Source organism: Chanodichthys erythropterus, chromosome 4 (genome assembly GCF_024489055.1).
Source record: "Chanodichthys erythropterus isolate Z2021 chromosome 4, ASM2448905v1, whole genome shotgun sequence".
In the NCBI taxonomy this organism is placed as follows: domain Eukaryota; kingdom Metazoa; phylum Chordata; class Actinopteri; order Cypriniformes; family Xenocyprididae; genus Chanodichthys; species Chanodichthys erythropterus.
The window spans coordinates 7664579-7736409 of record NC_090224.1 but is presented as its reverse complement, the minus strand read 5'-3'; the positions used below and the strand labels follow the sequence as shown (position 1 = coordinate 7736409).

Below are 71831 nucleotides of genomic sequence, written 5' to 3'. Positions count from 1 at the left end.
GTAATCATTAATAATAATAATAATTAAAAAAAAATGTTTCTTGAACATATTATGATGATTTCTGAACTTTTATTTACATTTTTATTTCAGATTTCTGAACTAATATTTAATTTTTTTTTATTGTTTTTACTTGATCAAATAAATGCAGCCTTGGTAAGCATAATGAACTTCTTTTCAAAAACATTAAAAAAATCTTACCGACTCAAATGCTAGAGTATATATTAATATATAATAATATATAAATACAGGCTTTTCATACATCATCAGATGTCATTATGACATTTACAATCCCTTCTTTTTTGAAAGGCACTGCTATAGTTTAAAGACTTGGCAGAATAATAATTGTAGCAAGTATATTCCATTTCCTCAAAGATTAAACACAGATTATGTTAATCTTCAGCACTCAGTTTCATGAGAGCTCTTATAGATATCATGTCTAAGTCTGTGGAAGCGGATGTGGATGTGTTAACCCAGCGCTCTGCTCACATTACCTCACCAGCAGTTAGCTGATCTGAAAGGCTGGGCCGAGACTAGATGTTCTTCCAGTCAAACCAGTCTTCCGGCTCTTTTGGCTGTTAAGATGAGAGGTGAGAGAGAGCTTGTCAAGCTGGTCAGGTGAGCATTTGCTTTGTTAACAAAATTTAAGCCTTGCACAGGCTTCATTTCAAATCATCAGTCTACATCTATGACCTTTGTTCTGGATACACTTGCAATAAGAGCCAATATAGTAAGCATTTTAATGGCTTGGTGCAATTTTACATTTGTAGGGCTGGATAATGAACTCCAAGTCTTACGTTTTTGGAAGTTATCTTCTAGAATTTATGAGGAAATTAATCTGCCATGACATTATTTTTGTTTTGTGAATGTCAACAATTTTTGTCTTTCATGTTAAAGGAACAGTGTTATCTTCAAGACTGGTTTGGGTATTATGGTGCTTCCAAATAATCCATGTCAGTGGATTTTTTTCCCATCATTTTAAAAATGAATAGTATGCAAACCTTCCTTAAAAAAAAAACAAAAAAAACTCTGATGGGTCCCATTCCTTCATACTGAGTAAGCGAGAACTAGTCACGTTTAAATGGTAGATGTCATTGGAAAACACAGCTGACCCACATGCCAGTCTTGCATGCATTGCATACTTACAATAATACTACCATTAGAGCTGACAAATGATAACACAGATGTCTGAACTGCCCCAGATCATTCTAAGAAAGAATTTTCTAAGCTCAGTGTCAAGAACTTAAAGGATTAGTTCACCCAAAAATGAAAATAATGTCATTTATTACTCACCCTCATGTCGTTCTACACCATCTTTGGAACACAAATTAAGATATTTTTGATGAAATCCGATGGCTCAGTGAGGCCTCTGTTGCCAGCAATGTCACCGAACCTCTCAAGATACAGAAAGGCAAACATATTTTAAAAAATTAATGTGAGTACAGTGGTTCTACCTTAATATTATAATGCGACGAGAATATTTTTGTGCGCCAAAAAATAAAAAAAATAATGACTTTTCAACAATATCTAGTGATGGCTGATTTCAAAACACTGCTTCGAAGTGCCAAAGTCACGTGATTTCAGCACGTGATTGTACACAATCCGAACAACTGATTCAAAACAAAAGATTCATAAAGATTCAAAGCAGTTTTTTGAAAAGTCATGTTTTTTGATTTTTTGTTGCACAAAAAGTATTCTTGTTGCTTTATAATATTAAGGTTGAACCACTCACATGAACTGTTTTAAAGAAAAATCAATGACATAATTTTCATTTTTGGGTGAACTAACCCTTTAATCTGACGTTGAATTTATCAGTTGTAAAAAAATCCATAGGAAACCTATAAGAAAGTGGTGACTCTTTCTCTAAGCGAAATTAACAGCAGTAATCATAATTGAGCACATAACAGATTGTGGCAGTTCATAAGTAAGGTGTAAGCGACGTGGTGACAAAAACACTCAGCAATTTGGAATGGAATTACCTGCGTCTATGCATCTCTCAGCATATTTAGCAGCAGCATCTTTCTGTCTTTCTTTAGCTACTTAAAAGTAGCCACGTTATCACCTCACTAATGAGAAATGTAATAAAGCTTTCCAGTAGCAAAAATGTTTTATATATAAAGTCATGGGACTGCGCTGACAACAAGTTTCTATGTGTGTTTTAGTGTTTTAGTAATTTTTTCCCAGAAAGTATTTCATGTTTATTTGCTTGGCCAGTGTCTTTTGTATTATATCCTGGTTCTTTTGCTGTGTTGTAGGAATAACTGAAATAATTTGGAACTGTACTGTCTGTCAGCCAATCAGAATCAAGATTTCTAGAGCGCTGTTGTATCTACCTTATTTTGCATCTATTAACCTATTTTCTGTGATAATAAATAACCAAGAATAACAAAGTGTGGTAAATGATAAAACTATTTGCCCTACAAACCAGTGTATTTATAATAATGACAATCAATTAAAATAATAGGATAACAAATACCAGTTTGAAATATCAAGCAGCATAACAGACTGGAAGTGGCTGAACCAGAAGTCTCGCACGTTTTAGTTAAAAGTGGTCACGCCAACTCACACCAGTGTTAAAAATATGTTGGATAACATGTAGAATACAGTGCAGCTTTTTGACTCTCTGTTATATTTGTAAAGGTTTCTTATGTGGAATGATGACTGAGGGACAGTGATGGTGTCACTCAACAAGCCTTGGCAAGCTTGTGAGAATTTATGCAACTTGATGCACCATTGGTAAACATGTTCTGATGTCAGCATGTCTTCCCTTTCGGTACTGGCTCGGGTGGTTGGGAAGTGTGGGATACTGCTGGTTGTTGTTGTCATCTTGTCCTTACTTGCAGTTGCGCCTCTCAGTTGGCTCGTGTGGCTGCACCCCCACCCCTACATGCACAGTGTGAGAAAGGCACCGCCTTCTGATTCTTACCCTTGATGGACCTATCATAATTAATTCACTTATCTTAAGAGATGCATCTCATCAGAACAATAAAGTTTTTTGATATTTCTGGAACTGTTTAATAGCTGTTTGTGTTGCCCAAGTTTTATTTTATGATCGATTAAAACATGACTGTATGTGTCTATGACTCTGTTCCAAATCTAGTGAGATTCTAAGCATCTTAATTGAAATGAAACCTCTTAAGTGATAAATCCTCTGAAACTGAACAGGAGGTTCAACATTTGCTGCAACATTAAAAGTAGGGTAGGCAATGTTTTTCATAAACACTTTTTGTTATACTGATTGAAACTCTCTTCTTGATATCTTGATAGCAATCAATAACAGAAGTGGACTAAATATTTAAAAAATCTTCTGTGGAAGTCTCAGGACCGAAAAATGTCCTTCCAATCGTTGTATTCAGTCCTCATTAGCGGCTGCTATATATGTGAGATATATATACGTCCGCCATATTGGAACGGTCAAAGCCAGTCTGTGAACATTCGAGAGCAAGTTGACTGCATGAATGAATATCTATATGTGCAAGACTTCAGCAGATGATTTTGCTAATCACAATACAACATGACGAAGGTGTCAGCTAACAACATTAAAACGTTACCATAGTTTAAAACCTGTAAGAATGAGTTAATACATATAAAAACGCAAACCAACACATTCTCACCTGAGCAAGGTTAGTCCATTTCTTCGGGAATTTAAATCTCAGTGGTTTCACATCCAGAAGCTGTGCAATGTTGTGGCATCCTTGACTCTTACTGTGAGTGACGACAAACTGACCGTTCAGTGAACATGTCTGGAGTGGGTGAATGTGGCATCTATGTATACATGTCTATGGCCTACCCTACCTTTAATGAAGCAATAGAAAATACATAGCACACAAATATTGGATACAATATGCAGTGTTTAAAAAGTATTTTTATTAAAAAGTGTAAGTATTTTTGTATTATTTTATAATATGCTTATTATTTAATTATATGTGTACACTATATTGACAAAAGTATTGGGACACCCCTCCAAATCACTGAATTCAGGTGTTCCAATCACTTCCATGGCCACAGATGTATAAAATCAAGCACCTTGGCATGCAGACTGCTTCTAAAAACATTTGTGAAAGAATGAGTCGCTCTCAGGAGCTCAGTGAACTTAAGCGTGGTACCGTGATAGGTTCCAACTGTGCAATAAGTCCATTCATGAAATTTCCTCACTGATAAATATTCCACGGTCAACTGTTAGTGGTATCATAACAAAGTGGAAGCAATTGGGAACAACAACAACTCAGAAGTGGTAGGCCACGTAAAATCACAGAGCAGGGTCAGCGCATGCTGAGGCGCAGACTGCGCAGAAGTCGCCAACTTTCTGCAGAGTCAATAACTACAGACCTCCAAACTTTGTGTGGCCTTCAGATTAGCTCAAGAACAGTGCTTAGAGAGCTTCATGGAATGGGTTTCCATGGCCGAGCAGCTGCATCCAAGCCTTACATCACCAAGTGCAATGCAAAGCGTCGGATGCAGTGGTGTAAAGCACACCACCACTGGACTCTAGAGCAGTGGAGACGTGTTCTCTGGAGTGACGAATCACGCTTCTCTGTCTGGCAATCCGATGGATGAGTCTGGGTTTGGCGGTTGCCAGGAGAACGGTACTTGCCTGACTGCATTGTGCCAAGATAAAGCCTTCCCAGAAAAGTTGAAGCTGTTATATCTGCAAAGGGTGGGCCAACTCCATATTAAACCCTACGGATTAAGAATGGGATGTCATTAAAGTTCATGTGCACGTAAAGGTAGGCATCCCAAAACTTTCGGCAATATAGTGTGTGTGTGTGTATATGTATATATATAATATATATACACACACACACACACACACACATACAGGGGTCGGACAATGAAACTGAAACACTGGTTTTAGACCACAATAATTTATTAGTATGGTGTAGGGCCTCCTTTTGTGGCCAATACAGCATCAGTTTGTCTTGGGAATGACAGTGGCATAGAGGGATTTTGAGCCACTCCTCTTCCAGAACAGTGGCCAGGTCACTAAGTGATGCTGGTGGAGGAAAATGTTTTCTGAATTGCACCTCCTAAACACCCTTAACTCAAGTGGCTCAAAAATATTTAGATCTGGTGACTGTGCAGGCCATGGAAGATGTTCAACTTCACTTTCATGTTCATCAAACCATTCTGTCACAAGTCTTGCTGTGTGCATTGGTGCATTATCATGCTGATACACAGCACCTCTTTCAGAGTACAATGTTTGAACCATCAGGTGCACATGGTTCTCCAGAATGGTTTCATTAGTTCTTGGCAGTGAAGCACCTATCAAGCACAGTAGGGAATGCCATGGTATTTCAGCCAAACCATCACTGATCCACCCCTGTGCTTCACTCTTGGCAGCAACAGTCCAGGTGTTAAGCCTCTTTGGGGATTTTCCACACCGTAACTCCTACGGATAAAAACAGCAAAGGTGGACTCATCAGAGAATAATACATTTTACATTGTCCACAGTCCAAGATCTGCACTGTTGACATCAATAAAACCAACATTAGGCATTGGGATGTGTGACCAAAGGTTTGGCTACAGCAGCCCGACCATGAATAATGACTCTCTGGAGCTCCCAACTAACAGTTTTGGTAGAAACAACTGATGTTTTATGTATTTTGGATACAATCCGGGCTAGTATCCGGACAAATCCCCTTTCAGACAGCTTCCTCTTGTGTCAACAGTTAAACCTGTTGGATGTGGTTCGTCCTTTGTGGTGGTATGCCTACATTACCCTTGATACCATCTCTGGATACACCACAAAGACTTGCTGTACTGGTCACAGATGAGCCAGCGAGATGTGCACCAACAATTTGTCCTCTTTTGAACTCTGATATGTCTACCAATATATTGTGTGGATTGCAATATATACAGCTGTGCTATTGCTCTGCTAATTCAACCTTCACTCTCTGCTTTAGGTGTGAAACCTCAAATATATTTACAGTGGGTACGGAAAGTATTCAGACCCCCTTAAATTTTTCAATCTTTGTTATATGGCAGCCATTTACTAAAATCATTTAATTCACTTTTTTCCTCATTAATGTACACACAGCACCCCATATTAACAGAAAAACACAGAATTGTTGACATTTTTGCAGATTTATTAAAAAAGAAAAAAATGAAATATCACATGGTCCTAAGTATTCAGACCCTTTGCTCAGTATTTAGTAGAAGCACCCTTTTGATCTAATACAGCCATGAGTGTTTTTGGGAAAGATGCAACAAGTTTTTCACACCTGGATTTGGGGATCCTCTGCCATTTCTCCTTGCAGATCCTCTCCAGTTCTGTCAGGTTGGATGGTAAACGTTGGTGGGCAGCCATTTTTAGGTCTCTCCAGAGACGCTCAATTGGGTTTAAGTCAGGGCTCTGGCTGGGCCATTCAAGAACAGTCACGGAGTTGTTGTGAAGCCACTCCTTCGTTATTTTAGCTGTGTGCTTAGGGTCATTGTCTTGTTGGAAGGTAAACCTTCGGCCCAGTCTGAGGTCCTGAGCACTCTGGAGAAGGTTTTCGTCCAGGATATCCCTGTACTTGGCCGCATTCATCTTTCCCTCGATTGCAACCAGTCGTCCTGTCCCTGCAGCTGAAAAACACCCCCACAGCATGATGCTGCCACCACCATGCTTCACTGTTGGGACTGTATTGGACAGGTGAAGAGCAGTGCCTGGTTTTCTCCACACATACTGCTTAGAATTAAGGCCAAAATGTTCTATCTTGGTCTCATCAGACCAGAGAATCTTATTTCTCACCATCTTGGAGTCCTTCAGGTGTTTTTTAGCAAACTCCATGCAGACTTTCATGTGTCTTGCACTGAGGAGAGGCTTCCGTCGGGCCACTCTGCCATAAAGCCCCGACTGGTGGAGGGCTGCAATGATGGTTGACTTTCTACAACTTTCTCCCATCTCCCGATGGCTGCACTAGGAAGCATTCTGGTCGTCCCAAACGTCTTCCATTTAAGGATTATGGAGGCCACTGTAACCTTGGCCAGATCTGTGCCTTGCCACAATTCTGTCTCTGAGCTCTTCAGGCAGTTCCTTTGACCTCATGATTCTCATTTGCTCTGACATGCACTGTGAGCTGTAAGGTCTTATATAGACAGGTGTGTGGCTTTCCTAATCAAGTCCAATCAGTATAATCAAACACAGCTGGACTCAAATGAAGGTGTAGTACCATCTCAAGGATGATCAGAATAAATGGACAGCACCTGAGTTAAATAAATGAGTGTCACAGCAAAGGGTCTGAATACTTAGGACCATGTGATATTTCAGTTTTTCTTTTTTAATAATAATATATATATATATATATATATATATATATATATATATATATATATATATATATATATATATACACTGAACAAAATTATAAATGCAACACTTTTGTTTTTGCCCCCATTTTTCATGAGCTGAACTCAAAGATCTTAGACTTTTTCTATGTACACAAAAGGCCTGTTTCTCTCAAATATTGTTCACAAATCTGTCTAAATCTGTGTTAGTGAGCACTTCTCCTTTGCTGAGATAATCCATCCACCTCACAGGTGTGGCATATCAAGATGCTGATTAGACAGCATGATTATTGCACAGGTGTGCCTTAGGTTGGACACAATAAAAGGCCACTCTAAAATGTGCAGTTTTATTATACAGCACAATGCCACAGAAGGTGCAAGTTTTGAGGGAGCGTGCAATTGGCATGCTGACTGCAGGAATGTCCATCAGAGCTGTTGCCTGTGAATTGAATGTTCATTTCTCTACCATAAGCCGTCTCCAAAGGCGTTTCAGAGAATTTGGCAGTACATCCAATCGGCCTCACAACCGCAGACCCAGCATATTCACCTCCAAGATTGTCTGAGTCAGCCACCCGCACAGCTGCTGCAACAATCGGTTTGCATAACCAAAGAATTTCTGCACAAACTGTCAGAAACTGTCTCAGGGAAGCTCATCTGCATGCTCGTTGTCCTCATCGGGGTCTTGACCTGACTGCAGTTCGTCGCCGTAACCAACTTGAGTGGGCAAATGCTCACATTTGATGGCGTCTGGCCCTTTGGAGAGGTGTTCTCTTCATGGATGAATCCCTAAATGGCAGACAGTGTGTATGGCATTGTGTGGGTGAGAAGTTTGCTGATGTCAACGTTGTGGATCGAGTGTCCCATGGTGGCGGTAGGGTTATGGTATGGGCAGGTGTATGTTATGGACAACGAACACAGGTGCATTTTATTGATGCCATTTTTAATGCACAGAGAGACCGTGACAAGATCCTGAGGCTCATTGTTGTGCCATTCATCCACGACCATCACCTCATGTTGCAGCATGATAATGCACAGCCCCATGCTGCAAGGATCTGTACACAATTCCTGGAAGCTGAAAACATCCTAGTTCTTGCATAACCAGCATACTCACCGGACATGTCAACCGTTGAGCATGTTTGGGATGCTCTGGGTCGGTGTATATGACAGCTTGTTCAAGTTACTTCCAATATCCAGCAACTTCACAAAGCCATTGAAGAGGAGTGGACCAACATTTCACAGGCAGCAGTCAACAACCTGATCATCAACACCAGATACTTACTGCAACACATATATATATATATATATATATATATATATATATATATATATATATATATATATATATATATATATACACACACAAACACACACTGTATATGCATACTGTATGTGTGTGTGTGTGTGTATGTTCTGTATATATGTATGTCTAATAAATTTAATGAATTTATCATTTTGATTGTGTTATATAGATATAATAAAAAACATCAATTCTAATTCAGTTTTACTTGATGTACTAAAATAAGTAAAACTAAAACTGGAATAAAAATATAAAAATAAAGCTATATAGACATTTTTTAGACAAAATAAAAACTATACAGACATTTTTAATAAATAAAAAAACTAATATGATGACAAAAACAATAAAATGACTAAAATTATATAAAATTATATATATAAAATATTAATAAATATTAATTAAAACTATAACAGAAAACTGGTGTGTATGTATGTATTTGTGTGTGTGTGTGTGTGTATATATATATATATATATATATATATATATATATATATATATATATATATATATATATATATATATATATATATATATATATATATATATATATATATATATATAGGCAGTATAATTATAATTTCCTTTTGGAACAGACATTGCACATAAAAGACAGCCTACATAGATGATTCACTTTTGGAACAGGACCAGTGCAGTCAAACACATTTTGAAATAATTCATGGAAATCAAAATACAGTGAAGTGAAATGTCAGCATGTAATGTCATGATTGCATCTTTGTGTTTATGTTGACCAAGATGGATCTTTTGCTGGTCAGACTTAGCAGATCGTTGCTCAATGGGTTTCAAAAGGTCAAACTATAACGTGGACAAGAGTAACATGTCAATGGCAAAAGAACAGCGCAATTGATTTAGTTCAATGTTCAAAATGATACCATCACACTGAACAGTCCAATCAAGGCTTATATCAAATCTTTGAAGTCATTATCAGCTCATCAGTATTGTGAAAGGGGACCAATATGAAGATCAGAGTGGCATGATTTCTTTGAAGACGGACATTTGTGATGCACTGAAAGACATTTACTATAGTTGCCGATGAACTGTCATTCTCCTATGAAGCAATCCATCATGGGCATTATCAAACAATCTGTATCCACAGGATCACACGACTTCTTACCAGTTATCTGTCAGTTCAACCAGGAACAGATTTAACAGGGTTCTGTCTTAAAGTACATGTGTGAGAACTGAAACCATAACAGCTTATAAGCCACACACCCGAAACTGGGGATGAATCAAATAAACATGACAGTGTGGGAGTGTGTAACGTTATTGCCTATAGGCGGTTCTGCAGACAACAGCTGTGAGACAAGTAGAAGCCCTCAAGCTGTCAGTTATCACCACTTTTAGTTTCCTGATTAACACTTTTCCACAACAATATTTGCTATAATTGCAAAGATTTGTTTAAGTTCTAAGTTTAAAGTAAAACATCACTTAACTAATTTAATTGCATGAAGACTATTTTATTAGTGTCAATTTGTAAATCTAACAAGGCTTTTCTCTAATTTAAACTAGTTTGAATGCATAAAAACATTAAAACTAAAAAATTTAGAGTAAAAGTATTTATTTACTAGCAGTGTTTATAAAGCAAACATCACTATTACTAGTTTTATGGATTTGAACAAACTTCAAGTTGGCTTTAGCACAAAATTTGTGTTTTGGACATGGATGATAACTCAAATCATGTCTATCGTTGAGAACAGGTATGCTATTACTTTTCCAAGTTATCGTACTAACATTTTTTTTGACTCACAGATTATAAAATTGTCAAATAAATCCCATGGACCCAAGCCATCTACCACAGTACCAGAGACTTGGATAGGCACCAGTGAAATATTAAAATAAAGCTAAAATAAAATATTAAATAGATCTGTTACGCTGCTGCTTTTAATGTTGCTGCTCCTGTATAGGTTATTGCTGCTGCTGCAAAGCAAGTACGGTACTTGCTACTGCAAATACATACATGACACGCTGCTGTACAATATAGCATGAATTACCCGTAGCAGCTGTTTACAGGTGGAGCTGGGGAAGGTGGAGGGTTTCTAAAACGCATGGCACTGCTAAGCAATACTACCGAAGTATTTTGAAGGTTGAGCACACAATCTCATTGGCTCATTGGGTAAAATGCCATTTTTAAAGCACAAATTGTAAGATTCAAATGTAAATATTGTGTTAATATAAGTAAAACAATCCGCAAATAAAGCCTATTCATCATCTTGTCTGCCAAACAGCCTCTGGCAATAACAGTAACGTGATTTAGCTGACCAGGAACACTGTGACTATGCACCTGTCTCCTCTCAGGAGGCCTTTAGGTAAATGTGACAGCAGTGAAACTCACTGAAACTGGCTGTGTGCCAGAAAAGGCACCAGTCAGTTTAGTCTGAGTCCTGGGAAAGGGGGCGGGCAAGAAACCTAACAAAGGGCTGAGTAACCGTTTCTTTTAACCACAAAGTGAGATGAACACCTTACCATTCATGGGAACCTAAACCTGTCAGGCCTGGCCTCTGTTGCTCAACATGTGGAAAGCGGTATCATGCTAGGCTCAAAAGCACAAATGCATCTTTAAGGAAATGTGGGTGTGTGTGAACATGGCTGAATTTACAAGTTGAGAAGATTAGTTTAATTATTTCATGTCAGGCTAATTATAGAAATTTGTCATTTCTTGCTTTCCTGTAGTTCCCTACACTTTTGGAGTTTTAGTATTCAGTATGCCTTTAAGGATTATAAGTAAAACTTCGAAATGTTCTTCTATAGCCTAATTTCCGTTTTTAATTTATAATAAAATTCAATAATATAGAACAATTTTTAATTGCTCATAGAATAGAAAGTACAGTATTGTTTGATTTCATTCATTCATATTAAAAAGCATGAGGTCATGTGTAATTTGATCTTTCATATTGTTAGGAACGGTAACACCTAATCTAGTTCTCATGATCCAAATTGATTCACTTCAGTGCAACATTAGAAATGAGTCAGAAATTGTACAACTCATAGGATGCTCTTCAGGTCACATGAGTATAGCCCCACAGTGGAAGTGATTCATTGTTTTTGGGCTTACCATAATCTTCATCACAAATATGTGCAATACACCATCGTTTGCCCAAGACAATTTTGCTACTTGGCTTTTGTCACTTTAACGGGTACTGATGTCAGCCATTACTTGAGAAATTCATAGCAATTTGATTGAAATTTCGATTTGAACTAGAAAATGAAAGCTTGCAAGGCTCTTTAAACATTGATGACATATTATTGTCAAAAAAGTTTAAAACATTTTAAAAAGCCTTAACGTTTGTATGCTATAAAGTGTTAAGCATTTTAAAGAAAGAAGTATTTTAGGGAGTTTTTGTTTATATTTTTAAGGGATTTTGAAAAAAATCAAGCCATCATAATCTGAATTTCATTTTGAGTAGTTTGAACAGTACAAACAATTGCAACAGGCCCTTTGTCTTCTGTTTACACTTGAAGGGTATGTGATTGACATCCTCTCCCACTTTCAGCTGAGCTCGGCTCAAAGTCACAGCATGAGACCTCGAGGCAGAGAACTGTGAGTTCACAATGTATTCATATTCCTTCAGTACCTGACACTTCCCTGTGTGTCTCATTTACACCCTCTGAAGATATTTGCAGGACCATTTACATCAAGTACTCATGCTGTTAGAGGAGCGTATTCAGATCTCTAACATTTGTTTGCTATGTCTATAATTTAGTAGCACATAGCATGTGCAAGCAAAGAAATGTTTGTTCTCATAACCACAGGAAATTTAATTTAGACATTTAAATATTTTTTTTTAATAAATACAAGTTAATTTGTAATTAGAATTAAAATGTTGAAAGTAATACTTTTATTCCACAAGGATATGGTTAAATTGATCAAAAGTAACAGAATATATTTTATATATATATATATATATATATATATATATATATAAATGCTGTTCTTTTGAACTTTCTGTTCATCAAAGAGTACTGAAAAATGGTTTCCACAAAAATATTAAGCAGCACAACTGTTTTCAAAATTGATAATAATAAGAAATGTTTCTTGAGCAGCAAATCAGCATATTAGAATGATTTCTGAAGGATCATGTGACACTGAAGACTGGAGTAATGAGTAATATCACAGGAAAATAGCGATCCAATGTATACAAAGTAAACGTGAAAAGACTAAGTCAAACACCCTTTGCGAAAAAAGGTAAAACAACGATGTCGGATGATTTTGAAGCGTTTCGCCCTATGTCACGTGTGACCTTTCCAACGTAATTACGTAGTGTGTGGCGCACTGCAGAGCAGTGCAAGACAAGCATTTGTGGTTAAAAAGTAAATTATTATTATTTTTTTTGAAAATGACCAATCATTTCGCTAGATAAGACCCTTGTTCCTCATCTGGGATCATATTGAAGCTGCACTGAAAGTGCAATTTGGACCTTTAACCTGTTGTACCCTGGTGAAGTCCACTATATGGAGAAAAATCCTGGATTTTTTCCCCCAAAAACCTTAATATCTTTTCTACTGAAGAAAATAAGACATACAAATCTTGGATGTCATGGGGGTGAGTAAATTATCAAATTTTAACTCTGAAGAGAACTAATCCTTTAATCTTAGCCCTGCGTAATTGCTTATATTATTAACTAGCTCAATCACTAGGAAACAATATCCAATTTCATCATGTTGTTCATTTATTTGATATTTAAGAGGAACATTTTAAGATTATGTAAATAAACAACTTTCACATATAACACTTAATAAAAACAAAGGTCTTGGATAGTTGCATTGTAAAAACAGCATTGGAAATGTATTTTGCCCTTTGAATTTATGTCCAGATGATGCAAAAAAACACTGAAGGAGAAGCTGTTAAAAAGTGCTGATTGAATTTGATCAAAAGGCAAAACAATAGTGAAGGCAAACAGATAAATCGTGGAAAGCGGTACATCCTTCTTGCCTGAGGCATCAAAACAGAACAGTTAAAACTGTTAAAACAGAACTGTTAAAAACAAACAGCATTTAAAAAAAAAATATCTTCCACAAGAAGCACATTTATAACAAAGACAGCACTGTTTACTCTGTGAAAAGTTCATGCTGTCAGCAAAATATTAAAAAAAAAATAAAAATAACTGAGCTACGGCTCCACAAAATGGGCTGGGCTGCTATACTTTCATCTGTGCGTACGTTCTCACAATACATTCGCACAAGAGAGGACGCTAAACCCGTCTTAGGAAACCAGGAACAACCCAGCCAAGTTTCCCCCGGATGCAGGAAACCATTTTCACACAAGCCTAATAATCTTATCTTGCCAATTTGCAAGACAATCCCCAGCTAAGATTTATCAGGAGGACAGGCTGAATCATTGTAAGCGTGATGTTGGATTTATATGGTCACAAGCACCTAAGGAGGAGACAACTCACACATCAGCTTTAGTTCAGGCTCTTGCATATGAAAGAGTAGCGCCTGACACAAAAGAGATAAGACAGATACCCACTCTTGTCCCCTCGACCATCAGAGACACATCCACGTGAGCGCCATTCAAGCTTTGAATAGGCAGCTAACCAGCTCATGCAAATTCATTCATTTACATATGGTGGGTGCTCTTTGTGAACAATAAATGATTTAAGGAGTAGTTTTCTCTAATCTTTCTTCATAATGGGTCTATAAATCTTACAACATGTATTATTATACAGGTTGTATGATTAAGACGTTGTATTGAGCAACGCAACAGCTCTCACATGTCACTCAACTCAAACGTTCCTGGGAAGTTCCCCACAGGTCAAACAACTCCGCCCATAAAATAAAGCTAAATGACCGTAAGTAAACACATTGTCCAAAATAAGTTAATATCTCGTGTAAACAGTTCACACATTTTGACCCACAGGGTCAGATGAAGCAGAAGAACTTCTTCCAGCTGCATTTGGAAAAAGCTTTAGCTCGTCTGTCCGACAGTCTCCGTTTTTTGACCTTCCTGGCCTTGTGTTTAATAGCCGCGAATATTGCCGAGTCGAAGGCCTCTTTTAGGTTCTTCTGGGTCAGGGCCGAACACTCCACATACTCTGCGGCCCTGATCTTCTCGGCGAGGCTCCTTGCCCGTGAGCTGATCACGGGTTTGACTTTGTATTTGTCCAAGTCTATAAGAACGTTAACGTCCAACAGAAGGTCTGACTGTGTTCCAACTAAAATGATGGGGGAGGATGGGTTACACGCACGAATCTCAGGGATCCATTTCTTGGTAATGTTCTGGAATGATGTGGGGTTAACCACACTGAAGCAGAGGAGGAAGACATCGGTGTGTGCGTAAGACAAAGATCTGAATTCATCAAATTCTTCCTGTAAGTCAAAGACAAAGATAGATAAGAACACTTGACAAAGTTAACAGGCTTTTTTAAATGACAATTTTTTTTAAAAAAAGTACACTTTAAAGTTTTATACATTAGCACTTTACAGACTTTTAAACAATGTTTACAAACTTTTTAATTAAACCCAGCAAACATTGGTCCGACGACAATGTCGTGTCCCTGGCCAAAAATAGTCGCGATATGACGGCATAAATCGGTAAAAAAAAATATGTAAAACAGAACATTTCGTAAAAATGCATTCAGATACGTTTCATAACTTTAATTTTGGAGCTACTTTTCAACCATGACAGGACGTGTCGCAGGGACGACTTTTCAACGGTCATTAACCGTCCAAATGTTTGCTGGGAATGTACACTACAGACTTTTAAAAAGAATTTACACTTTACAGACTTTTAAACAAAATTTTTTAAATGAAAGTGTTAAATTACCTGACCAGCCGTATCCATCAACTGAATCCGCACCGGGGTCCCATCTACCTGGACTTGTCCTGAATAACCACAAGTTAAAAACATGTCAAGTTTTTATCCTCACAAATAGCTACTTTAAATTAACCATCATCACCTAAAAGGGGTCAAAGATCATACACTTACCCGAGAAGACGTCAAAAGCCGTCTGTTTGTAATCCGTGGGGTATCCATTGGTGGTGTAGCTGACAATCATACTAGTCTTCCCAACCGCACCATCCCCAACCAGCATACAGCTGATCGCAGGCTCCAGCGCGTCGTCCTGCTCTAGGCACACGGACGGAACTCTTGACTCGTGGTAAAAGTAATCCATTTGAGGTGGCATGTCCAACAATTAAGGCCAAGAAGAAACGTCTTCAGGAAAACTTTTTAAACTCCACAGTATTGATTGGCGTCTTTGTTGAGACTGATGAGTGACTCATTACTTTCGCAGTTCAAAAGCTGAATTGACTCTCTCTGATCTGTGACGGGACCTCTATGCCTTTTGGAGAGGCTTGACTTTGCATAGCCACGCCCACCACAGTCACGGGCCTCAATGGAAAGAACACAAATCTTTGGTTTGAGCACAGATAAGCTATTTAATGATTCGTTAACGATTTTAATCTCACGTGATTCTCAAACTGAAAGCCTTTTACAAAAGTAAAAAAAATGGTGAAACTACAGAGGTAATTTAATAGACCCTTTAAATATTAAATTCAGCTCTGGTCATATTTTGAGAGACATATTTTTATTTCACAAATCTGTTTAAAAAAAAAAAATTAAGACCACTGTCTTTGGATCTGGATTGACAAATAAATCAGAATTTGAAAATAAAAGTAGCACAAAAATAAACAACACAAATTAGGCATATGCTAATACATTGACAACATTTCAATGCATGAGAATCAATACTTAACTAAACAGTGCCACTACATGGACAGATAAAGAACAGCAGTGAAGTAAGTTTCTCTAATGTAATCACATGATATCCATCAGCTGACCAAGACAGCCATGCACACAGCATAGCTCGGTCTTTCAGTGCTGTCATTTTTGATACATACAATATAATTTGAAGCTCGGTTTCGTTTTATTTTATATCTGTTTAATCTCTTTTAGATTTTATTTAGCACACAACAGGGACATTGACAGTAAAAACAGCTTTTGAACAGGACGTTTAGCTCACATGCTAGCGTGTTATGGCTGGGAGCAGTTGGTAGGGATAGGCTACTTTACATCTTTACGTGCAATGTAAACACAGGTTTAGTATTTTTTTTTGTAAATACTGTAGTTTTGTGAATATTTGATCATTTGCAATGGCATCTATTCTGGATCAATATGAAGATTCCCAGAACATCCGTCAACACAGCCGGGTGTCGGCGGCCAACATCGGGATTACTCATTCAGGTACAAACCTACATAAATGAGGGGATTGCAGACATTATGATATGTGGTATTTTACACTATCTTTTTCGTTCACAGGGTTTGTGAATGTAAGATTAGAAGAAGAAAAACCTATTTTCAACAAGCAGCGCATCGATTTCTCACCTCCCGAAAAAATCAACCACTTCTCGGTGTGCAACAACCAGCTATGCATGAGTCTGGGGAAAGACACCCTGCTGAGGTAAAGCTGCCATTTCTCGAAGCTGTGTTATCAACAAATGTTTCATTGGGAGATTTTGTCGTTGATAAGTTTTGCATTGATTAGTTTATGTACATGCAATGGGTGATTAATGTCTGAATACTGGTGAAAGGACTAAGCATTAAGGATGTGGACCATTAAAGGCAATTCTCTTTGAAATGCATATTTAATCTGCTGGTCACTTTGTTAAAGTAGGATAAAAATCATTAAATCTGCCTTTTGTGTTAGTGTAATCAATCAATTATACATGGTCTTTTAAATAAACTAAAATAAACAGGCTTGATTCCTATTTAAGCAGCATTTAAATGTTGTAATATGTTGATTTACACATTATGTTTCAGAATTGATCTTGGCAAACCTGATCAGCCAAATCAGATTGAACTGGGAAGAAAGGATGATAGCAAAGTGCACAAACTTTTCCTGGATCCTACAGGTAATTGCGTGTCAATGTGTCCTTGTTGTCGGAGGATTTAAATGCATTTGGGGCATCAATTAAATGTCATTAGACACATAAGTGGTTTGATTAGATTTCCCTTGAAATTAGAATGACAAAAAAAAAGCATCTGTTAAGTAGTTCAACCGATGTGAACCAGGGAATTCAATTAGGACAACATATATTTTCAGTTCTTTATTTGGAATAAACACACATAAATGTAATGCTTAGAATTTTTTTTGATATGTTTTTTTTACATCATATAAAGAGAGAAACAAATGCTGTGTTTACACCTGGTATTAAGATCCGTCTCGGGTGATCCGATCACAAATGGTCAGGTGAGACACACCAGCAGTGTTTACACCTGGTAATAACATGCCTTGCAAAAATTAGCATTTTTTTTTTGCTTTCTGTTAACTTTTCAAACTTGTCAGCTAGGTCTGACTGGCTGACATAGATAAGGATTTGTCAAAATGGCAAGATTAATTTGTGATAGTCAGTAGTACAAATTAATATGTAATGTCTTGCAATGTATGGCATAATTTAAAGTTTTAAGAAAAATATTACATAATAAATTATATCTTTAATTATTATTAAATTAAAATTAAAAAATACATGTCAATTTTGAAATGTAAATATATAAAATGATAATTATAAAGTTGTAAGTTATTTTGATTAGAGGGTTATTTGGGTTTATAGCCATAACCAGCAAACATTCAAAACATCTGATTGACAGATGAGTAGGTTTTCAACTTTTTAAACTGGTCAGTTTGGTCTAAATAGTTGACATTGCAAGATTATCTTGTGATACTCAATAGTACAAACTATTCAGCCATGTATGCCATCATTCATTTTTATTTTTGTAAATAATAAACATATTAAATTGTTTAAAAATAAATATTAAAATAATATTTATATAAAATAGAAATAATCTTAAATATAAATATTGCTTTTAAAAAAATATTTACATTAATAAACATGAGAAAATGTTACATTTATGAATGTAAATATAGAATTATACATTTAAAATAAAAATACCAGACATTTAAAATGTTTACCAGACAAGGTAACACTTGTGGCACAGTTGTGGTTTAGGCTCATCAGAGATTATCCTTTATTATGCAAATGTGATGTGGTAATATGCGTTTCTACCTCCATATGTGGTTTCAGTGATCGGATCACAGAACATTTTGAACCCCATTTACACCTGTTTTTAGCACTGCCTGAATGAATGACGGGATCTCCCAAAATTAATCTTAATACCAGGTGTAAACAGGATCAAAAGCTCAGGTCTGGCTTTTTAAAACTTGTAATTCATTGTTGAACTGCTTAAAATACTTAATTTTTTATATGCAGTCTTTAAAATGACATTTTCTCAATTATCTCACAGGATCACATTTAGTCATCAGTCTCACCACAAACGAATGCGTATACCTAAACCGAAACACTCAGAAGGTCCGAAGTCTATCACGATGGAGAGGCCACCTGATTGAAAGCATAGGTTGGAACAAATTAATAGGCTCAGAGACCAACACTGGGCCAATTCTGGTCGGCACCAGCCAGGGAATCATCTTTGAAGCAGAGATTTCTGCCTCAGAGGGCAGTCTGTTCAACACCAACCCGGACCAGTTCTTCAGACAGGTTCATTCCCTGGAAGAGGATGGCAAGCCAGCTCCGGTTTGTTGCCTCGAAGTGGAACGTGGCTTGGAATCCAAGTACTTCATTGTTGCAACCACACGAAAACGGCTGTTCCAGTTTGTAGGAAAGCTGGCAGAGGGATCCGAGCAGCAGGGTTTCAGCTCCATCTTTTCCCAGAACCAGGATCTCCTACCCAGCTTCCAGGAGTTTCCTGTCAATATGGGTTACAGTGAGATTACATTCTACACGTCGAAGCTGCGCAGTTGCCCCAAGACCTTCGCCTGGATGATGGGCAACGGGGTTTTATATGGACAGCTGGACTACGTGCGACCCGACTCCCTACTAAGTGATGTTCAAGTGTGGGAATACACACAAGACATCGATTTAAACTTTGTCAAGCCCATCTCTATAGTACTTACCCAGTTTCACTTCCTGCTCCTGCTTCCTGACCGTGTTAGGGGTATCTGCACTCTGAATGGTCAGGTTGTGCATGAAGATGTATTCCCAGATAAGTTTGGCATGCTAAAAAAGATGATCAAAGATCCTGTCACGGGGCTTGTGTGGATCTACACCGAAAAAGCTGTGTTTCGCTACCACATCCAGAGAGAGGCGCGAGACGTTTGGCAGATGTACATGAACATGAATAAGTTTGATCTGGCTAAAGAGTACTGCAAAGACCGACCAGAATGCCTGGACATGGTGCTCGCCAAGGAGGCGGAGCACTGCTTCCAGAACAAGCGCTACCTGGAGAGCGCCAAATGCTATGCACTCACTCAGAATTACTTTGAGGAGATCGCACTCAAGTTCATTGAGGCCAAACAGGAGGAGGCCTTGAAAGAGTTTTTGATTAAGAAGCTAATCATCCTGAAGCCCAGTGAGAAGACTCAGATCACCCTGCTGGTGACCTGGCTGACTGAACTCTATCTGAACCGACTCGGTCAGCTGGAGGCCGACGACGGCAAACAACACCTCTTTCTAGAGACCCGTGAAGAGTTCCGCACCTTTCTTAAAAGCCCCAAACATAAAGATTGCTTCTACAACAATCGCAGCACCATCTACGACCTGCTGGCTAGTCACGGTGACGTGGAAAACATGGTGTATTTCTCTGTCATCATGCAAGATTATGAGCGTGTTGTATCTCATTACTGCCAGCATGACGACTACAGCGCAGCTTTAGATGTTCTCTCCAAACACTGCGATGACAAGCTCTTCTACAAGTTCTCTCCGGTCCTCATGCAGCACATCCCCAAAAAGGTGGTGGATGCGTGGATTCAGATGGGAAACCGGTTGGATCCAAAGAATCTGATCCCAGCCCTGGTGAACTACAGCCAGATGGGCAGCATGCAGCAGATAACTGAGACCATCCGGTACATGGAGTTCTGCGTGTATGAGCTGGATGTCAAAGATGAAGCTATTCACAATTATTTACTGTCGCTTTATGCCAAACACAAGCCAGATGCCCTGTTGTGGTACCTTGAACAAGCAGGAACGCACGTCTCCGACATCCACTACGACTTAAAATATGCCTTGCGCCTTTGTGCCGAACATGGGTACCTGCGGGCCTGCGTCTTGGTTTACAAGATTATGGAGCTATATGAGGAAGCTGTGGATCTAGCTCTACAAGTATGTGTGCTTTAACATTCTCTTTTATTTCTGTTTAAAAGGCAATCGCTTAGAAGAGTGTCCACAATAAAGAAAAGGAAAAACTTTGCAAGTCTGCACGAAAGGTGCAGTGTGTAAATTTTAGCGGCATGTAGTGGTGAGGTTGCAAATTGCAATATAGAGAAGCTACGGTTGACAAAACAGGACAAAAATGTCATCGCCTGAGACAGCAGAGAGTACCTGTCAAGCAAACTCGCTCTGTATAAACAGGGGTGTCCAAACTCGGTTCTGGAGGGCCACTGTCCTGTAAAGTTTAGCTCCGACTTGCCTCAACACACCTGCCTGGAAGTTTCTAATATGCCTAGAAGATCTTGATTAGCTGGCTCAGGTGTCTTTAATTGGGATTGGAGCTAAACTCTGCTGGATGGTGGCCCTCCAGGAGCAGGATTGGACACCCTTGGTTTAGGGCTACTGTAGAAACATGGCAGTGCAAAATGGCGACCTGCGGTGTATGTAGATAGAAATGGCTCATTCTAAGGTAATAAAAACACACAATTGTTCATTATTTAAGGTCTTTTTACACCCCTGCAAACATAGTTATGTATATTATTGCATTCTGTCAATAGATCCTTCTAAAATTAACACATTGCACCTTCGCTCTGATATTATTGTGAATAATTCATCCATGCATGTTTTTTTTTTTTTTTTACCTCATAATTTTGAATCAAAATGTCATTGCTCGATCTTCCGGTGAAATGACAGACTTCTATCTTGTGACTTCTCTAATTATATATTCCATTTAACCCTCTACTGCACACATGTTGATGGCACATGAAAAAAAAAAAAATTTCACATCATTTTTTTGGTTCATTTTGGGAACACTTTATGATGATTTTTTTTGACCTCTTCCCTTCTTGTAACGCATTATGGCCAATGTGAGGTACTGTCTAAAACATCCTCGAAAAGTACCCCTTATCGCACAACGTTGCCATGAGGCAATGAAAAGAAAAATTGAATTTCTGAACATGCAAAATAAAATAAATTCATAAAACCCGACAAAAGTCTTCTCTACACCTTCATACACACACATATTGTTTATGTACTATGTTTATGTAAGATTACTAAAACAAATTATCTTGCCTTCTTCCCACACCATGTTCTCCTGTGACCATGTGTCAGAACAGGATGTCCCACCTTTAAATGGTGCTTGATAGTGACTCCCACACCTTAGTGGACTGTTCTTTGGTACTTTCTCTACCTTTCTAATTGGTTGTAATCATTTAAAGAAAAATGTACTAAACATCGGGCTTAAGAAAAGCTTGCGTTCATCTGCTTCCAAGAGATCCAATCAACAACTGATGTATAGAACCTAGTACCTGCCTTACATTTTTCTTTTAAAATTATCTGTTATGCTCGGATGTACGTCACAATATGGAAGAAAAGATCTGTTGCTACTTGCATTTCATTAGGGCTTTAAAAGTCTAGTTGAAAACGTCAAGCTATCAAAAATGCACTATTTGTATTCATGTTGATTTAAATGAATCTAAAAATGTCATGTGGTATAACCATCAAGTAAAAAGTAATGCTTTTTTTTTTTACTTTTTTTTTTTTTATATTTATTTTCAGAAATACATGATTTAAGATATATATTTTTTAAACATAATTAATTATTATTTGATAAATATCATGTTTTTGGGGAGTTTCACCACTTAACATTAAGAATATCAAGACAGTTGTTTTACCCAGATTTTTTATTTTTTTTTAGATTCCAAAAAATATCAAAATTAATTTTAATTAAAAAATAAAACACATTTTCATCATAGAAGAGGTGTCAGTCATTGCATGTATGAATTGCATTTGAATGTATTTTTGAATTAATTAATAGGTATAAAAATAAAATAAAATAAAAAAGCATCACAAAAACCTAAAAACATCTATATCTAATTATGCACCCCCGTCTTTTTTTTAATAATCCATATGTTTATCCCTTTAGGTGGATGTAGATTTGGCCAAGTCTTGTGCTGACCTTCCAGAGGATGACGAGGAGTTGAGGAAGAAGCTGTGGTTGAAGATTGCTCGTCATGTGGTTCAGGAGGAGAAAGATGTCAAGAAAGCCATGAACTGTCTGTCCAGTTGTAACCTGCTTAAGATTGAGGACATCTTACCTTTCTTTCCAGACTTTGTTACAATAGACCACTTCAAGGAGGCAATTTGTAACTCCCTGGAAGAGTACAACCAACACATAGAGGAGCTGAAAAAAGAAATGGAGGAGGCCACAGAGAGTGCCAAACGCATCCGTGATGACATCCAGGAGATGAGGAACAAGTATGGAGTGGTGGAGTCTCAGGAAAAATGTGCCACTTGTGATTTCCCCTTGCTCAATCGACCTTTCTATCTTTTCCTGTGTGGACACATGTTCCATTATGATTGCCTCTTTCAGGAAGTCATTCCTCACCTCTCTGCCTATAAGCAGAATAAATTGGAGGAGCTTCAGAAGAAGCTAGCAGCGACCACACAGACCACCAAATCCAGGCACAGGCCCAAAGAGGAGGATACCGTCAGCTTGGGCAAGGGCCAGGGAAGCAGAGAGCAGATCAAGTCAGACATCGATGACATCATAGCTTGTGAGTGTGTCTACTGCGGTGAGCTGATGATCAAATCCATCGACAAGCCTTTCATAGATCCACAGAAGTTTGATCAAGAGATGTCCAGCTGGCTCTGAAGAACACATTTCTGCATGAGATTTAGCTGCACAATAAATCTTCTCTAAGTCTCTATGATTTAAATTGTACATATGCTGGAAAAATGTAACCATTTGTGCATTGTGAAAATTGTATTTTGTTTCGAATTTTACATGCTATATGCTAAATTAAAAAATACTAACATGATTCTGTTAACAGATGGCCGCCTTTGATTTTTATGTTGGCTTCCATAGACCAGTTGACTCTACTAAATGTAATATGCAATTGTTGTATTTTGAGTTAAGTCAATAATATCTTTTAATGTAATGTATGCAGCAAAAAATGAATAAATGATTGCTATTTAACCAGACTTGGTGTTATGATATGATATGATGGGATGTAATGGCACAAAGTGTGCACTGAAAGGAATTTTTCCTAATGCAAAAATGTCATTTTCTAGGTTAAAATGTGCCTTGCTTTTGATGAAATTAATTACAAAAAAGTAGCAAAAACAGTTTATATCTAAACACATTTTAATTTGTGTTATTCTTTTAATGACACACAAAAATTAATTACCTATGTGTTCATTTGTGCTTTTTTTTTAATTTTTTTTTTACTATTTCTAATTTAACAATTGCATACAAAACAATTGTAAATAAAACATTCCATAGATAATCAGACATAATGCAGTGCTAAAAGAGAATATAAAATCAGAAATATAATTTTTTTTTTTTTGTATAGGTCACTTTTATAGAACATATCTCCCTCAAAATATAATTAAAATTATACAAAACACTCAAATGTAAGCATACATACTATGTTTTAGAAGCTTTTTGTTACAGGAGATGGATACAGATTTATTATAAATCCTAACATGTCTTTAAAAGTGAGAAAAAGGTTAATTTTTAATACCTTTCATTTATGGATAAAATATTTGGCCAGAAATATGATTAAGTTGCATATGTAATACACATTTTCATATTGCATTAGTGCTTTATGTCTAATAAGACAGTGACAAATTCTACGTCAAGTCCCAATCACGCGATATTTTGAGACTACATTCGGAAAGTGTTACGTCATAAGACCTTCGGCAACGTTCGGATTTTCTAGACACAACCAATAGAACTCCGATAGCCATTATAGCCTCCTCCAGTAACCCGCTTAATTTATAATAAGTCGAATTTTCACCTCTATTCTTTCTTAAACGAAACTACTCCTTTCGTTTTGCTACTACTACTTTATTACGATACCGTCCCTAAATGCATATAAGAGTGCAGTCGTCAATCTATAGTCGATTGGTACGCCTGTTCCCCATTCTGTCCTCGCCATGGCGCCGTGTCCCTGCTCTCTCAGTTACTGAAAGTGGCCGCCTCTCTGCTGCTACCGACTCACGGTCTCTCTCCTCGCTCACAACCGCCATTTTGGAGACAGAGAGCTGCGAGTCGGCTGCAACAGAGACAGAGCAAAAACGGCGGACACGGGGACAAGGTGAGCTGGCGTTTATGAGTAACATGGTGGGGGAGCAATGGGGGAAGATGGCCGGGAGGGAGAAAGAATTAGAATATGGGAATCGCAGATCTGCTGGCCTCCTCGACTCCCGCAGTGCATATAGACATGAGACGGGGCAGATGGTGCTTGACCTCACGTGGAACAAGGCCACGGAATATTACGAATATTTTTAAACCATATATCTCCCTACATTTCATTTGACAAAGAGGTGGTGGCCTTAAAGAGACAGAACCCATTTCAATTATTCAAAATAATCAAGAACTTGCCATGATACTAATTCCTGTGGCTAAAAAAAGTCACCTCTGCACGGATATCACGGCAGCTAAACTCCATAGCCTTCCTTAAAAAAACTTATTAAAGCTAATTTTAGTGGTTGTAACTCAAATGTACCTTTTAATTGCATCGTTGCTAACTAGCAACATATACAGTAACCCTGGATTTAGATTAACAAGCAACACTGGCTGCTGAAACGCTTAGCGTTAGCTAAACCTAGCCAGCTTAATATGCTAGCTAAGCTAAGTCAGATATGAATCATCAGCCTGTCGATTATATTATGTACAGTACCAGTAATTTTACCCGGATTTTATAATGTGTTGAGACACCTTGCACTGCTATACATTTCCTCTTTGTATAAAAGGATACGCTCGTATCGTCATCAATGTGCGTTAGGTTTATAAACTGAGTTTGTCTCAAATGAAGATACCAAAATAGACGAGTATTTGGCAGTATTTATAAATGCGTGTATTGATGGTGTAACACGGGCATTAAAGCCAAATGAGTTGCCAAACTATTGAGATGAGAATAGTTTCATTAATTGTGTAACTCATTGCCAATGCTGTATGTGTTATGTTGCATCCAGGAAATGGTTAAAGGGGGGCACTAAAAACACAAGTGTGGTGTCAGTGCTATAGTTATGTTTACAAAACTCTGTGGAAAAAAGCCAGTATTATGAGGTTGAATATCATGTAATGCTTGAGATTTACAGTTGAAAGAATTACTACGTGATTCAAATGTGTAAATCCATTTCCAGTGGTGCATTGTCAATAAAAAAATGCACATTTTTTTTTTTATAGAAATAATAGTTTGGGTTAGGAGAAAGAGTTTAGTAGTCAAAGTCAGCATGAAATAGAAATTTAATCAATTTTCTAAATGCACATTATTGATCTTATAATTATGAACCATCAATCCATGCAAGTTTTATTTTTAAAGTCACAACGGAACGGAAGAAGCAAAAGATCTTTTCTTCTGTACTGTGACATTTCATATCTGCATGTAATGGATGATTGAAAAAGAAAATAATTAAAAAAAATTGGCCAGGCACTTGAATCTATGCATTTTGAGATGTGGTTGTTGCAGCTCATGTTGAAGCGGACTAAACAATTGGAAAAGTCCTGCCAGTGAGAAGTCTGTCATTTTCACCCGAAATTCCAGTTATGACATTTTGATTAAACATTATGATGCCTAATAAATAAATTAAACATGCACTGATGATTTGCTTATAATATTATCTGTAACATGCATTTAGAAAATATGGTGAATTTTCAGTTCATGCTGACTTTTTTTAAAACATGTTTTTAATTGAAATGTCAACTTTTATGTCAGGTGAAACAAGTCTTTCTGCTGATTTATTCCAGATTTCTCCAATCATTTTGTTCCCTTAAACCCCGCCCCCTTTCTTACAGTCATCTGCAAGTTTGCATTCAGTCAACAACCGATGGATAGAACCAAGTTCCCGTCCTACATTTCTTTATGAGAATCCATTTCACTCAGATGTACAGTTGTGCTCAAAATTATTCATACCCTTTGTAAATATGACCAAAGAAGGCTGTGATAATAAATCTGCATTGTTAATCCTTTTGATCTTTTATTTAAAAAATTTACAAAAATCCAACCGTTCATTGTAGAATAAGAATTTTAAATGGGGGGAAAATCTCATCATGAAATAAATGTTTTTCTCTAATACACATTGCTCACAATTAATCATACCATTTCATTAAATATTTTTTTTCAACCTCCTTTTGCCAAAATAACAGCTCTGAGTCTTCTATAATTCCTGGTGGGATTGGAGAACACCCATCTTAAGTGTTTGCTCCTAAATAGTTTTTTTCTTTTGACCATAGAACCCATCCCGTTTGAAGTTCCAGTAGTGTCAGTTACTTTTTAAACGTTCTATGGTCAGATGAAACAACAAAAAATTAGCTTTTTAGCAGCAAACACTTAAGATGGGTTTGGTGCACACAGGAATAAAAAGTACCCCATGTGTACAATGAAATGTACTGCTGGATTTTTAATGTTGTGAGCCTATTTTTCTGCCAGAGATCCTGGACATTTTGTTTGGATACATGGCATCATGGATTCTATCAAATACCAACAAATAAAAAATCGAAACCTGACCGCTTATGCTAGAAATCTTATAATGGTATGTGGTTGGATCTTCCATCAGGGCAGTGATCCAAAAACAAACATCAAAATCAACACAAAAATGTGTCACTGAGCACAAAACCAAGCTTTTGCCATTACCATCCCAGCTCCCTGACCTGAACCCTATAGAAAATGAGTGGAGTGAACTGAAGAGAAGAAGCACCAACATGGAGTTGGGAATCTGAAGGATCTGTATGGAGGAATTGTCTCTGATCTCTTCTCAGATGTTCTCCAACCCCACCAGGAATTATAGAAGAAGACTCAGAGCTGTTATCTTGGCAAAAGGAGGTTGCAAAAAGTATTGAATAAAAGAGTATGATTAATTGTGAGCAATGTGTATTAGAGAAAAACATTTATTTCATAATGAGAATTTCCCCCCATTTAAAATTCTGATTCTCCAATGAACAGATGGATTTTTGTACGTTTTTAAAATAAAAGATCAAAAGGATTAACAATGCAGATTTATTTTCCCAGCCTTCTTTAGTCATATTTACAAAGGGTATGAATAATTTTGAGCACGACTGTACGTCACAATGTGGAAAAGAGATCTGTTGCTACTTCTGTTACATCTTGACTCACTTGTGAATTTTCTTTTCATATGCTTGCTTTCATATGCTTCTGTTGAAACAGGAAAGCTGGATGGGACTTAATGAAGTGCTTGGCCAATTTTAAAATGAGTAAATATTCTTTAGTTTACAACACATAAAACATGATGTGCTAGTCAGTACAGGGGTATTGGGGGGGAATAAACATTCTCATTCTAGTGATTTGAGAAAGTGCAGAGCAAGATGAGTCAATGTCTTTTTTCTGTTTTCCTTAAAGACAAGACTATTTTAAACATATATCTGATTAAAGTACATTTCGATGACCTTTAGGAGTACATAATCATATAGACCAGTGTTTCTCAACCAGGGGTCCATGGACCTTGACATAATGCCAGGGGGTCCTTATAAAATATCTGAATATGAATTTTTTTATATTTTGACATGTTCCCATAAAAGTAGAAGATAATATATGTATAATATAAATGACAATATGACTAAATATGGGACAAGTCAACTAACTTAGTAGTAAATTATACTTGACTACATTTGGTCATCACAAAGACATTAATGATACCAATGAGCCAATTTTATTCTGGGGTCCTTGAGGATGGTTCTAAATATGACGGGGGTCCATTACTCAAAAAAGGTTGAGATTCACTGATCAAAAGCTCAAAGCTGACACACAAACAGCTACAAAAGTACACAAAGCTACAAAAGTACACTACCATTGTAACAAAAAGCTACAAAAGTATACTACCATTCAAAACTGGAGGTTTTTAATATTTTTATTCAGCAAGGATGCATCAAATTGATCAAAATTGACATTAAAAAGATTTACATTGTTAAAATGTATTACGGTTTCCACAAAAATATAAACAGCTGTTTAACTGTTTTCAGCATTGATGATAATAATAAGAAATGTTTCTTGAGCACCAATTCAACATATTAGAATGATTTCTGACAGATCGTGTGACGCTGACTGAAGTAATGATGCTGCTTTGCAATCGTGGAATAAATTCGATTTGAAAAATAAATGAAAATAGAAAACGGTTATTTTAAATTGCAATAATATTTCACAGTATCACTATTTTTACTGAATATTTGATCAAATGAATGCAGTCTTAACAGACTTCTTTAAAAAACATTAAAAAATCTTATTGAACCCAAACTTTTCATCGGGTCTTTGAACACATGCACATCTGAAAAGTCCAGATTAAGCAATGCAATCTCAAGCTTGTGGCCAGCTGATTCTGAACCTTACAAGGGTGTTATCAGATTGAGTAGCACCTCTCTTGCCCTACAGAGGTCACTTCTGGCTGGGACGATGGAATAAATTCGCTATTACATTTCAGTATGCTATCAATATGTTCATCTCAATCCATTTCATTCTCTTTCAGCCACTGTCAGTATCCCATGTGCACATGCATTTTGCAAGATGCACATAAGAATTTATTTCTCTCATTTGTCAGCTGCTATGAATTATTGTCATCCAGTTCTGAATATTTATATGCATTCTTATTGTAAATGTGGATCATATCTTTAGAAGAGCAGACATGTCGGTCACTCAATGCTGAAGTCAATATCACATCCTTTTCTGTTTCAGATTTATCATTTGTGCGACACTGAATGTTAAAATTGTGAAATATGAGGTCTCACTCTCCAAAGGTACTGTACTGCTTTGGTCACAGTTATGTTTTCAACTTCAGAGCTTTAAAATCACGTGATCTTCATAATTTCATTTAGAGTTAACCAAAAAACTTTCTTTATCGTCTATGCAGTGATCGCCGTTTCAGGCACTTTTAAACTCTGCCTATGGCCTCAGAGCAGGATGGCGTGGGAGACGCCACTTGCTCAAAGTTGGCCAAACCACTTCACCTGCAGTACCTTGAACGATCCCTCCGCCTAGACACCTTTCTAAGGCAGACTGCTGCTGTTTTTAACCAGAACATTTCCAGGTAATTTGAGTTACATATGACCTCTATGACTCTACAAAACCCTTAGACACTATATAATGTCCCAAACCTATTTGTGATTCTTGGCTATTTTGATGAATGTTGTTCTTCATTTTCCATAATTCCTAAAACCAGTAGCTAATGGTAGATTTTTATAGGAAATGCTGCACTGTAAATTTGTTTAAGATCGCTTCTCTATTTCAGCGATGACAGCGATGATGGTTTGGGCGAGGGGTCTTCTCTGCCCTCATCTAACCCACTGCTGGCAGTGAAAGAAGATCACGTCAACCTTGAGGACGAGACCAAGGACTCCTGCAGAGATGGAGAGACGGAGTGTGGCACTCTCAACGGAGCTGTGCTGCAAGGTACAGTACATAAAATAAAAAAATAGTCATCTGTTATATAACATAAGAATGCATATCCTCTTCTTCAAAGTAATTTTGTATATATAGAAGTCCAGCAGTCTTTTTGGACTTCAAGTCTGTCTTGGGCTGCAAGTACATTTGATCTCATTACAGTGATAAAGCGAGTAGTATTTGGCTGTATCATGTGATCTCAACAGGGTGGCTTCCATGAGGCATTCCAGTGTGTTCATGATTTTCAACACATATTTTTAAAAGTACTCTTCGTTTCTTTAGGGGTAAAAGTTTTTAATGAGTCACCTTTAACCACAAACTGTCTTCCTCAGAGCACAAAAGTGACAAGGCCAGTCTGTATAACTTCTCGAAACTGAAGAAAAGCAGGAAGTGGCTGAAGGTATGTATAGAGATAGCTCGGCAGTGATTCTAGGAAATGCTTTAACCAAATCCAATCCCTGCTCAATGGAAGCCTGTTTCTGTCTTAGAGTAAAAAATAAAACTAATTGTGATTTATAAAGTTTAAAAAAAGCACATTTTTCTAAAATAACAATGACATGGAAGAGGATTAGGGCCAAGCAATAATAAAAAATAAAACCATCTCGAGATTAAAGTTGTTAAATTTCGAGAAAAGACTCGTTAAATTTCGAGAAAAAAGTTGAGATAAAATGTTGAGAATAAACTCATTAAATTGCGAGAAAAACTCGTTAAATTTCAAGAAAAAAGTCGAGATAAAATGTTGAGAATAAATTCATTAAATTACGAGAAAAAAATCCAAATTTCGAGAAAAAGGTTGAGATAAAATGTTGAGAATAAACTCATTAAATTACGAGAAAAAACTCGTTAAATTTCAAGAAAAAAGTCTAGATAAAATGTTGAGAGTAAACTCATTAAATTACGAGAAAAAACTCGTTAAATTTAAAAAAAAAAAGTCGAGATAAAATGTTGAGAATAAATTCATTAAATTACGAGAAAAAAAATCAAAATTTCGAGAAAAAAGTCGAGATAAAATGTTGAGAATAAACTCGTTAAATTACGAGAAAAAAGTCAAGATAAAATGTTGAGAATAAAGTCATTAAATTACGAGAACAAATTCGTTAAATTATGAGAAAAATGTGGTTAAATTTCGAGATAAAATGTTTAGAATAAAGTAATTAAATTAACTAATTTATTCTCATAATTTAACAAATGTGTTCTCGTAATTTAACAACTTTTTTCTCAGAATTTAATTACTTTATTCTCTTAATTTAATGACTTTTTTCTCAACATTTTATCTAGACTTTTTTCTCGAAATTTAACGACTTTTTTCTCGTAATTTTATGACTTTATTCTCAACATTTTATCTCGACTTTTTTCTTGAAATTTAACGTCATTTTTCTCATAATTCAACGATTCAATTAATTCAATTTAATGACTTTATTCTCAACATTTTATATCAACTTTTTTCTCGAAATTTAACACGTTTTTTTCTTGTAATTTAATGAGTTTATTCTGAACATTTTATCTAATTTTTTCTTGAAATTTAAAGATTTTTTTCTCGTAATTTAATGAGTTTATTCTCAACATTTTATCTTGACCTTTTTCTCGAAATTCAACAACTTTAATCTCGAGATGGTTTTATTTTTTTATTATTGCTTGGCCCTAATCCTCTTCCGTAAGTGAGATTAATATCACAAAAGAAATAAATATTGAGAAATGAAGTCTAAGGGGGCTTGGTGATTGAGATGGGAAAGAAAATTGTGTTGCATTTGCTTCAAAAACCTTTGATTCTCTCACAAAAACTTTCCTCTAGAGAAAGAGTTTTTGTGAGCAAATGAAAAATTGGTCTTTGAAATAATGAGGTAGAATGAAAAACTATATTTTAAAGCTTCTGCGAGTTTCTCACGGAAACACAATACTTTCTAAGTTGAAGTTTCTCAGGGGAATGCAAATGTTTTGCAAGAAAAACTTTGAACATTGAAATATAAATGATATAATTTTACCATATTTATTTTTTTTTGCTCTGAAGGGGAAACAGGCTCAAGTCATACGATCATAATTAATCGTGCCTCTCCTTTTATGTCCATGTCTAAGCAGTCTAATGTTTGTGAATTGCAGGGCATCTTGCTGAGCGATGACACCACAGATTCAGATACTGACTCGGATGATTCTGACTTTACAATGACACGGGAAGAGCTCCAGGACATGCTGCGCCTGCACAAGTTCACCAAACTCCACCAGAGCAAGTTCCACTCTGACAGAGAGGTACGACGTGTTCGCTGAATCTAGGTTGGCTGCCCCCACATAGATGCCTTCATGGAAATTGTTGGTAATGTGTGTTTGTGTTCACAGCTGCAGCACTATCAACACTACAGCACAGGCCTCCTGTCCACTCACGATCCTTTCTACGAGCAGCAGCGCCACCTACTGGGCCTCAAGAAAAAGAAAATCAAGGAAGAGAAGAAATGTAAGGGTAAGCCTATAGGAACAAAAGAGGATGACAGGAACTGTTTTCTGGTCATTTGAATACTCATTGTTGTTCTTCTTTTGTAGCCAAGTTAAAAAAGATGAAAAAGAAGAAGAAACGGGGAGAGGACTTCTCCATGGAGGGACGGGCACACATTACTAAAATTTTTGCTAAGTTTTCCCATGATGCACCTCTTCCCATGATCAAAAAGAAGCACTTAACTATTGAGCAGCTCAATGCTCGTAGACGAAAAGTCTGGCTCACAATTGCAAAAAAAGAAATCCCAAAGGTACAAGCGTTTTTCTTGGTCAACCGTTTGCATTCCCCTCTATTTCTTCTGTTCATGCATTAGTCATTATTTTCATTGTTTCATTTCAGGCATTTAAACAGAAAGTCTCTGCAAGGAACTTTGTTTTAACCAATGCCAGAAAGGTAAGAGATACTTATATTTTACATAAACTACCGTTTAGAAGTTTGAGGTCTGTAAGATTTTTTCCATGTTTTTGAAAAAAGTCTCTCATGCTCACCACAAGGCTGAATTTATCTGATCAAAAATACAGTAAAAACAGCAATATTGTTAAATAATAATAGAATTTAAAATAACATTTCTATTTTTATATATTTTATAATGTAATTTATTGTTTTGATGGCAAAGGTGTAGTTTCTAATGTGCTAATTTGGTGCTCAAGAAACATTTTTTATTATTATCGATGTTGAAAACATTTGTGGAAATTATCATACATTTTTTTTTAAGGATACTTTGATGAATAGAACGTTCAAAAGAACTGCATTTATATGAAATAGAAAGACAATTTATATTGAGACAATATATGTCTTTAAGTCACAATTTAATCCATACTAACCAAATATAGGTGTTAATCTTACTGATCCCCAAACTTTTAAACAGTAATGTATAGTGTGGTCAAAATGTGTGGTCAATAGTGTGGACCAGGAATTCAAAATTTTTATTTAAACCAGGAAATAAAGAGAATGTTTTAGGATTTTGGAATTTACAAAATATGATTTAATTTTTATTCACATTTTTATTTTTCAGTCACTAAAAATGTCACACTTTTGTTTAGTCAGAAAAATGGGTAACACTTTACAATAAGGTTTCATTTGTTAACATTAGATAATATATTAACTAACATAACTGTATGTAACTGTATTTGTTAATCTTTGTTAATGTTAGTTAAAGGTGCCCTAGAATTAAAAATTGAATTTATCTTGGCATAGTTAAATAGCAAGAGTTCAGTACATGGAAATGACATATAGTGAGTCTCAAACTCCATTGTTTCCTCCTTCTTATATAAATCTCATTTGTTTAAAAGACCTCTGAAGAACAGGCGAATCTCAACATAACACCAACTGTTACGTAACAGTCGGGATCATTAATATGTACACTCCCAATATTTGCATATACCAGCTCATGTTCAAGCATTAGACAAGGGCAGCCAGTATTAACGTATGGATGTGCACAGCTGAATCATCAGACTAGGTAAACAAGCAAGGACAATAGCGAAAAAATGGCAGATGCAGTGATAATAACTGACATGATCCATGATATCATGATATTTTTAGTGATATTTGTAAATTGTCTTTCTAAATGTTTCGTTAGCTTGTTGCTAATGTACTGTTAAATGTGGTTAAAGTTACCATCATTTCTTACTGTATTCACGGAGACAAGAGCCGTCGCTATTTTCATTTTTAAACACTTGCAGTCTGTATAATTCATAAACACAACTTCATTCTTTATAAATCTCTCCAACAGTGTAGCATTAGCCGTTAGCCACGGAGCATAGCCTCAAACTCATTCAGAATCAAATGTAAACATCCAAATAAATACCATACTTATGCGATTAGACATATTGCATGACAAACACTTTGTAAAGATCCATTTTAAGGGTTATATTAGCTGTGTGAACTTTGTTTATGCTGTTAAAGGCAAGCGCGAGCTCCGTGGGCAGGGAGCGTAAGCATTTAAAGGGGCCGCAGCCTAAATCGGCTCATATTTAATGATGCCCCAAAATAGGCAGTTAAACAAATTAATAAAAAAAAAAATCTATGGGATATTTTGAGCGGAAACTTCACAGACACATTCAGGGGACACCTTAGACTTATATTACATATTTTAAAAAGTTCTACGGCACCTTTAAAATGATATAAAAATAGCTGTTCATAGTTTGTTCATGTTAGTTCACAGTGCATTAACTAATGTCAACAAATACAACTCTTGATTTTAATAATGTATTAGTAAATATTAAAATTAACATTAATAAAGTTGCTGTAGATAAATGCTGTAGAAGTGCAGTTCAGTATTAGTTCATGTTATCTAATATAAACTAATGAACCTCATTATAAAGTGTTAGCAAAAATTGTAACAAACGCATTTTTATTAGTTGTCTCAGAGGGCCTATTTTTGAAGATGTTTGTCAAGTCTTTGTGCATCTACCCCTCCCCAGTTGGCCCACCAGTGTATGCGTGAGGTCCGGAGGGCTGCGATCCAGGCACAGAAGAACTGCAAAGAGACTTTACCACGGGCCCGCCGCCTCACCAAAGAGATGCTCCTGTACTGGAAGAAGTATGAGAAGGTAGAGAAGGAGCACCGCAAGCGTGCTGAGAAAGAGGCTCTCGAGCAACGCAAACTGGATGAGGAGATGCGGGAGGTATTAATACATATACGCTAAAAATCACATTTCGCTGAAAATCATTTCCTAAAACATCATCCTGACAGTTCTCCCTGTGTGTCCCGTCAGGCTAAGCGTCAGCAGAGGAAACTGAACTTCCTGATCACCCAGACGGAGCTGTACGCTCACTTCATGGGGGGCAAGCAGAACGCTGGGGGAGACGGCACACAGGAGGAGATCCTGCGCAAGCTTGAGGACAACACCTCCCAGCGGCAGATCGACATCGGTGGAGGGGTTATGGTCAATGTCGGCCAAGAAGACTATGGTGAGACCTTATTCTGTCTTTGATGGATCATTCAGCGTGGATCTTCTGGAAATGTGTAGTAGAATCATGTGCCTTCCATACTTACCTCTTGCAGATAGTGAATATTACAAGTCTCAGGCTCTTAAAAATGCAAAAGAGGCATACCAGATCCACCAGGCTAGAGTAAGTGGCAGTTTGAATTACACTACACCATACACCATGTTTCCCTCTTGAATTTTGGCTGAAAATTACTTATTACAATGACCCTCTTTTTTTTTCTGTAGACCAGGTTGTTTGACGAGGAAGCAAAGGACAGTCGCTGTGCCTCTGTGCATGCGGCTAGCATGTCTGGCTCTGGCTTTGGCGAGAGCTACAGCTTATCAAATCCATCTATTCAAGCAGGTGAAGACATTCCTCAGCCCACCATGTTCAATGGGAAACTTAAGGGCTATCAGCTCAAAGGCATGAACTGGCTGGCCAATCTTTATGAACAGGTGATTTTTGATGCTCTCTTCTGCTTATTTCTCCATACACTACCGTTCAAAAGATATATTAATAATTTTATTCAGCAAGGCTGCATTAAATTGCTCAAAAGTGACCATTATAATGTCACAAAAGATGTATGTTTTAAAAATAAATGGTGTTCTTTTGGACTTTCTATTCATCAAAGAATGTCACATTTTCCACAAACTTAAGCAACACAACTTTTTTTCAACATTGATAATTATAAGAAATGTAATTTTAGAATGATTTCTGAAGGATCATGTGACTGAAGACTGCAGTAATGGCTGCTGAAAATTCATTTTTTTTTTAAAATCGACGAATTTTAAATTATAATAATTCATTATATTACTGTATTTTTGATCAAATAAATATAGTCTTGGTGAGCATAGAAAACATTAAAATATTTACCAAATTCTGCACAGTAACGTATATCGCATCCTTCCATCATGCTTTGAGCTTTATATAGATTGGGATGATTTATGTCTCTGTCCGATTGTCTCCCATAGGGTATTAATGGAATTCTGGCAGATGAGATGGGACTTGGAAAGACTGTCCAGAGCATTGCTTTACTTGCTCATCTAGCAGAGGTAAGGATTGATTTTCCAAGTTTTCTGAAGCCATGCAAATAGCTTTGTGTGATGAACAGACTGAAAATTAATTACTATAAATCTTGATATTTGCCTTAGCTTTCCTTGAAGACATTATATTAGCATTGTTCATGAATATTAATTGATAAGTTATTTTAAATAAAATATATTTTTGAATACATGATTTGTTTATGTAGTGCATTGTTATATTCGTGGTTATAAATGTATTATGGACTTGGTAATGATGACTGTCTGTTCAAATGATAAAGATTTATTAATTCATGGCCATATTTAATGAATGTGTTCTCTCATTTTAAATAACCCATTGCCTTGTACTAATTTGTTCCCTAGTTTTAATTTAGATAAATTGTGGCCACGATTGAACTACAACAAGAGAGCTAATTAAAAAGTTGTGGAAATTAATTCTCAATTCGTAGCCACGATATCCTGCTTTTTTATCCGGCTCTATTTATAACAAATAGTAATAATAATACTAATAATAAAAATCCCAATCTTTCTTTTCTCAGACCATATTCAAGCAAATACATAAATATCAAAATGTGGAATATTAAGATATTTTAATACCCTACCGTTAGCACAGCATAGCATGATAACATGGTTTGCACAACATTCTCCTTCTCTGTTGTATCATCTTCTAGCCAACAGATTTCACTTGAAAGATACTGTATTTCCTAATCGAAAATCTGGAAGAGTTTTATTTTTTGGGGGGAATATGACACCAGCGTTAAATAAAAAAACACAACTCTCTGTTCTGCTTTCCTGTGCTATCATATGCATTTCTCCCAAACAAGCCCCTGACACCACAAATCAGTTCTTTGGCATCGATGTGAACCCTCCAGCTGTCTCCGCTGCCCTCTGTGACTTCCAGGGCTTGCGAAAAGAGAAGGATACAGAGTTTTGGTATTTGATATGAAAGCGTAGCGCTGTGGGCCCATAGGAAGCCATGTTAGCCTGGTACCTTGTTCTTCAGTTGTTTCCTGTTTTGACCCCTCTCTTCTCTCTCATTCTTTCCCACCATCTCCGCTCCTATCCCACTCTGCCGTCTGCACCTGTTTGGCTTATTTTGTGTTCGTGTGCTCTAACGGACAGAGAGAAAACATCTGGGGACCCTTCTTGATCATCTCCCCTGCCTCAACACTCAACAACTGGCATCAGGAGTTCTCCCGCTTTGTCCCCAAATTCAAGGTGAGTGTGGCAGCTGTGCAGGGAAACACCTGCAGTTGTGGCATCCTTTTTACTACTCTGTCTCTCTGTCACTGTCTCAAACCTTTTATAAACCCATTGAACTACGTCTATTTTCGGAACAATGGAAAATGTGTTTTTTCTTAGCCTCTGCATATTTCTGCTGTAAGGAAATGCATGACAGATTATTGCACTTCTGGTTTGATTTTTGTAATCCTTAGGGGGCAGTGTTGTATCATTTATAGTGTGTTCTACTAATATCAGCAACCTAAATATTCATTTCCTGCCAGTCAGACTGAATGTCACAAATCATCAGTATCTAAAATCCCAGCCAGAATAACTTGAGGAATATCAGAGGGCTGAACAATAATTATTTCTTTTTGTTGGCCTGGTCAGGCTAGTAGTTCAGATTTATACTTGCCCTGCCAATATTTTCACTGACTCCACCACAATTTATTTTTAGCAGCATATTTTTGTGTGTCAGAAGGAAATACGTTTTTCATTAAACATTACTTTTCTTTATATTAAAAACAAGTTACAACAAATAATTTATTACATTTTTAATGTAATTTATTACATATGCACTAACTGGAAATATTAGAGCTATAATGTAACTTGATGAAAGCTATAAATGCACACACTTTTTCTTGCTCATTCTTGCCCGGATCAGTCGGTCCATACTTATTGTTAAGCCCTGAATAATTTACATTATACACTTTGTAATGAGGATAAGATTATGAAAAGTATGTGCCGTCAAACAATTAATTACAATTAACTGCATTAAAAATAAAAGTTTGTGTTTACAAGTGTGTGGACTGTGTGTATTATGTATATATAAATACACGTTTTTATATATTTAACAAAAATATATTTATATGTAAAATATATTTATTTATAATATAAATTATATATAATATACATGTATACATGTAAATATTTTTTTAAAAAAATATACGCAATGCACACACTTATATCATGCAAACAAACTTTTGTTATTTAATTTTGGCAAGGACGTTTTTTTAAATTTCAAATATTTTATTACTTATTTTGATTTGATCAGGCAAAAAAAAAATTCAAATAATATTTCTTTTGTTCTCTTTCTCGCAGGTGTTACCGTACTGGGGGAACCCTCATGATCGTAAAGTTATTCGAAAATTTTGGAGCCAGGTAAGCATTTCATAAGAATATTGCTTGAATATATCAGATTAATTGAAATCTACTACTACAATGGTATTTTATCCCTGTTTGGCTCCCGTAGAAAACTCTGTATACCCAGAATGCACCTTTTCATGTGGTCATCACCAGTTATCAGCTGGTGGTGCAGGATGTGAAGTATTTCCAGAGGGTGAAATGGCAGTATATGGTTCTGGATGAGGCCCAGGCACTGAAAAGCAGCACTAGGTAATCCAGTTTTTAAAGTGTGTGTGTGTGTGTGTGTATATATATATATATAATATTTTTTGCATAGCAAAGTAAGATGATAACAAGACAAATGGGAATATTAAATACAAACAAATTGTGACAATAATAAAAAAATAAAAATAAAAAAAACATAACCTAAAAGGATAACCAAAAAATTATTTATTTTAACACCGTTCCATTACAGATATAATATTACCCCTTAACTAGATATAAACTTTGTTTTACACAGTATTTACTTAAATGTTTTGGAACTGACACTAGCATTGCCTTTTCTGTTAACTGGCCAAAAAGACTGGTTATCAGCTCATGCTTAAGTCTTAAAATGGCCAAATATAGGCCAGTTAATTATTGTAGTTTCTTGTGAATATAGCTCCAAAATGTGAAAATCTGGTTGTCTAACTGATATGCATCATTGATTGAGCCTTTCAACAAGGGAAAAAGAGCTTATAAAAAGCTCCAGATGCTCCAGAGAGTCTCCAGAACTGGTTCATCTCAGATTTTCCATATTCCCGTCCTCATAGTCAGTGCAGTGACACCATGTCTGGACTGGAACCCTTCAGAGAATGAGGGCCTCTCGAGCTCCGAGTGTGAGTTTGTGCCTCTCTGGAGATGACAGCACATGTGCCAGCAGCTTCTGTTGTGGTGGAACATGATTTATTGCCCAATTGGAATCTCGACAGGGCGTCAGAGCAGCTTTCTTGAGCTTTCAAGTCTCTAAAGTCCCCAGTAATCAATGAAAGACTTAACCAAGTCTGAGACGTGAGCTCTGAAGAGAATCCCTGTAGCATTCAGAGTTCAGCATTGAGCGCTGTTGTCATGCAGAGTTATATTCTCCATTAACCTCAGCTTGCTTGGGAGGTCTTAGTAGCTGTGTCTGGTTCTTCTTGGCAGCGTCCGATGGAAGATTCTCCTTCAATTCCAGTGCAGAAACCGCCTCTTGCTAACAGGGACACCAATCCAGAACACAATGGCAGAGGTGAGTGTATTTATGCAAGACCTTGTTTGAGAGTCCACGTGTGCGAGACAGCGAGTGCAGTACCACAGAAAAACTTGACGCCATTGTTCTTCCTCTCAGTTGTGGGCCCTACTTCACTTCATCATGCCGACTCTGTTTGACTCTCATGAGGAGTTCAACGAGTGGTTTTCCAAGGACATTGAGAGTCATGCTGAGAACAAATCTGCTATTGATGAAAGTCAGTCAACTCTTGTGTTTATCTCCATTTTGTTTACTGTCCATTTTATCTCCAGGGAGGTTAAAATATGTGTTAGGGTTGAACAATTTAGTAAAAATAAAAAGAAAGCTGGTTTGAAAAAGCCAGGATAGTAGGTCAAAGGTTTTCAGTTTGAATCATTTTAAGTTTGAAGTAGTTTTGAAAATTTCCAAGGTTTTAAGGCCTTCCTCATCCAGTCTATCAGATAGATCAGATCAGATGCTCTGGGAAGTTGCTAGGATTTTCTGGGTATTGCTATGTGGTTGCTAGGTTGTTTTAGCATGTAGTTAGCAAATATTAGCATGTTACTAGAAGGTTTAGCAAGTTGCTGGCATGTTTTTATATTTTAGCATTTTATTAGGCTTTGCAATGTTTTATCATTTAACTATTTACTACTATTACTACTACTGTCCTAAGATAGGAGAGAGTCAGAAATTTTGATCTTATAATAATCTGTTTAACTCAAAGAACAGCAAGCCAACATAATTATTTTAGATTTCAGCTGCAAAACAACAAAGATTTAACATTTAATATTGTATTAATATTAAAACAGCATGATATTTTGTCCATGTTCTAATAGACATAATTTACACTGGTTTACCCTTTCAGACCAGCTGTCCAGATTGCACATGATCCTAAAACCCTTTATGCTGCGCAGAATAAAGAAAGATGTGGAGAATGAGCTCTCTGACAAGGTGACACAGTCCTACAGTATCTCAGACAGAATTATGGTTTGTGTTTTCATGCCTAAAGTCTATGTATGTGATATTTATTTTATTTATTTTTTAAACCTTTATCTCAGATTGAAATCCTGACATACTGCCAGCTGACCAGCAGACAGCGGCTACTCTACCAGGCTCTGAAGAACAAGATCTCCATTGAGGACCTGCTGCAGTCATCAATGGGCACGGCCCAGCAGTCCCACAGCACCACCAGCAGCCTCATGAACCTGGTTATGCAGTTCAGGAAGGTGAGGCTGGGTATATCAGCTAGATGTAGTTCACCCAAAAAATAAAATTCTGTCATCATTTACTGACCCTCATGTTGTTTTTATTTCGTGGAGCACAAAAGAAGATATTTTGAAAAATGTTGGTAATAGCAACATTAAATAAATTGTGTAAATTAATATTTTTTTCATTTGGAACCAAAACTGTTAGGTTACAAACATTTTTCAAAATATATATATATATATATTTTTTATGTTCCACCAAAGAAAGAAAGTCATACAGGTTTAAAACAACATTAGGGTGAGCAAATGATGACATCATTTTCATTTTTGGCCTGTGTTCTTTCAAACTCATTGTACATACAGTAAAGAGTTGCAGTTTTTAAACACTGTTTTTCACAAATTTAAAAGGTTTGTAACCACCCAGACCTGTTTGAGCGTCAGGAAATACGCTCGCCTTTCCACATGTCCCTGAAGCCTTTCATCATGTCCAAGTTCCTGTTCCGACACGCCATCCTCCGCACTTCTGACCTCGGAAAGACTAAGTGAGTTTATCTTCATGTAGCTTCCATGTTTACTGTACCTCCCTCAAGGCTTGTTCACATCAAGGACAATAACTATAAAGTAAATTGCCTTAATTCTATGAGATTATATTACCATAATTATAATGATATCGACACAGAGGAACAGTATCATTCGAATCACTTTCAGAGCAATTTTCTTTACTAGCTGTTGAAGGCTAGAAAAACATTGTCAGCCAATCAGAATCCACCTGACTTTCAAGAGTTCGAACATCAGCAAGTGGCAGACGACATAACTGCAGCATGTAATTATAATAAACAGAACGTTATTATGGTGTGAACTAATATAGTTACCGTTATAGTTCTCGTTCTTATTGTGAATGAACCATGATTCCTCGCCAACTGTGCGGCATTGTTGATTCCATCTCCCATCAAAAGTTGTTATACTACACATGAAATAGCTTTGACGAGTTTCTATTAGATTGTGTTCTATTCATTCTCTTCACTCCTTAGGCTGAAGCAGACTCTGCTCTCTCCGTTCTCTGCACAACACATTCAACAGTCCTTGTTTCACAGAAAAAGTGAGACTCTTTATTTATCCCATAATTATATTCTAATTTTATCATTATAAAACTTACACTTATTTCTGATCAACTGCATGATCGGTACAGCTGATGATGAAGGCAGCAGCTTTTCCTTCCTGCGTTTCATCGATGTGTCTCCTGCTGAGATGTCCAACGTCATGCTTCAGGGGACTCTAGTGAGGTCAGTTAATTCACATTCATGTTAGAGACTATTAAATGATAAAATACACCCTTTCTCTGATTTAAAGGGATAGATCACCTGAAAATTAAATCATGTCATTCCAAAAAAGAATGACCTGAGGTCTGTCATTTGTCAAAATCTTCATTAAGTTCCACAAAAAAAAAAAGAAGAAAAGAAAGTTTTGGAATGACATGAGGATGAAGAAAATGACAGTTAATTTTTGCGTGAACTATCCCTTTAACAAATGGATTTTTGGAATAAATTTGCATTATTCAAGCACATTCTCATCCGGTAGGATCCATGACTCTAATAAGAACTGAATATATCAATAAGAATCTTATTCTTTCCACACTTGGATGCATCACCCAGTGGATTCAGATGATATTTACGTATGGGATTCAGTACATTCATTGTTTCCTCTGGCAGACGAATGCGACTTAACAGCTAATAATAAAATCTCCTTTTTTCCTCTTCTCCCAGGTGGTTAGCCCTATATCTGTCCTTTAAATCAGCATACCGGCTCCACCACAGCCGACTGTGGGATGTAGAAGAGGAGCAGGAGAATGAGGCTAAAGGGAGAGCCCGGTTACACAAGCTGTGTCTTTCACGCAGAGATCTCATTCTGTGGCTCAACAAGCCAACGTCTTTCCCAAACGTCCACAGTAGTCCTATTCTACAAGTGAGCATTGACATTCTTTTTTTGTTGTTCTTTGTCATGTGATAGCATATGTACTTGTGGCCTTCATCACTAAATGCTTGTAATTATCAACCTCTTTGGCTCAGTTTTTGGGATTGATGACCGCATTTACTTACAGGTGTGAGTCTCGAGATGTCCTGTTCACACAGCAACTTACAGTAGCCTCTTGAATACTGTCTGTATGAATGTGCAATGGGAGTCAAGCCCATATTCTCTTACCAGTAACCAAAGTCACAGTGACCAAAATAATACCAAAGATGCCGTCATCCATAAAACTGAAAAGTTGTATCATTTTTAACATGACAAGATTTCAATTGAGCTGCGAGTTCATCTGTCAGATCTTCATTTGCTGACAGCAGCATTTAAATCTGGGTGGAGAGTATTTGAGTTGAGTTGAGACAGACAGCTCATAATGCCGTCGCTTACTGAAGAAATGAGGGAAAAATGCTCTTAAGAAATGTTTTTTTTAAAAGTTGAATTACTTATAACTTGAGTGCCACATTTTTAGAGCATTGTGATGCACAAGACAGGGAGACGCTGAGACGCAAAGCACATGAGACGTTAACGCAACTGTCAAACGCTTCCATCTAGTGCATGTTTACATAGAAAAACAATGGAAAAGCAGCGCAGTCAAAAATGAGTTCTGTATGACTTTTATTGGCATACATTGTAGTTATATGTCCAAAAATAATAAGTACTGATTATTTCTCAAGCATGACTCAAAAGACAGAGTGGAACAGTTCTGCTTCTGGATGTTTAGTTAGCGTGCTCATACAAAACTGAGTGTCTTCCAAAGTTTTGATTGCACAAACTTTGACATATTTCTTTGTTCATCATATTTCTTGCGTTCACTGTTTTGTGAGTGCGTAGGCCTTGGGTTACCCCACTGAACCAGATTAAATGACCCTCATCTTTCATTAGCGCAGAGGGTTCGTATTTCGTTGTGGAAACCTATTTCCACTCACCCACAAGACACTTCAACGTTGCTGTATATCAAATGCAGATTGAAATATCAAAGGTCCAAACTGATTATCGAGGAAAGGAAAGACGATAGAGGAAGTGATGGTGGATGTCCCAGTCCAGAAGCTACAGTGTCATCCCCCGGAGGCCAAACAGCAGCAGGGGTTAACCTGCAGTTTGGCGCACTGGCGTGCGTTCAGGCTACGGTCAGGGGAAGCTGTGTTCAGAAGGTGCTGACTGAGGTGTAATATTATCCACTTCCCACTACGGCTTTTATACCACACAAGCGTCTCCTAGCTCCACTGGGGCATGGATGGGGAATATGACACCACAACAATCAGCTTCCCCGTGTGGAAATGTGGACCGACCCATATCGAGTGCTCCGAAGCCTTGCTGTAGACTCGTAAAGAATCTTAACTAGTGCTAACTAGTGGCAAAAGTGAAAGCACCTGCCTTTTTCTAAGATTTCAAATCTCCCCCAGACTCGATCTGAAGCAGTTCTGTTTTCTCCAAATTTTGCAACATACTGTGATGTTGAGTTGTAAATCAAGATGCTCAGCAAAACTGATTTCTGGTTTCTAAATGTAAGCTGGCAGGCTGTGCTTTATAAGTAATCATGTATTGCTCAAGCCTAGTGTTGAATGTGAACCAAGGGAATCTTCTCTCAGAGGTGCTCTGTGCAGATGTTGTTGATCTGTGTGTTGTTGTATGGTAATTAACGTTTCATATATTTGTATCAGTCAGTGAGAAGCTGCAGGCAGCAGTGCTGTGAGAATCTCAGCGCTCATCTGTGTTCGTACGGTCGCTGTCACTGACATTTCCAGCCAGTGCTTTATGAAACAAGACACGAGCACGAGGCTGCCACACTGCCTTTCTTTCTTTCTTTCTTTCTTTCTTTCTTTCTTTCTTTCTTTCTTTCTTTCTTTCTTTCTTTCTTTCTTTCTTTCTTTCTTTCTCATTACATGTCTTTCACACCTCATCCATCATTAGCTCACAGTCTCCTCTAAATGAAGTTGACAGGTCTGTTTATTCTTGTCACTTTGTGGATGCAGACAGGAAACGGGCAGATATATAGGCTGGTCTTTATGATTCATGTGGGTCATTAGAGCCGTAGTTCCGACTGTGACCCCGTCTGGACGTCTGTTAGCACTGTGGTTTCATTTAGGGTATCACTTCTGCTCAGTGTGACCTCTTGACTTGAGACAAATGGAGCTGATGAGATGGGGAGCTGGGTTTACATTAGATTAGGAGGAGTAACTCGTTGTAGAGAGTAAAGTAATCACTAGGAGGTGCTGCAGGCCCATATACTCCTATTTGACAACTTCAAGCGTTGTGCGGAAAAATGGCCATCCTCACACACACTCAGTCGTACGTGTTGACATTTTGACAGTATGTGATTTAGTAGGGTGTAAATGTTATACTGACTTTTTTTCTTTCTTTTCCTGTAGGATTTAGTGTTCACGTCTACAGGGTCTTCGCTGATCTGTCACACCGACGTGGTGATTCACAGCAGACGCTCATCCACTAAAACCTTCAGACCATGCCGGCCTACCCAACCACCCAAGTTTTTACTCACCGTCACACCCAGGGTGAGAAACGCACACCCTTTCCCTCAAAAACATCCTAGTGAACCAAATTAACTGCCAGAACTTTCACTCAGTTTAGCGGTTTGAAATAAATCCAGGTTTCTATTTGCAGTAACTCTGTTTTCTGTATCCAGTAACTGTTTGGCAAAAGTCAGAAACTCATCAGCGTGGATTTCTGCTGAGGGTGGTCAGCTGCTGACATTGATCTCCCGCTGTCTCAGAAACAAACCTATGATCAAAAATGAAAGCCCAGTTCTCTGTGTGGCCCTGACTACAGGCCTGGTTTATTTATCCTCTTTGACCCCCTGACAGATCTTCTGCTCAGTTGATCATGACCCTGGTGGAGAGTAACCAAACAACACAAGCCCACCAGTGAGAAATCAGAGGTCTTGGTTAAGACTGCTCCTCTGGCTGTGAATACAAAGCCCATCAAAAACCACACCGCCATTTGGGATGCTCTCAAATTTTGGGATATTCTCAAGATACTGTGGCTTGACATCTTTGATACTGGTCAAGACTTATAACATTGTTTGCTGGTTCCTATCAACATTCCTATCAAACGATCCAAGCCAAACTATCCAAGTGGTTTTCAGATCTTTTTAGATTAGATTTAAAAAAATAAATAAATAAAAATGACATACAGTAATATAAATTATTGTCATTATTATAATTATTATCAATTTAAATTTTGAAATAACCTCACTTTAACCAATAAATAATGTTTATTATTATTAATAATAATAATAGTAATTGAATCATTTTGATTAATCTTAATGGTCATTTATTATAATTATTTATATAAGAATGTAATAATTCCTAGGTGTATTTATTTTTATAATAATTATTTTATATAATTATTAATGTATTTATTTCAATTGTTTATATAATTATGTAATGATTTTTGTAAATTCTTTTTTCTATATTAAAGGGTTTTTTTATTATAATTTTAGTAATATCATAATTATTTTATTTATTTGTGTTAATTTTCTCCCACATTTTCCCAATTTAAACCACTGCTCTTCTATCCCTAACCCTACCCATAAACGAGAGATGATTTTATCTTTTATTAAATGACAGTTTTATCAAAATAAGCCTAACCGTAAACCTAACCTAAAAACCTGCAATCTGACAGATAATGTTGTTCCCGAACCAGCAAAAGACATTGACCCATGAAAACATCCTACTTAAGCAAGTCAAGATATTAATCTTTTTATACACGAGTGTGTTTTACTGAAATATATCCGTGACGTTAATGGTTCAGTCATGTATGAGGAACTGTTTTCTTTTTCCTCCAACATCTGCTGTTAACTTGGCTAATGTAAGGCTATCTCTGTGTTATCCCAGCCCAGAGATTCGGAATTGTGTCTGGCCTCATGGCTGCGCTGTGAGAATTGGCACCGCTTTGGCACAGGCCCCTAGGCACCAGGGGCATATGGGCACTGTGGGAAAGTGATAAGATAGATTAGTCGCCTTTTTTCTCTTTATTCATGAGGGACTCTTGACCCGCTGGCTTTTTATGGCCACATCTGCGTGTTCGCGCTCCCATTGGTCATCTGTTCGCTACAAAACTGGAAGCCTGGCCAAAGCTGAGCTGTTTTTCATCAGAGATAAGGAATGAAAGGAAGATAATATCATCCGCTTGTCAGCACGCCATAAAATTCTCCATAAAGCTGAAAGAGGGATAAAGCGAGAAGGAGAGGGAGAGAAAAGAAACGGCCGGTGGAAGGGATTGTAAGCGGTGTGAATCACTACAGGAAATGGTCATCTGTTACTCAAAGGCCTGTTAGCGCTGTTAGCACCGCTGACCTCTGCCACGCTTTCCTGCCAGAGCGGCGGGGTTCGGACAAAATGTCAGAAAGACAGGGTTATGTGTGTGTGCGTGTGTGCACATTCAACAACTGGAAATGATTCTTCTCCCCCCTCAAGCTCCAATTTGTTTGGTGTTTCTTTGTGATAAAAAGACTGAATAGGGAAATAGATGCCAATTATCTGGGGAAAATACAATTTATTAGTGTAAACAGCCTTAGAGTTGTTGACTAAGGAATTTTCTTCATTCCCTAGGTGACTTCAGTTCCCATGGAACGCTACTGTGCGGATCGCAGTGCCGAGTATGAATGGAGGTTAATACGCGATGGAGGGAGTCTCATTGCAAAGCAGTGCTTCCTGTACGGATCCCCCGAGCTGGCTTGTGCCTGGGCTCAGCGCTCTCAGGCCTTCCTCCCACAGATCCCAGGGGGCGTCATGGCCCTGCAGCAAAGACACGGCTGGTCCTTCATAAGGATTCCAGGTAGGTGAAATCCTGGACTGGAGTTAGCATGCAAGTTTATGTGTGTAAAAGCAGTGTGTAAAAGATTTTTTCAAGACGTTTGTATCCAATTATTGTCCTTGCAAAGACCTTTATTGTGAGTAGTAGTAGTATAGTTTAGAAGTGTATAAAGCGCAGCCAAATTCCCTTTCAAGAAAAGTCTCTTCACTCGGCGGCCAATGGCTCTGGGCATCTAAGACCAAGTCCTATCTATTTGAATGGGGGAATCCTGAAATCTCAAAAACTGCTGGCCGAACTCACAATTAAATAACATATTTCAAATTGGCAACAAAATCTGACATGAACTGGTCCATATTGTTTCTTATGCTCAAATAGCGTTTAAAAAAAAGCTTATTTTTCAGGCTAGATGAGCTAATGCGCATGTGCAGTCCTAAGAGCAAGTCCCAAGTTTCTATGGGAACTGGAACTTCTAAAGGCAGCAATTGACCTTATCAATCAGAGATTGGTTTCTGTACTTAGAAGGCGGGATGAAATCCGCCATATTGCGCATTGCAGTTTCTCCTATTCATAACTAATAGTAGTGAACTGTCTATATCTATAGTCTTTGGCACAGCTTGCACAGCAGTCAAACTTAAGCAGCTTTCTATTGGTGAATTTGGAGAATTTGGTGACCAACTTGAACATGAGCGACATCTGTTTGGGGAACTTTTTTGCCCTCGCACAAAACTCCTGATTGCACTGATTCCTTTTAAAATGACTGGATTTGGCCTACAAAATTTTGCCAAGCAACTATAAATGTCACTGTGCCTTTAGACTGAACACAAACCAGAGAACTGCATCCCAGCTCATTATTACAAGACTTTAGGCCCTTGGGGGGACCCCATGGTACTGCTGTGCTCAGGGGTCAAAGTGCATTTCAATCAAAGAAAACTCACAGAGTGGCTAAAAACGAGATGTAGACCCATGGGAGAGGGCTGGAGGTCGCGAAAGAGGCCACGTCTGAGGGTCGGTGCACCTCTTAGTCATTGTCACTGTTTTGGCAGCAATGCACATCCATTTGTCACATGTTTAGCACAGCAGTGCGATAGGAGCAGTGCCAGGCCATGCTTAAGACTTATTTTGCAGATAAGACTCATTTTTGCATGAGCCTGTAACGTGAATTGTGCGCAGGCATGTGTTTGTGTGCGCGTTCCAGTGTAATTGCTGGGAGCAGACTGGGGTAGAGAAAGAGGTCTGGGAGAGCTTGTGAAGTTGGGAGGGGGGACAAAGCAAGGAAGTTGGACTATTGGACATTGTTTCTGCACAGCGTTAGGTAAGCGCTTTGAATGTGAGTGTGTGTGTGTGTGTGTATCACTCTGAATGTTCATTCACAGGCTTAAGGTGTTTTAGAGCGCACTTCTCCCATTTTCTCAGAGTCATACTGTACCCAGGGAAGGAAATGACACAAGACTGGGTAAGAGTCATTGAAGTATGTTGGCGCTCCCACCACTGGCTAATGGAACTAAAGGCCCACATCTCCATATAAAGGCTGGCGGAGTGTTTATTCGCAAAAATGGGATACTGTGTTGATCAATTTCTAATAATAATATTCTAATCATATCTTTTTAATAATCTTGAATAATCTGATCTTTTTAATATATAACTCAATATATAGCTGTATTTGTAAATCTGAAACTTAAGTTGCAAAATAAAAAACAATATAGAAATAAGTTATATAGATCAGGGGTTTTAAAACAGGGACCACAAGGCAGTGCCAGGGCAGTGGTTCTCAACCAGGGGGCCACTAGGGAACCTCAGCAAACTGCCAAGGGGGGCTCAAGATGACTTAGATGATTTACACAAATACAAGACAAAAATAAAATAAGCTAAGAATCAAGATATTTCTTGTTCTAATTCAACCCCTCAACAAAATTTTAGTTGTTTTGTCTCAAGATGCACACCAGTAATGTTTTTCTCTAGGGTATGTTCATAAAAGCTACTTAAATGTCCTAATTGAACTAAGGCCTAATCCTGGCTTAGTCTAAGCCCTGTCTGTGAAACCAGGCGTTTAAATATTTTCCTAATTATATTTGACATTTTTATACCATTAATTTTACAAAGTATAAGTGAGGGTCTTTACAAGAAACTGTATAGATGTCTTTTAAATTTTGATCATATTTGGGGGTCTATAGACTGAATATAGATTCTATTACGTTACAGATACAGTTTTGAGTTGTATATTTAAAAAGTCATTAAAAAATGAGGATAATCACACTAACATGTTATACATTTAATAGTAATAATAATAATATAGATTTTTATTTATGTCTTTAGAGACATATATTTCTGACATAACCGTCAAACGAATGTAGTTCACCTCTGCCCTCCTCTTATTACATAACATTTACTGTATTTTTTTTTATCTTCACTTAATTACACATGTAGCAAGATTCAACTCGATGCATATTTTTTGACGCTGTCAGCATAGGTGCAGCCACCCATGGGGTGGTTTATACACTCAAGTGTGTTAGCGTGTTGCTGCTGTACCTTTCGTGTCACGCTAATTGGGAGCAGGCCACAGAAGGACAGGCTTTCTCTTACAATAGCTCTGCACATTGTTGTAACGCAACTGCTGCTTTAAAGTGTTGTTTTGAGGGAGAGAGAGAGTGAGAATGCTGCAGAGCTCAGCTCACAGACAGCCTGTGGGAAACTCTGCTTTCCCTTCCTGTTCTTTCAAAGAATCTCTGCACTCCAGCAAAATGGCCGGAAATATTCCTGGCCTTTTTGATTTGGGGCCCAAACAACAGTGACTGCATAATTGTTTGTGATCTGCTCCCTCGCCCCGCCTTTCTGGCTGCGAAAAACAGCCAGGCTTCACCAAGGTGTTTGGGAAGCTTATCCTTTAATCAAATGCCAGTTCTTTTTTTATTATTATTATATTTAACACCTTAGTTTGTATATTAAAAGTGATGTTTTTAAAATTTCACTTACCAAAAAATAAGAGTATAATATATCACACGTCTAATAAAGAATAGTATTTATTTATTTTTTCAGTATTACTATTCTTTTGTATTTATTATTCTTATTTGATGCTACATTAATTTTTTTATAGTGGAAAGAGACAGAAAATCAAGGGGAGAGAGAGGGGGAACAGTATGAGAACATGGCAAGGGACAGACTCGAACCCTGATTTCCCATGAGCTCCACTGCTCAATATGTCCTCAAGACCACCACGTATTTTGTTTTTGCAGGTCAAAGGCTGCAAATGTCATAATGTCAACCTTTCATGAAACGAGTTGCTTCCCTGATGTAGTTCTCCTTCTGGCCTACAGAGGGAGCATTTTGCTTGGTTTTAGTCTGCTTTGCCTCCCTCTCCATTTTGTGTGAAACTGAAAATGTGGTCACATATTTCATCCCCTGTGCTTTTGTGTTTGTGCACAGATCCCAGGCGGCATCTGGTGAGTACAATCGATATATGACAGCTTAATGACAGTCTCCCTCATTTGACCATTTCAGTTCCCACCCCTGAAAGATCTGTGGTCGCTTGACTGCTGCAGGACACCATAAACAATGTGTGTGGCAAATATGTCACATTTCATATGATCTTGACCTGTAGACTACAAAAAGACAGCTTTAGATGGAATATCCCAACTATCTGAACATTTCTTAAGCAGCTGGTCTGTGGGTTTATGTCTTAAATGTTTTTCTATAAAGTTTAAAGGGATATTTCACAGTGTTTTTTTGGACCCCATTGTCTTCCATTGTATGGACAAAAACAGTTTGTTCAGAATATATTCTTTTGTGTTCTACAGCATAAAGAAAGTCAGAAATGCTTAAAACAACATGAGGGTGAGTAAATGATGACAGAATGTTTATTCTGAGTGAATTATCCCTTAATTTGGAAGTATATCACACTTCAAATCTGAGCTCATGCCCTTCTAAAGCATGATTACATCATTTATTTTTGCAATTCTGCCCTGTTTTTAAGGTTCAGTAATCATTGTCACTTAAGCAAAGTTTCACGAAGTGTCATAGAGTGACAAAACAAATATTGTTTGTGTTAAGCATAAACTTCTCCACTTGGCCCCGTGCCCATGTTTAGGTGTTGGCTAGTGGTTGTACTGGGCGTCAGTAAACACTAAAGCTAATCTTGTAGCATAGAGGTCATAAGAGCCGGTGCTTGTGCTTTCACCCACTGTCCCTTTGTCAGAAGAAATGGCCCTAAAGCTCAGATTGCTTTAATGAAATTAGCAGGCAGCGGAAGGGCAATTAAGTAGGCAGTGGGGTTAATGAGCTCGTCCAGGGCTCTGTGGCAGATTTTTAAATTGGGTCACCCTCGGGTCAGAGTTCTGGACGGGACGGATTGGATTAGAGCCAAGGCTCCTGAAAGGGCACATTTAAGGGGTTGCCACCAGCAGGTGGGTTGGATTGATAGTGGTAACCATGGTGACATCAGTGCTTGGTACCTTTGAGTTCCCTTTGGTTTGCAGTTGGAAAGCATCCTGAAAATACATGGTGTCCTCTATGAACTTTCATTCCACCATAATCCACCCCTAAATCTGTTATTTTGAATTCTAAATGATGTAGTCGCCCTTATTAGATCCCTCTGAAAATGTTTTTTTTTTTTTTTTTTTGTACAAATTTAGCTTTGTTTGATAAGCATGTTTAAGGACTCTCAGAATGTTTTGGATGAAGTGGCATGTAAAGTCTAACAGAAAAAACAGAATAATTGCAGAGTCATCAGGCTTGTGAAATAGGACGTGTGGGGGGATTTGATAAGAAGGGAATGGAAACACCAGAGGAGACTCAGTGGTGCCGCTGAGTTGTGGGTACCAACGGATCACATCATCCCCTTAGATCACCATCTTCATCCCACAGTCTTTCAGGGGTTTCTTAAAGTGGGATCTGGCAGCTTGTTGCCTTATCCCTCTGACGCCAGACCCATTAGATTAGAGCTTTATGGGCAAGAGTGTATGGGAGTCTCTCTTTTCTCTTTTTGAAACCGTCCTTCTCTCAATCAGGAACCTGAAACCTCTGCTTTTTGCTAAAGAAACCATTGGTGTTACCAGAATGGGATATGGTTGTTAAACGTGTGCATGTATTTCAGCAGGCGATGAAATGTGATCCTTCAAGCAGTCTTTAGTGGTCTGAAAGTAGTATAGTATATAATCATTATGTAGTGTAGTATATAATCATTATAGCAGTTCTAGGAGATCTTTATTAGTTTAAATGTGCATGCTCAGCAGCAAGTCACTGTAAATCACTACAGCAACTGTCAATTTAAGTTAGGTACATTTGGGGTCAGAAAGATTTTTTTAAAGTAATTAATACTTTCAGGATTAAATACCAGTATTTAGCATGGATGCTTTAAATTGATCTAAAGTGACAGCAAAGATAATTTTAAATAAATGCTTTTTCCATGAACTTGCTATTTATCAGAGGATTCTGGAAAATAATGTATGAGTTGTTTCCATAAAAATATTAGGAAGAACAACCATTTTCATCTGTGATAATAAAAAGAAATGCTTCTTAAGCACCAAATCACTGTATTAGAATGATTTCTGAAAGACCATGTGACTGAAGACTGGAGTAATGATGCTGAAAATTCAGCTTTACAATCACAGACATAAATTACATTTTAAAATTTTAAAACAGAAAACAGTTATTTTCGAATTGCAATAATATTTTAACAAGTTTAATAATCCTTGCCTTGGTAAGCAGAAGTTGCTTCTTTTAAAAACATAATAAGTCTTACTATCCCCATACTTTTGAATTTTAGTGTACATTCGGCTTTATTTAAAAAAAAAAAAAAAGCCCAGTTAAATAAATTTATTTAAATATTTAAATATATAATAAATTATGTTTATTTAATTTACCAAAAAGTGAAACAATCTTCAGAAAAGCTTTTAATCAAGAGATGAATAAACTGAGAGATTACCCATTTTAACCTCATGTTTTTGAACATTTCCAGGGGAATTTTAGATGTCTGCTCTGTCTGAAACTGAAGGATGTGGAATTTCTTCATGATTACTTTTTCTTTGATTAACATCCTCTCTGCTATATTGGTTAGGTTTGATCTAGTTTTCCATGTAGTTCAGTGTAGCCATATGTAACCCAGCTATTTTGATGAATATAAGCACGGAGGCTTGTTCGTTAGTCTTTGAGCAGCACTTGAGGGTTAATTTGAAAGTATCTCTCAGGCTGAATATGGCCCACAGGCCTGATGTTAAAGCCCCTGCGTTAGAGCAAACATTCATCTTGGTTGGAGTAAATTAGATCCATGTGTTCATTATCTTGTTAATTATCAGCATGGTGAGTATGAGATTCTTGAGTGTATAGGCTAATTTGAGCCATTCTCCTCCACTCATTGAAAAGGTTACACACTTGACCCTTTCAGGGTCATGGGGGTGTTGAGTCAGGGTTCAGCTATGGTTCACATTAGCATGGACATGGTGTGGTAACAGCAACATGGTCACGCTGGCCGTGTGTTTGACATGCTTTTTGTACTGTCTAAGGCTCGGCCAGCAGGCCTCAAATTCTCTCTGGGGATCTCTAGATTGCTCTGGCAGCCGGCTCACTTTGTGTGTATAATCACTTTCTGAGTGCCCATGACTAGCAGGGTCATTTAACTTACCCCCCATGAGCTGACCTTAGGGTCAAGGGTTGTACCAGTCAACAATGGGAAGCCCGTGCTTCCTCTTTTATAAGCACTGTTGGGGTGACAGCATTGACAGTCCATTGCCACTAGATTCTCTGGTCTGTGAACGTCAGTCAAATGTGTTGAGGTCTTACATAAGTGATGTAGATTTGATGATGACCAGTTTAAATAAAAACTGAAATGATTCATAAATATAGGATGATGTGAATTACTTCAGAAAATAGTTGAAAAAATGGAAATTCATTTTGAGATTTAAAGATTACATTTAACAGTGTTAGTAAATTAGTAGTGTTTTTTAGGAGTGTTTTAAAGATTAACTTGCAGTGAACATTGCATGATGACAACACGTTTATCTAAATGTAAAAGTAAAGATAAATAAATAAATAAAAAAATAAAAAAATTGGCCTGTAACCACAGACAGCATAGAATAAGAGAAAGGTCTTTCCGATAAGACTTTATCCTGAGTGTAATACATTAATTTTTATAAAGTATAATTTTTTTTTATTTTTTATTTAATATGTTTTGTGCTTAGATGTCCATGATATTATTAAACAAACATTTTTAAAGAACTTTACAGTGGATCGGAAACTGGGTAAAAATTTTGCTACTGAGAGTGGGATTTCTGTCATCGGTAAGTGAGGAGCAGGAAATGGAAAACCCGGAGTGGATCGGTAGTGGAGTGATTACAGAACGCTTTGAGCGGAGAGGGGAAATTGCTGTCACTCCACAAACTTATTCATTATTTTCCTTTGATTTATCTAATCAGCTTCATTCTGAAAGTGTGGGATACAGTTTTGATCTTGTGAGTTGACACATTATTTAGCGTTTCTCAGTGTTTTTCTCCGCTTTGTTCTTCAGACAAAGAGTCTCTGATCACAGACAGCGGGAAGCTTCACACTCTAGACCTGCTTCTGACTCGACTGAAGTCTCAGGGCCACCGAGTCCTCATCTATTCTCAGATGACCCGCATGATAGACCTTTTAGAGGTGAGTGCTTCCAGGAACTTCTCACTGTCGGTGACTGACAGCTCTGTGGCCTGTGAACGTTACGTAACTACGTCATTGTGACATGTTTTTTCCCCTCAACCTTCAACCTTTCCTTCATGTCCAAAGAAATCTGTCTGTACTGAATCGATTGTAGATTTCTGAGGTCAGGCTGTTCGTGTTTTTGTTTACATGTTCAATGTATTTTGAGTGTTAATCTCACAACAGAAAAGATGGCGAAATTTGATTTGTGAAAGGAATGTTTGTTGTTAAATGGCTCCATATTGTTGTTGCTGGACAAAGGTGGCTGAGAGAAGATAACTGGAGGAAACAATCACTTTTTCCAAAGGCACACAGTTGTTTGCCACATGTTCAGCAGCAAGCCAAACATGGAGCTAAATGTAGAAGCCTCCAATAACACTGTCAACACAGGCTTATAGTCCAACACAACAGCTCTCGTAGTCTAGAAACACCTCAAGTCAATAGGAATTCCTTCCGATTCATTTTGGCTTAAGCATTTTCCATGGCAGTCTCTCTAAAGTCTGATTATGTAGACTTGACTTCCTTTATTTGTGAAGCAGATGGTCTATAGAAAAAGTTAAGCATGGAAAAACATGGGTTTTGGTTGGTTATTAGTTTTGGCAATGGCATGCAAAGCTACACTTTTTATATTTTATCTTTAAGTCAACATAACAATCTAAATCAATCCTTTTCAGCTGACTTTCCTTTTCAGCTGACATCAACAATTCTTATATTTTAATCCCTCACTAGGGCTTTTCACACTGCGCTTAACCCCGGTTTATCATCTTTCTAAACACTGCTTTTAACCCCGGGTAAAACAGCGTTTCACACTTGTAATTTAGATGTGGGTTTAGCACCGCTTTTTTATGAAAACCTGCTCTGGAGCAGGGTTAGCACCGCTTTTACAGTGTGAAACGATGCGGTGTTAGAATGTTACAACTAGATGCTTAGCAACCAACAACCAATCGCGAGCCTTATATTCATGCGCTTTGGGAAGTCACGGAATAGAGTACCTCAGGGATGACGTGTTTTTGTAGGCCAACCCAGAAGTTAGCGGCACACGGGTTCCCTCGATTCAAAGCCTATGCATTTTTCCCATAGACTTTTGGAAAATCGCAGAAAATAAGCTCTGTGTTTAACAAAGGGTTATGACACTTACACGTTTTGTCTATCAAGATAATCTTTACAAGTTAACACAACATTTATAGATTTTGAAGCCTAAATAAAGTCGTCAGATATAAAAGGCTAACAGTAGGCTATAAACGGACTACAGCACACCATGGTCGCGGAACGTCACCAACACCACCACGCTTCCTCAAACTTTATTTAGAAAACAACTTTATTTAAAAACATGCTCACTGATTATGATCTGTGCGGTGTATGAATACTTATCCACTTTTTCATGAGAAATGCTGTCCAAATGTCCCGTTTTTAATGATGACGTCTAAAGTCCCCGCCAAAGGAAGTAGTCCCTTTTAGCAATTTGTTAGCAACCGCCGATTTGAAGACACAGTAAAAGTTTAAAAAATCACAAGCGGGTTATAACTGGTGTGTTTTATGTCATTGATCAAAATGTGAAAGTATTTAGAGGCTTTGTTAACCACAGACCTTATTTCAGGCGATTTAGCAAAAACCTATTCAAAAAACCCAAGGTGCGTCCCAATTCGCGTACTTGTGCACTGTGACGTTTTTAAGTACAAATAGTGCAGTAGTGCGTTTACACTGAAAATTCCAAAAAGAAAAAGTGCACTTTAATTTGATAAAAATGATGCACTAAATTAACGAAAAAAACGAAGTGTGGAATGTTGGACACTTCATGCACTCAACTGTAGCAGCTTTAATCACGTAGTGGAGGGGAAGGGAGGATCATAGACTTTGCGCCGTTGGAACCGGAAGTCCTAAAATGCTAACTCGCTTCCGAGCTTTGCCTACAAAAATGCGTCATCCCTGGGGTACTCTTCTGCGTATGATAGGAAAAATGTCAAATGCCGATGGAAAACGCAACAATTGGAGTGAAGAAGAGACCTTCATTCTTACCTTAATAGTTTGAAAAAAGTTCACTCAGAAAAAACTTAATATTGCAGTCAGCAGTGTGTAACATGAGGATGCGCAATGCTAGAGCCTTTATAGAAACAGGTCACGTGCTGCGTTTGTCCAGTCAGTGACAGATTTTTAGCTTTGTTGACTACCTAATGTAGTTCTACTTGACTATATGCACAGTTACTTCCTGGTTTGTCATTAAGCCAGCTTGGGCATTTCCGGTGATCATTATGTACTCTACACAAAACCATCAGTGGTTGACCTTTTAATGTTGTATTCATATTTTAATGCAGTTATCACATTTACCTAATTTGCCAATAAACCTGTTTTATTGATTGCAATAAAGAAGCTATTGGGACCATTTAAGAGATGCTGTGTCTGTAAATAGACACGCACACACTTTTTTTCCAGCACTTCAAATGTTATTTTTAAAACATTATTTGTTCATCCTGCTGAAATTGTCCCCATTTGTGAAGCAGAACGATTCAAAATGTAGGAAATCCAACAATTGATAGAAAACACTTTTAAAATAATAAAGTCATTAGTTACCACTATAACCAGCAAGTGGGGCAGAGTAGCATTTATTTACGTATATATATTAGCCATTTCCTGTAATAGCTTTTAACTTAGTTTCGCTTTTGAATAAATATTAAACATTATAAAATGACCAGGTTTAAAAATACATTTTGTCAATGTGATGTTTTAAGTACTCACAAAATCTCATGAAAAACAATAACGTTTCTTGTGAACGAATAACACCGAAGGCGAGCACTGCGCTCAATCAGTTTTGGCACACTTGTGAAAACTCACATTTTATTCAGTGAATCTAACTAAAGTGCATAATAAATATTTAATTTTTGATGCTTTTTTCACACGAAAGTGTGAAACTGATGGTCGAACTGAACTTAGCTGAGTAGGAACACTGAGATACATCTTTATTTATTTATTTTTTAATTTTTTTATGCCGTTTTACATAAATTAATTTATTTTAAATAAATTAATGCTTTGCCTGACTATTTAAGTCCCTATATTCTGATTATAAACTAAGTATACACTATTGATGCTCAACACACCAGCAAGTGACATTTCACGGGAAGTTTTCCAGCTGGCTTATATTATTGCAGAAGTTCTAAAGAACGCTCTGTACATATAATCAATTGCTGATTACATAATGTAGTCATTAAATAATTATTTTATTACTTTTTTACGATTTACTTTTTATTTTTACTGTTAAATTTTTTTTTAAAACCATTAAATGTTTTAAAACATTACATTAAACATTTTATTTATATCTTAATTTAACATGTTAACTTTGACCGCTATGAAAAAAACCTTTTATAATTTTTCACCCAGCACCACCAGGTTGCTGAATCCCAGTTTGAAAACCTCTATTCTATAGCAATTATTCTCAGAAGCTGAAGACTGTCAAGTCTTGTCTCCTTTGAAATTGTGTCATTCCAAGCAAACCCCTTGAGTATTTTGGTCAGGTTTTGTTGTTTATTATGTGTTCAACTGCTCAGACCCCACTTGAGGTCTGTTCAAGTGTATTCCGGGCATTGTTCCTAAGTCTCAGGCTAAATCACGTTATGTTCAACACTCTGCTAACCTAGAGTTATGTTCTCAGCGGTATAATGCCGCTTAAGATGGTCCCATTTTTTACTTACAGCTGCAGAGAACCTTGGGATTTGTGATCTAATGTTACTGAAACAAAGTCCTAATCAAAGACGTTTAATGTCAAAGAGAGTGCTAATGTTCGCTTCATACAGTCCAGATGTGCTTTTGGGAGGCCGTCCAATGGAGTTGTAGGCCCGATGGAGTCGAGGTTTCACTCTGGGTGGTGTAGGAGAGTGGGAGGTCATCTGAGAAAAGTCACTGAAAAGAGTCTGCAATACTAATGAGGGTCTGTGGCTGCATGTTAAGGGAATGTTATTAAAAACCAGCTCTGAAGATTTAAAGAGAGGATTAAAGTGATTATAGATACACTAGTTTCATATCCTTGACTTGTTTCCCTGCTTGATTTTCCATTTTCTTACTTCAAATGTTTCTCAACTGTACAGGAGTACATGGTGTACCGCAAGCATACTTACATGAGACTGGATGGCTCATCCAAGATTTCGGAGCGACGGGACATGGTGGCTGACTTCCAGAGCCGGTGAGTTTTCAGCCGCCTGACAGCCAAGATTGAAAAGAAGACGTACACATCTGTAAGCGCCTGTCTCTTCTTAAACCTAATTGAGGCATGTTTTTTCAAAATGTCACCAAGCATAAATTCCTCATCCCTGTTGGTGCTGTCAGACGCTCTTCTCTTTCCCCGCCCTTCCTCAAAGGGTCTGGTTTGCATTAGCTCAGCTCTCTGTGGGTGCAGTGGGCTCTGGTTTTTATTTTCTAGAGGAGTGTGCTGTATATTGAAACGTCTCTCTGTGTAAATCCTGGGTGGTTGGGCAGGCCCCTTAAAGAGCACGATCTGCCGCCACTTTATTTGCTTTCTCTCACTGTTCTGGTCTCCCCTCCCTTTGCAGGACGGATATTTTTGTCTTCCTCCTCAGTACCAGAGCCGGAGGCCTGGGGATCAACCTGACAGCTGCAGACACGGTGAGGCCCTAGCCCATCAGCACATCATATTTACCAGATCGCATTCCCCCAACTGGAGGCCATGAGAACGGCCTATAATATCGTATGAACCCGAAGACATTTAGCACTGAACTCATTGACCTTAATATGAACACTTTGAAGTTTTGACTAAATGGTCAGCATGTTAAGTGACCAACCACAGTTTGTTTTGTTTAGGGGTGTAAAACGGTGGATACCGCAGTAATAGAAAGGCATTAAATAAACAGATTAATAATAGTGCAGCAGTTTCTATAATTGTCTTTTATATTATCACTTTCCTGAAATGAAAGAATATTACTATAACAATATATAGAGGATATTTACTTTGTACTTTTATTTTTTACTGTTAAAAACATGCATACATTATTACAAATGTTTTTAAAATCATTGCATGAAACATAATTAATTTATTAAATTAACATAAACTTTGACAGCCCTAACAGTATTAATGATAAAAATGCTTTTTAAACTTTTTTTTTTTTTTATTCTAGTGACACCATTAAACTGAAGCTCTTTGATGGTGCAAAGAGACATTCATGTTTAATATTTTGTAGACAACGATATTTAAATTAATAAATAAAATGTTTGAATATTTTTACACTCTCTTGTCAACTAAAATCTTTTTTTTTTTGTCAGCTAAATTAGATGCCATTTTAGTCAGAGTAAAATGAGTAAAAAATTTTCAAGAGACAAAAGCTATCGCTATAACATAAAACTGTAAAAATATTATATATATTTGATGTCTTATATACTTATTTATATACTTCTATCCTGTCGAACTTTTGGCAAATTCAGTGAATTCATCCTTAACAGTGCTCATTGTATCAGCCCAGTACCTTGTGAACATGAATTTGTCTTCAACCGGATTGATGAAAACCCCTATGTGCTCTTACTCCCTGAAGTTACTTTGGGTTGGCCATTCAGATAAGAGCTTGCCAGATCCAGAAAGTGCTTTTTCAGCGAATGTGAAGTTTTGCAATCTGAGGCTTAAACAGATTTTTTTTTTTTAAACCAGTGTGAATTATGTTTCAAGAAACTAAAATGCCATCTGTGGAATACCATAAATAGGAATGAGTTCATATGAGTAGATCATTATATGTGACTAATTTCCTCTCTTTTCAGGTAATCTTCTACGACAGTGACTGGAACCCCACAGTTGACCAGCAGGCCATGGATCGAGCCCACAGACTAGGACAAACCAAGCAGGTCACAGTCTATAGGCTTATTTGCAAAGGAACAATTGAGGAGCGCATCCTACAGAGAGCCAAAGAAAAGAGTGAGGTTAGTACACAGTATCTAGTACCTTCCTTGGGCCAGAAGGTTCTATAAAATATAATGTAACACGTTTTCCTTTTAATTCAGCTAATTCCGCAATGGAGAGACAAATTACCCCCTTTTCCCCCTAATAGTTTACATCTGTCAGTTTAAGTTACAAGAACTATATTTATCTAAATGTCAAACCTCAGAAGAGTCTTTGCAGTGACAAGGGGGTTAAAGGAATATTTAGCCCATGATTTTAACTGCAATTACCACTAATTATACTGTAATTACATATGTGCTCTAAACAGTCACATGTAGTCCAGGACGTCTGTATCAACACATCATTATAGTCAGTATATGTTTTCAAGAGTCGAGTCTTCTCCTCTTTCTGCTCTTACTTATTTGATTTATTTATTCTCTGTCTCAATAATCACTCTCTGATGTGGGATCTGCACTTTAGATTCAGAGGATGGTAATATCAGGAGGAAATTTTAAACCTGACACTCTGAAGCCCAAAGAGGTGGTCAGCTTGCTGCTGGATGATGAGGAGCTTGAGAAAAAGTGTGAGTTACCACTTTGTTTATGATCATAAAATAATATGTATAATCTAAATATTGTAATAATAAATTAATCAGTTGACCATTTGCTCTCCTCTGATTGGATGGTATGGTTGTTTTTCTGGGCAGTGCGCTTTCGGCAGGAAGAGAAACGGCAGCTGGAGGAGAGCAGTAAGGTGAAAGAGCGCAAGAGGAAGAGGGAGAAGTATGCAGAAAGGGTAAGTGCCCTCATAGAGGCGCAAGCAATTGTACTCGGATCACTCAGAAAATGCCCTAACCACTCTTGTCCAATTGTCCTGTCACCCTGCATCCCTCTTATTTTAAGAAGAGAAAGGAGGATGACCCAGATGCTAAAAGGAAAAAGGAAGGTGTGAATATGGTCATCCCTTATGTCCCATCTGCAGACAACTCCAATCTGTCTGCGGATGGAGAAGACTCATTCATCAGTGTGGACATGGACTCTGCCATGCCCAGCCCCTTCAGCGAGGTAAGAACCAATGAGACTCGACCCATATGCACTTCCTGGACTGGATTTGAAATAAGTGTGTGATCTTGTGTTGAATTACAGATGTCAGGAAAAATAATTGTACAGTGCTGGTCCTGTAATGACATTGTTTAGGTGATGAGTCCACAAAATAATCATGTGAGAACTTTCCCAAAGAATGGATGATTTCTATAGAGCCTATTATGCCATTGTCAACACACATCCTCTCATTTACTTGCTTCATTGATCTCACGCCACTCTTCCTCCTCCTCGTCCATCTTCTGGTCCTGCCGTCTCTCCTCTGTGGTGCTGTCCCTTTGTCCCTGTCTCACCCCCAGAACTATGTGTCTCTGCAGATTTCGTTGAGTAGTGAGCTCCAGCCCAGCTCCATTCCTGCAGATGAAAGTAGCAGCGACATGCTGGTAATCGTGGACGAACCCGTGTCTTCTGCTCCGCAGTCCCGTGCCACCAACTCTCCCGCCTCCATCGCCGGCTCTGTGTCTGACACCATGAATGGTTGGTACCCTCGGTTGTTTCTTACTCAATTATTAATCAGTATCATGTATATCACAGCAAGCCTTGTCATTAGTACACATACAGTATTCATAAAATTTCATACAGTATTATGCATTCTTGGAAGTTGGGAAAGGTCAGGGAATCCACTCTGAAGTCTAACAGTAACAGGTTCAAAAAATAAACTAGTATTTAGAGGTCAGCAAGGGATGGATTTTTCAGTCCCACTCCCCCATGATTCTCTCCCGTTCCCACAAAAATAAGTTGTATTTAATCCCATTTCCATCTGCAACTTTTACGTTTTGTTCTACTTTCACCCACAAAAATCCGCAGTCCTGTTCCTCTTACATTCTCACTCCGTCCGGTGCCATAGGATATTTTTGTCAATTCTTTCATACACACTCAATGGTTCAGACTTCACCCTTTTTTCATTTGTCGCAGCAGGCAAAAGGAAGGTGCTTTCTCACTGTTATATACAGTTTAAAAAATATAGGCTATCCAAAAAAAAGTTTTTTTTTTTTTTTTTTTTTTTTGTTACTTTACTTTTTTTTTTTTTGTTAACATTCTGAACCTTTATACAAAATAAATATGAGTAACCTTTTTTTTTGTATTTTTAGACATTTATATTTTGTAATCCCCAAATTGCTCAAGAAGTTAATGCTGGTTCTGATAGAAAGGTGTCAGAATACACAGTGCATCGTAGTTTGTTGTGTATGGGGCTGCATAGCCACAGACCTGTTTACCCCTGTCCACCGCTGAAAGCGGCAACAGTTGGCACGTGAGCATCAGAACTGGACCACGGGGCAATAGAAGAAGACTATTCATAGTATTTATTCTTAGTATTTCCTGCCCTGCCTCTCAGCACACATTTGGCTGCATTCCTGTCGAGTGATGAGCAGTGCTAATAAGCGGTGTTGCAGTCTAGGCTGTAAAGCTGAGAGCGCAGAGGTTTGTGGGATCGAGCTTGCCGGTGAAACGAGAGCAGAACTGTGGCTGTAAAGGAGACAGGGTTTGCGTGAGTCTAGGCCGCAGTGGCTCAGATAGCCTTGGCATTCAACCTCATAATAAAATGATGATTAGTGGAAGATGAAAACTCCAATTCAGAAGAAACATGTTGATGATGTTTAACTGGCACATAATCCGTTAAATAGTCGTGGATCTATGAAATCATATTTTGAGCTACACTACCGTTCAAAAATGTGAGGTTGATATGATTTTTTAAAAATGTTTTTGAAATTAGTCACTTATGCTCACCAAGGCTGCATTTATTTGATCAAAAATACAGCAAAAACAGTAATATTATGAAATATTACTATAGTTAAAAATGGTTGTTTTCAATTTTAATATGTAATTTATTCCTGTGATTGCAAAGCTGGTTTTGTTACATCTGATCCTTCAGAAATCTATCATTGCTGATTTGAGCTCAAGAAACATTTCTTCTTATTATTATTTCTTATTATTGACAATGTTTAACAGTTGTGATGCTTAATATTTTGTGGAAACTCTGATACGTTTTTTTCCCCCCAGGATTCTTTGATGAATAGAAAATTCAAAACAACAGTATTTTATTTGAAATAGAATTTTTTTGTTACATTATAAATGTCTTTACTGCTACTTTTAATACATCCTTGCTGAATAAAATACATTTTGAAGCTAACATTTCATCACACGTGACTCTCTCTCAGGTGTCACCTCCCAAGATCTATCCAGTCCAGGCAGGGGAAGGTCCGGTCGGAGTCGAGGACGACCAAAAGGCTCTGGGGGAGCAGGCAAGTCTTCCGTGAGGAAGGGAAGAGGACGGAAGTCCACCGCGGGCAGTGCTGCAGCCATGGCGGGAGCAATGGCAGGGGCCGCAGCTGCCTCTGCAGCTGCGTATGCTGCATACGGCTACAGTGTGTCCAAAGGTAGCAGACTTGACTTTGACTAACAGAACTGCTGGTAAAAAAGGCCTGTAACAGATGATCCATTGTTAATCAACTCTCTTCCAGGTATTCCAGCAACTGGCTCCGTACAGCCGGCTCTCATTCGGTCTTCAACCACACCTGCCTTTGTTCCAGCTGGCACCTCCTCCCCACAGGCTAAAGGCAGCGCTGTGACAACCAACTCACAGACTTCAGCACATGGTAGTTCACAAAGCCAACACAACCCCACTAAAAGAAGCAAAGTACCCAGCAACCACAGTGGGCGGTAGCAGCTTGTGAACCCTTGCTTTTTGATTGTAGCATGGCCAGTACATTTTCAGTCCCAGGTTGACAATTCTCACGCTTATGATGTCGAGCCGCTGTCACACCACAAGCCCTACTGTCAGTGTGGAACCCAACGTGATGCCCACACCCAACTTAGCATCTATTTCGGTGTCTGGTGAGCAATATGGGGGGTTGTGCACTTCCCTAAAAGCAAAAACGAGTCATCGAGAATTTGATCTTCGGTATATGAAATTTAGCTCATTGATCCTTCATTCAGAAAATAGCTTTTGTAAGGATGACCATGGTTTTTTTTTTTTTATTTCTGATGACCGTGTAAGCAAAGGGCAGCAGGGCTGAATGAGTTTTCTTCATCTTCTGGCAGATCATGAGATGTTCGGCATCATTATCAGCAGAGATGAGTTGAAATGGGAAAGGGGAGGGATGGTGGTTATTAAACACCCTCTTGAACAAAGTCTTTACCTGAACAGATAAGACTGCTTTTGTAAGATCGCTTATTTTTGTAGGACAGACTCGTTGACATTTGTTCAATTTAAATACCGAATGGCCTTCTCTTTCTATGTTTATTTGCTGCAAATTCAAAGATTTTGGCTTAAATACTAATATATATTTTCTCTTGGGAAGAATAAAAGAAATCAATGTTTTTTGTAGTAAATGCAATGAAAAAACGTCTGATGTGAGTGCTGCTCGAAAAACATGTCACTGCTCATATTGTGACTTAAGATACTTGGATGTGAAATGTATCATAGCTTAAGTTAAAACTTGGTAATTTATGATGATCTGTGCTAGTTGTAAATGGTTTCAAAGCTGTTTTATTTTTAAATAACATGATGAAAAGTCCATTGTTTTGTTGCATCGTGACAAATGGCTGTGGTTTTTGAGGAAGGCCATTTCTGGGTTTATTTGGTCTTTAAATGTTATGATAAATGTTCTATGTATGTAAATACTTCAAGGGTATCATACCTATTCAAAGTTCTCCATTTTCCCCCAGTTGCTTGTCTATTTTTATAGGTCAGTGTAAATACCTACAGAAAAACCCAAATGGTCCTTTTACTAACTTTAAGAAAATACTAAAATAAACATTGATTCAATGATTTAAAATATTCACTGAGCTAATGTGATTCTTGATAAATCAATTTCCCCAAAATTTTTGGTAGAGCAAAACTTACACATTTAACAGACATACTGACTTAATTTCACACAAAACACACTTGTCAACAAGGATACAGGTTCTTTGAATGCTTTAATGTGCAAAAGGACAACAATTATAATGGCTTAACAGTATTTTGCTTCAGTGCAAATTAAAAATGGAAGTGTATTGAGGTTTCATGCTCACATATTTGAAACAAAATGCAAACAGCTTTAGAACTTGACAAACTTTGGCAATACATTGTCACACAAGCATGCATTTGAACTACAGCACCACATACTTGAGTCAAGAGCACATGACAAAAACTGACGTAGAATCAAAACAGCAGCCTAAAACACCACGTTCCCATAATACAGTACCTTTACCATAGTGGAGTAACTTTTAAATCGCTTAGTATAGAGAAAATAAAATATTCGAGAACAGACACTAAGTCACATTCACACCTCAAGGACGGCAACATTAACTTTATATTAGGACCTTAATGGTGTTTGGACTAGATGCTGATAGCCTCAGTGATATTTAATGTTTTGCAGAAGATACAGGTTTCTAGGATGCTAACAATATGGGTCTAATGACTGCAAGAACAGCTGACTCGATAGAGAACAGATGAGGGTCGTCCACATCAGGGCAGCTGACTCTCATGAACTCCGCCAGGCGAAGCAGGTACTCGATGTTGTGGCCCGATTTCCCCTTGCACACAGCGATCTGAGCTGCGATTTCCTCCGTGCTTGCAGGCCCCAGGTAAATAGGGTTGTCAGCCGTGGCGATGTAAACCAGAGCCTGGACAGGTGACTGATTCACGCCCTGCGGGAAGAAATCTACGGCCTGGGTCAGGTAGCCGCCTCTCACCGCCTCCCTCACGTTCAGGTACTTGAGAGACTCTTCGACCTGAGAGCCAGTCACCTCGAAGGCAACACCCCAGGTGCACGCCTGTGTATGAAAACTTTAGGTTAGTCACATATAATGAGGGAAACAAGCATTTAAAGGGATAGTTCACCCAAGAATAAAATATGTCATTGTTCCAAACCGAATTACTTTCTTTCAGCAAAATTAAAAAGATGTTAGGTATAATGACAGCCGCAGTCACGATTTATTTTTAGTCTTTTTTTCTATACAATGAAAGTGAATGGAGACTGACGTTGTCAAACAATTTAATATTTTTTTTGTGTGTGTTTAGTGGAAATAAGTCAATCATACAGGTTTGGAACAAGGCAAGTATGAGTAAACAAAATGTGATATTATCTGCTGTCTATTCATAGCGTTGTTCCTATAAAAAGTGGAAGTTACACTTACGTCATCCTCCTCGATGAGCGTCACCACTCTTCCGGGCTGTCATGGAAACAGACAAACGTCAATGAGTTGCAATGTTCAGGTATTTACTTATGCATTTTATTAAAACAAAAATAATTTAAAAAAAAAAAAGTGTATATATGAAAAACTCACCATTTCATCATCTCCACGATGAAAATTATCCCCGTGCCAGAAGCGTCTCTTGTACCCCTTAATGTAACCGACCTTGCTCCTCTTGTACTTGAAGTCTGGTTTCCAAACCAACGAGCCGTAACCGAAGATCCACAGACTGGATTTTCCAGCGACGATGTCTTGAGGTTTCATCTTTACAGTGTGGTATGAGGATAGTAGGGTAGTAGTGTAACTTACGCTTTGATGTAACGGCTAAATGAATGGGCCCACAGGCTAACTAGCTAGCGTTAGCTTCCTCCTGTCGAGTAGGAGAGGTATCGGTTGGCTCACGGCTATACCGCGGACGGTATTAGAGCCCAACTGCTTGGCAGCTGTGATGGTGCAGTCCCGCAAATCGCTTTTCTGTGCCTGGTGCATGCCGATGCCGTGCAGTTACCGCATTATTGCCTTAAAACTCCATCTCGGCCTCTTCGGCTCTTTCAATTTGAATAAAACACAAAAGCTGTTGCTAGCTCAGCAGCCAGCCTTCTGTTTACCAACAAACCTCTACCCAGCCAATCACACGCCACTTTAAAGTCAGAAGAAATAGCCTTTTAACCGTTGCTTTCGAGTACCCTAGGCTGCTGTGCTGCTTTTCCTCCTCGGCGGCTGATGAAATGTGGGCTGCTTTGAGGCAGACTATATGCGGCGATGTCTATGGGCGTATCTGACCTTGCTCAAAATCTGGACCAATTATAGCGTAGATAGGGCGGGGCGTTTTATCGTCTATCCAATCAATTAATCTCTCTGTGACTCTAAAAGCGCATAACTATCGGATTGGCTCACGAACCAGGAAAAAACGTGCACGGTTGTTTAATTTCATAGGCGAGCCAGCTGTCAGTCACAGAACACTCTCACGCTCATTCGTCAGCAGATCTGTCGCTTAAAGTCTGCTCGGCTGATGCAACTTGAACAAGCGTTTCAAGCAGACAAAACAGGCACAGTATGTACTGAGAGTATTGCATCAGGCCTCCCAAGAATGTTTTTTGAGACCGAATCAGGTTTCATCAAGGTTTCAGATTTGACTTGGTAAGAGGTCTTCATTGGAAGATAATATAATGATTTCTATTATATAATACAAAAATGTAACATAAAATTAGATAATATCCATCCGTGTATCAGTTTTTGAATCGTGTTTTTCTGTGTTGGGTCGCAGGGATGCTGGAGTGTAACTCAGAGGGTTGGGTGAATGTGATTTCACCAAGTACAGCATGTTCCTGGATCAACATCTTTGTTGATCCTGGAACAACATTCCATTCAACCAATCAGATTTGAGTTACAAATTTACCATTTATGTCAAGTTTAGGCTTGCAACCTGGGTTAGGTGCTTCCACAACAGTGTTATTCAGCTATCACTTTGATTTCCCTCTGATTTTAGGGATAAGTTATGGGTAGGGTTAGGTTTATGGGTTAGGACTACATTTTCGCATAGGGATGTTGTTCCAGGATCAACAAAATATGTTGATCCAGGAACATGTCTGAACACTGACCATAGGTAGACATGAAGGTGATTTTGCTAAGCATGTCCACCAATTCCATATTTTTCCCTTTATCATTCTAAGTTATTTATTTTTTTTATTTAAATGCAATTGTCTAGTCAAATTGTCACCAGACACTGCAACATCCTTCAAACATCTCCATTCAGTTTTATCCTATCATGACTGCTGAGGCAGATTAGTTTCTTCCTCAAGATCTTTTAAGCTATCGGCTTGTATTTTAGATCTCCTTTGTCTGTAATCTCTATCTATGATAGTGTGAAACCTGTTATTATAGTATTTCCATACGTTTCTAATCTTTCTACAAACCTGTAACATCCTATGCTATTTACTTGATGGTTTCCACTGTGACAACCACACGTGTTCATCTCTAGTTGTTTACATGTTCACTTTATTTACAAACTATGATAAAGTTAAGGACATCATCACCTTAAATTCGGAAAGTACTCAGAGTACATATTGTTTGTCCTTTGAGTTGCGTCATGTTCTTAGCAAAACAAATATTTATATACTAACCTATTTTCTGTGTGAATGATTCAGTGTTATTAGTACATTAATGTTTTTGCGTAATACAGAGTCATTCTTAGGTATTTGACCAGTCAGCATCATCAAACTAGGAAATCAGACGGGATGGACTTGTGATCTCCGTAACGTCACAGTTCCTTTATCAGCCCTGCTTGGGAATTGCGTTTAAGGTTGAGAAATTTTATCCGCCCAGTTCCGAAGCCATTAGACTACCACACTTGACAATGAGGATGGTGGTATTTTTCTAATTTCAACAGAAAGGATAGGCTATATTTTAATAATAACCTATTTTATTTCCAACAAGCCTTTTTGTAATCATTTCCATGCAAATTAAACACTGAATGTCATAAGAATTAGATCATATTTTCTTGTAAAAAGTTCAATTTCGGTTGATAAACAAAACACCCCTCTGCCCCTGCCACCCCTGGACATTTCCTTGTAGTATAGCTTAGGCTTTTCTTTGGTTAAAATAGGATTATCTATAAATAGAGGTATTAGCTGGCATCATAAGATACAAGCACATGTAAGCTCCTTAAAAGACTGCATGATGCACAAGCCTTTCTCTGCCTATAGCTCAGGCAGACGGGGGAGCTCCAGTGACCAGACCTTTCACGGGACAGCCTGTTTACTTTCTCTAGCGCAGTAAACTTAGGTGCGGGTACACTAGGCCTCCGCTGACCTTATATGAATGACAAATGCAGAATGGAAAGAGGGTCATGTGAATCGCACATGTGTTGTACTTAACTTTTTTTTTTGCTTGTTTCTTTTTTAACACATTTCTTAAAGCTTACTGTTGCTCAAATTCCTGAAACAATTTATTAGCATAATTAATTGGATCGGAATCTTATTAACTATAATTTTGCTGTAATTGATATGTGATTTGACAACGTGAATTATTTTAAATGTATGACAGTTGGAGCTTCATGCTGCTTAGGTTGGCTGCTTAGTTGAACTAGTTTCAGCTAGTCAGAAACATACTGTTGTCAAATGTAAAAAAAACTAAACAAAAAAACCCCACATATGTCCTGTACAGAATGGGCCCGACATAGGGTGGAGACCAAGAAATCTGCACCCAAAATAAACAGACCCAGAAAATCTAAGAGAAAACACATTCCCATGCCCCATGCACACATATAGTGTACTTAAACATTCTTCCTGCCATACATGATAACATGTAGTAAACGTTTCAGACATGTTGATGTATTTAATACATTTTTTTTTCTTTACTTTGGCTCACTGATAGATGAGAATGTTTGGTAATTATATATTTATTTTGATCATTTTTCCTCTTTTTTTTCATTTAAATGTGTTATCTTAAAAGGGATAGTTTAGCCAAAAATGGAAATTCTGTCATCATGTACTCACCCTTATGTCATTTATACCTGTATGCTTTTTTTTTTTTTATTCTGTGGAACACATGAAAAGATATTTTCAAAAATATTTATTAAAAATATTTAAAAGAATGTTCCAATTATTAGGCCTATTGTCCATACAGTGAAGGTGAATGGGGTCCAAAACAACAATGGACCCCATTGACTTTCATTGTATTTCTTTCTTTATGTTCCATAGAAGTTTAGATGGTTTAGAACGACATGAAGGCGAGGTGACATTTTGGGGGGAACTATCTTTTTATTACATGTAAATCACTTGATAATTGCTTGCTTGACCTTGTAAATGTCAAATGTTCATTTGTTACATGGTAAAATAATT

The 71831-nt window shown here is 37.6% G+C and overlaps 4 protein-coding genes across 7 annotated transcripts; 2 read left to right on the top strand and 2 right to left on the bottom strand.

Annotated features, from left to right (window-relative positions):
* Positions 1-13194: 13194 nt before the first annotated feature.
* On the bottom strand, positions 13195-16089 carry rhov (ras homolog family member V). Its single transcript, XM_067383029.1, has 3 exons — positions 15507-16089; positions 15345-15403; positions 13195-14887 (listed from the first exon to the last, which is right to left on the bottom strand). Exons 1-3 carry the CDS (start codon positions 15703-15705, stop codon positions 14441-14443), a joined length of 705 nt encoding a protein of 234 aa, XP_067239130.1. The 5' UTR covers positions 15706-16089; the 3' UTR covers positions 13195-14440.
* Positions 16090-16335: 246 nt separating this feature from the next.
* vps18 (VPS18 core subunit of CORVET and HOPS complexes) lies at positions 16336-23715 on the top strand. The gene is made up of 5 exons (XM_067383028.1): positions 16336-16763; positions 16839-16980; positions 17340-17431; positions 18822-20692; positions 22665-23715. Exons 1-5 carry the CDS (start codon positions 16673-16675, stop codon positions 23391-23393), a joined length of 2925 nt encoding a protein of 974 aa, XP_067239129.1. The 5' UTR covers positions 16336-16672; the 3' UTR covers positions 23394-23715.
* A 1006-nt stretch (positions 23716-24721) lies between these two features.
* ino80 (INO80 complex ATPase subunit) lies at positions 24722-66576 on the top strand. 4 transcript variants are annotated; one of them, XM_067383905.1, is made up of 37 exons: positions 24722-24840; positions 29431-29492; positions 29606-29782; positions 29984-30144; positions 30468-30535; positions 32233-32379; positions 32467-32581; positions 32668-32870; positions 32960-33013; positions 35044-35247; positions 35338-35533; positions 35628-35695; positions 35797-36006; positions 36523-36603; positions 37714-37809; positions 38914-38973; positions 39065-39207; positions 40120-40204; positions 40304-40421; positions 41049-41134; positions 41242-41409; positions 41797-41930; positions 42420-42487; positions 42578-42671; positions 43152-43350; positions 45777-45917; positions 47976-48201; positions 55676-55803; positions 59919-60013; positions 60381-60453; positions 61594-61752; positions 62192-62294; positions 62418-62506; positions 62614-62775; positions 63129-63288; positions 64971-65189; positions 65274-66576. In XM_067383905.1, exons 3-37 carry the CDS (start codon positions 29640-29642, stop codon positions 65474-65476), a joined length of 4659 nt encoding a protein of 1552 aa, XP_067240006.1. In that variant the 5' UTR covers positions 24722-24840; positions 29431-29492; positions 29606-29639; the 3' UTR covers positions 65477-66576. The 4 variants fall into 4 exon arrangements, with proteins under 4 accessions (XP_067240006.1, XP_067240005.1, XP_067240003.1 ...); XM_067383904.1 differs by having other exon boundaries at positions 32467-32587; positions 62617-62775; XM_067383902.1 differs by having other exon boundaries at positions 32467-32587.
* Positions 66577-66715: 139 nt separating this feature from the next.
* Positions 66716-68760, bottom strand: chac1 (ChaC, cation transport regulator homolog 1 (E. coli)). The gene is made up of 3 exons (XM_067383907.1): positions 68083-68760; positions 67933-67968; positions 66716-67569 (listed from the first exon to the last, which is right to left on the bottom strand). Exons 1-3 carry the CDS (start codon positions 68251-68253, stop codon positions 67186-67188), a joined length of 591 nt encoding a protein of 196 aa, XP_067240008.1. The 5' UTR covers positions 68254-68760; the 3' UTR covers positions 66716-67185.
* Positions 68761-71831: the final 3071 nt, after the last annotated feature.

What these genes read in the sequence shown, in the direction of transcription:
- rhov (XM_067383029.1), bottom strand. Translation starts at nt 15,705, where the DNA reads ATGCCACCTCAAATGGATTACTTTTACCACGAGTCAAGAGTTCCGTCC. An exon ending in GGCTTTTGACGTCTTCTCGG is followed by an intron (nt 15,404 to 15,506) that starts GTAAGTGTATGA and finishes GTGGTTATTCAG; the next exon opens with GACAAGTCCAGGTAGATGGG. An exon ending in TGATGGATACGGCTGGTCAG is followed by an intron (nt 14,888 to 15,344) that starts GTAATTTAACAC and finishes TTTGACTTACAG; the next exon opens with GAAGAATTTGATGAATTCAG.
- vps18 (XM_067383028.1), top strand. Translation starts at nt 16,673, where the DNA reads ATGGCATCTATTCTGGATCAATATGAAGATTCCCAGAACATCCGTCAA. An exon ending in GGGAAAGACACCCTGCTGAG is followed by an intron (nt 16,981 to 17,339) that starts GTAAAGCTGCCA and finishes ATTATGTTTCAG; the next exon opens with AATTGATCTTGGCAAACCTG. An exon ending in ACTTTTCCTGGATCCTACAG is followed by an intron (nt 17,432 to 18,821) that starts GTAATTGCGTGT and finishes ATTATCTCACAG; the next exon opens with GATCACATTTAGTCATCAGT.
- ino80 (XM_067383902.1), top strand. Translation starts at nt 29,640, where the DNA reads ATGGCCTCAGAGCAGGATGGCGTGGGAGACGCCACTTGCTCAAAGTTG. An exon ending in AGAATGAGCTCTCTGACAAG is followed by an intron (nt 41,135 to 41,241) that starts GTGACACAGTCC and finishes CCTTTATCTCAG; the next exon opens with ATTGAAATCCTGACATACTG. An exon ending in TACTCACCGTCACACCCAGG is followed by an intron (nt 45,918 to 47,975) that starts GTGAGAAACGCA and finishes TTCATTCCCTAG; the next exon opens with GTGACTTCAGTTCCCATGGA.
- chac1 (XM_067383907.1), bottom strand. Translation starts at nt 68,253, where the DNA reads ATGAAACCTCAAGACATCGTCGCTGGAAAATCCAGTCTGTGGATCTTC. An exon ending in ATCGTGGAGATGATGAAATG is followed by an intron (nt 67,969 to 68,082) that starts GTGAGTTTTTCA and finishes TTTCCATGACAG; the next exon opens with CCCGGAAGAGTGGTGACGCT. An exon ending in CGCTCATCGAGGAGGATGAC is followed by an intron (nt 67,570 to 67,932) that starts GTAAGTGTAACT and finishes TTTCATACACAG; the next exon opens with GCGTGCACCTGGGGTGTTGC.